The sequence below is a fragment of the Indicator indicator genome, unplaced genomic scaffold (assembly GCF_027791375.1).
Source record: "Indicator indicator isolate 239-I01 unplaced genomic scaffold, UM_Iind_1.1 iindUn_scaffold_186, whole genome shotgun sequence".
Taxonomy (NCBI): domain Eukaryota; kingdom Metazoa; phylum Chordata; class Aves; order Piciformes; family Indicatoridae; genus Indicator; species Indicator indicator.
Genome location: NW_026539268.1, coordinates 1 through 68,707, shown reverse-complemented (window position 1 = coordinate 68,707; position 68,707 = coordinate 1). Strand labels below are relative to the sequence as shown.

General features: G+C 54.3%; 1 protein-coding gene, 2 non-coding genes and 1 pseudogene across 3 annotated transcripts; all 4 read right to left on the bottom strand.

Annotated features, from left to right (window-relative positions):
- Positions 1–2,377: 2,377 nt before the first annotated feature.
- LOC128980440 (U2 spliceosomal RNA) lies at positions 2,378–2,568 on the bottom strand. Its single transcript, XR_008489481.1, has one exon. It is a non-coding gene; the product is annotated as a U2 spliceosomal RNA (small nuclear RNA).
- A 20,060-nt stretch (positions 2,569–22,628) lies between these two features.
- LOC128980439 (olfactory receptor 14A16-like) lies at positions 22,629–23,549 on the bottom strand (annotated as a pseudogene).
- A 7,462-nt stretch (positions 23,550–31,011) lies between these two features.
- On the bottom strand, positions 31,012–68,700 carry LOC128980438 (zinc finger protein 850-like; the record flags this gene model as incomplete). The annotated part of the gene is made up of 3 exons (XM_054398913.1): positions 31,012–31,878; positions 54,435–54,442; positions 67,467–68,700. Coding segments are annotated over 3 exons (2,109 nt in total), but the record flags the coding sequence as incomplete, so codon positions are not given.
- Positions 40,282–40,472, bottom strand: LOC128980441 (U2 spliceosomal RNA). The gene has a single exon (XR_008489482.1). It is a non-coding gene; the product is annotated as a U2 spliceosomal RNA (small nuclear RNA).
- Positions 68,701–68,707: the final 7 nt, after the last annotated feature.

Here is a 68,707-nt window from a genome sequence, read left to right as displayed (position 1 = left end):
GGACAGCTTCTGCTCCCAGTGCAGACCTGCTGAGGAGACAGCCTGGATCAGTATCACCTGGGGGATGCTGCTGTCACCTCTCCTCTGTCTCAGAAATAATGAAATATTTTCCCTTTGCCATGCAAACTGAGCTGTGTTAGCTGCAGCTTGACATCCTAAAGAGAACTGCAGAAAGAGAAAAACTCCTGAGGGCACCTGGGGCTCATTGCATGAACCTCAGGAACTGCCAGGAGACTGAAGAAACCTCTCAAGAAGTCAGAAACAAAACTCCAAGTACCTTGAAGCATTGATTGTTCTCACTGAGGCTGAAGCCTCCCCAGGGACTCCTTGGAGCAGCTCAGTGGAGGCCACAACTGCAGGGAGCCAGAGGCAAAGTGCAGGGCAGCAAACCTTGGGCTTGGTTTGTGGAGCAGAAAGGCCAAGGCCTGAGCACAGCCCCTGGGCAGGCAGATCCTGTCCCTCAGGTGTGGGCCAAGGCTCTGCAGGTGCCGTGGGCTGTGCTCTGTGTGATGCTGAGGGAAGGACAAGGGGATGGCAGCCCCCAGCCTGCCTGGAGCTGTGCCAGGAGGCAATGAAGCACAGAATCACAGAATTAAGCAGGTTGGAAAAGATCTCAGAGACCCTCAAGTCCAACCTATCCCCCAACACCATCTCATCAACTAATCCATGGCACTGAGTGCCTCATCCAGTCTCTTTTTAAACACTTCCAGGGACGGTGACTCCACCACCTGCCTGGGCAGCACATCCCAATGGCCAATCTCTCTTGCTGTGAAGAATTTCTTCCTAAGATCCAGCCCAAATCTCTCCTGCTGCAGCTTGAGACTGTGTCCTCTCTTTCTGTCACTGGTTGTCTGGGAGAAGAGTCCAACCCCACCTGGCTACAGCCTCCCTTCAGGTAGTTGTAGACAGCAATGAGGTCTCCCCTGAGCCTCCTCTTCTCCAGGCTAAACCTCCCCAGCTCCTTCAGCCTCTCCTCACAGGGCTGTGCTCCAGATCCCTCCCCAGCTTTGTTGCCCTTCTCTGGACACGTTCCAGCATCTCAACATCTTTCTTGAATTGAGGAGCCCAGAACTGGACACAGTGCTCACGGTGTGGCTTAACCAGTGCTGAGTACAGGACAGGATGACTTCCCTGTTCCTGCTGGCCACAGTATTCCTGATGCAGGCCAGGATGCCATTGGCCTTCTTGGCCACCTGGGCACACTGCTGGCTCCTGTTCAGCTGCTGTCAACCAGTCCCCCCAGGTCCCTTTCCACCTGGCTGCTCTCCAGCCACTCTGTCCCCAGCCTGTAGCACTGCATGGGGTTGTTGTGGCCAATGTGTAGAGCCTGGCACTCAGTTCAATCTCATGCCCTTGGACTCTGCCCATCTGTCCAGCCTGGCAAGGTCCCTCTGCAGAGCCTCCTACCCTCTAACAGATCAGCTCCAGATCCCAGCTTGGTGTCATCTGCAAACTTACTGTGATGGACTCAGTCCCCTCATCCAGATCATCAATAAAGATATTGACCAGGATGGGGCCCAACACTGATCCCTGGGGCTCCCCCAGTGCCTTAGGCCCAGGTCTCCTCACAGGCCTTGGTGGCAGATGGTTGCCATAGCCACGGGGCAAAGCCTTTGGTTCTCTTGATGACTGCCAGCCTTGCCAGTGCCCTTTGCCATCTCCAGCACAGGTTGTCCTACTCTGTCCCAGAGCTGCTGCTGTCTCCCTGCAGGCTCCAAACTCCATCTGCTGTCTTCACCTTGCACTGCATGGCCACGCCCCATCCCTGCCACTCTCGACCCCCATTGGTCTCTCATTAGCATAGCTCCTCCCCTCCACTCCCCCTCCCCTTCACTCCTCCCCAGAGCCCAAACGCGCCCCCCCCCCTCTCCTCCCCTGCTATCACAACAGGCAAAGAGAGAAATGACTCCAGCTGCCGGCTACAGGCTGTGCTCTACTCGGAGCCCTCCACCTCTGCCTGACTTGAGGAGGAGAGGAAGTGAAGGCAGAAAACCAGGCAGGGGGCAAGGAAAGGGAAGGAGACTTAGCCTCCAGTGCTGCAGCAAGACCCAAATCCTCCTTTTTTCACCCCAAAATTCCTTTAAGCTCAAGTCAGGAGGGTTTGAGGGATGTAAAGGAAGGTTTGAAGGATATCCAGGAGGCTTTGAAGGATCTAAAGGAAGGTTTGAGGGACATTAGGCAGGGTTTGAATGATCTAAGGAGGACTCTAGGCACGTACAGAGTCTTTGAGGTATTTGTCCTCTAATTGAGGATTTAAGGCGTTTGAGGGACCTCAGAGGGGTTTCAGGGATCTAAAAGAGAGCTTGAATGAGTGAAGAAGAGAAGGAAGGGAAGACAGAGAACAGAAAGTTCTGTCGTTAACCAGCAAAGATCCCCGGGGGGGTACACCGTTCCCGGAAGCACTGCAATACCAGGACGATGCGCGGAGCGGAAAGAGCAAGCTCCGGATCCAACTCCCGCGCCCAAATATCCGTTTAATATAAAGTTCTCTGATCGAGGACGTATCAGATATCAAACTGATAAGAACAGATACTACACTTGATCTTAACCAAAAGGCCGAGAAGCGATCCCGACTCACGCCGCCCACAAAGACCCATGCCCCGCGGGGCTGCCCGAGGTCACGGTCAGGGCCATCCCTCCCGCAAACGCCTCCGGGCTCCGCTCCCCGCCCGTCCCGCACGGTCCCGTTTGGTCTCGCGGTCGCCGAGCTCCATTCAATCCCCCCCGGAGTGCCCCTGGGCACGGTGTCCCGGCAAGTTTCACGTCCCTCATGACCATGACCCGGACCCTGCTCTGCATTCGCCCCGACCTTGTCTTTCCTCCCGGCCAATGGCATCTCACGCCCTGCCCCCTTTCCTGCAAGCCCCGCCCGTCCCCCATCTCACCCTCCCTGATTGGCAGGGCTCAGCGAGGCCTCCTGGCGTCCTCCTTAGCCCCCCCCCCCCGCCCCGCCGCAGCTCACGAGCCGGCAGCTGCCGCTCGCCCGCCAGCACCTCCGGCACTTCTCCCGCGCTCCGCAACTGCTGCCGCTCCCCACGGGGCAGGAACAATGGCGGCCGCGGCCAGCAGTGGCAGCTCCTCGCTGTGCCTCGGCAGTGCCCAGGGGGAGGAGCTGCCGCGCTGCCGGCCCCTCTGATTGGCTGTGTCTGCCCAGGCGTAGGCAGGACTTCCTATTCCGTACCCAGCCCTGCTTCCGCTCACAGTCACACGTGGCCGCCGCAGATCGGAATCCCCCAGCCGCGGCAGGGGTTGCTTTGGGGTTTCCATTCCAGCACATTCTGCTCGCCCAGGCCGCCAGGAACCTGCTGAGGCTGGCGGTCGGCAGCTTCCTGTGCGCTGAGCTCTTGGTCGTCCTCCTGCTCTGCGTCCCCTTTGTGGCGGCTGCAGGTGGGGTGAGGGAATGTGTGGGGCTGAGGGAGGGATCCTAAGGCGGAGATCGGAATCCCCGGGGGGTGAGGGTTACATCGTGGGTTGGGGATCAGGGAATGGTCTGGGAGGCTGCGGGGGGCTTCTGTGCGGTCGGGAGGGTCGGTTGGGTTGGGGAAGGGTTTGTGGGGTAGGGGTCGGTAGGGCTACGGGGAACCTGTGCAGGGATCAAGGAGAAACCGGTGGGGTTTGGGTTGGCGCTGATGGGGATATGCGAGGGGGTGTGTGGGGTACGGGGGAGGTGTGTAGGGTCGGTGGGTGGTGTCTGTACTGTTCTGGAAGGGGTCTGAGGAGGTCTATGGGAGAGTGTGTGGCTGAGGGTGGTCTGTGGGGTGAGGGAGGGGTCCGTGGTAGTATCGTGGGGGTGGGGGAGGTACCTCTGGGGTTCTGGTGTGGTCTGGATGGTTCTGGGTACCATCCTTGGGGCTGGGTGTGGTCTGTGGGGCCGAGCAGGGGTCGATATGTTTGGGTCTTCGTTGTGCTGCTGTGCTGCTGAATTCCCGTGCTGGGGGCAGCCTCAGGCCCCCTTTGGCTGCTGCTGTGTTGCAGCCGGAGGCCATTGGTGCCCCTGCAGGGGCTGGCCCTGGCCCTGTGTCCCTGGCCCTGTGTCCCTGGCCCTGTGTCCCTGGCCCTGTGTCCCTCTGCTGACTGCTGCCCTGGCAGCAGAGCTGAGCTGGCAGCGGCGCTCTGGGGGCTGCTGTGGCAAGGAGAGGTCGGGGGCAGCGTGGGGGCTGGATTGCAGCAGAGGCTCCTGTGGGGGGCTGTGGGGGCGCCCTGGGGGTTTGGAGGCTTTGTGCTGGCAGGTGCTGGGCGGCTGCTGTGCTAAAGGGCAGCGTCTGGGCTGAGGGCCAGGCCCAGGGGGGGAGCCCAGGCCAGGCTGTGCCCTGTGTGCCGCGGGGGTGGCAGCCGTGGGTGCTGTGCTGAGCCTGAGCTTAGGAGCACCTGGGGCTGGTGGCAGCTGTGGGGTGGTTTGGCTGTGCTGGGGGTGGTGGCATCAGAGGTCTCTGTGTCCCCCACCCCCTTCCTGTTGGTGTCTGCTGTGCCCAGCACTGTGTTGCCAGCACTACCTCAAGTGACCCCAGCCCCAGTGCGTGGTTTTGGGGACCCTCTATTTGCAGGATGCCCCTAAGCCCCTTGCCCCCTGTGCTGCTCCACAGGAGTTCCAGATTCCTGCCCAGGGTGTTTTGTTTTGGGGTCCTCTGACTGTTGAGGAGGACCCCCTGGTTTTGGGGTATCCATTCAGTTTTGGAGGATTGCCTCCCCACCATGTGGGGGCAGTTGAGCTTAGGACACTTTAGGAATGGAAGTTAAAAATAGACCCCAAAATACTTCTCTGGAACCATAAAATATTCCACTGGGCTCTAAAGTGGACTTGAGGAACCCCAGAATGTGTCCTTAAGCTCAAAATCTCCCCCCAGGGCACCCCAGTGGAGCGCAGGTCCCTAAAGTGGCCCCCATGAAAACCAAACTAGCAGCCAGGGACCCAAAAAAGACTTTCCCAGGAATCCTTAGTTTCCCTGCTGGTATCTCCAAATTGCTCCCTGGATCCCCAAGTGCCCCCAGGGCTTGTGCAGTGGTTTCTTGGTTGTTTTGGGTGGGGAGTGGCTATAGGGGGTGGCAGCTCTGGTGGCAGCTGTCCCTGCAGCCTCTTTTCAGGCTGCATTTGCCTAGAGCTGCTCCTTTGGCATCCTGCCCAGGGTGGGCACCCCCCAGCCCTCTGCTAGGAGTCCTGGGGGGTCTGCTGTGGGGGTTGGGGTCGGCAGCTTCCTGTGCTCCGAGCTGTGCCTTGGGCTCCTGCTCTGCGTCCCCTTTGTGTGCCAGGTGGGGTGGGGACCCCTGGGGTGGAGGGAGGCAGCCTGGGCTTAGGGTTGTGATCCATGGGGCCTGAGGCTTTTGTGCTGGGCTGAGGATTAGGGAGGGCTGTGTGGGGCTGCTGGGGGCGTGTGTGGAGTTGTGGGGTCGGGAGGGTGGTTGGGGTGCAGGGGGGTCCGTTGGGTTGTTGGAGGGTTTGTGGGGTTGGGGTGGGTGGGGCTGGGGGGAAGGCTGTGTAGGGGTAGAAGGAGGAGCTGTGGGGGTTGGGCTGGGGAGGCTGTGGGGAGGGCATCTGTGGGGTCTTGCAGGCCTGGTCCTTGGGGCAGGGGGGGCAGGGGTAGGGTTGTGGGGGGAGTGTGGGGTTGGGCTTGGGATCCCTTGGGGCTGAGGGTTGTATTCTGGATCCTTTGGGAGTCTTGGAGGAAAGCTGTGGCTGGGCTGAGGGTCCCCTGGGGCTGAGGGGCATCTTGGGGCTGGGCTTGGGATCCTGTGGGGCAGGGTAGGGTCTGTGGGGGTCTGTAGTGTTTGGGGGTGGGTGGGACCTGGCTGCTGTGGCCTCCCACAGCCTCCTGCGGTGCTGCTGAGGCTGCTGTGGCTGTGCTGGGTGCCTCCAGCCAGGCCTTGGGTGCTGCATGGAGGGCAGCAAGCAGGCCCCAGGGAGGCTCCAAGAGCCTTTGATGACTTTTCCTTCTAGCCCAGCGCAGCCAGCTGCAGGTCCCGGGAGGGATGTGGGGGGAGTTCAAGCCCTGAACCCCCAAACAGCCTCCCTGGACCCCCTGTGCCTCTTGGGCTACCAAGAGTGGCCCCTGCCACAAGCAGGAGGAGCAAGGGCACAACCCAAAATGCCTCCTGGAGCTTAGAATGTTCCCCTAAGACACCAAAGTATGAACCCAGGATCCTCAAACAGCCCCTAAAGAACCAAAACACCATCCTGGGACCCCAAAATGCCTGCCTGGCAGCCTCAGTTACTCCCATGGCACTCCAAAAGTATCCCAAAGGTACCAAAAATGGCTTCCAAGCCTTAGATAGCCAAAAAGGATCCCCCCAGAACCCCCAAGGTACCCAGGACTGTGTTGCTCTGGAGGGATTCTGAGCAGCAGGGGCATGGCAGCACTGTTTTGAACCCTTCCTGGCTAGGGGTAAAGAAAAGAGTTGGGAAAGCAACATTTTAGGACCCTCCTGGTCTTCTCTCTCAAATCCATCTGTGAACTCCTTTTGGGCCATTGTTGGTTCCTTTGGGATAGTTTTGGGGTGTAGGGAGGTGACTGAGGGTCCCAGGGAGGCATTTGGAGGTCTCAGGCTGCTGTTGTGTTTTCCCTGGGGGCATTTTGGGCTGGGCCTTGGCTCCTCCTGGTTGTGTCAGGGGGCAGGGTGGGCTGCTTGGGGGGAAACAGTTGGGGGAAGCTGTTTGAGGGGTTCAGGGCCTTAGCCCCCCCAGACTGCCAGTGGCTGCAGCTGGCTGTGCTGGATCAGCAGCTAGGGGTGCTTCTGCCTCACCACAGAGCCTGCCCCTCGTGCTGGACCTTCTGCAGAGCTGGGCAGAGAGGTTGAGGAGGTGTCAGAATCACCCCAAACCCACAGGCCTCTCAAGAAGACCCCTCGTAGCCCCCTGTGTGGTTCTTGGGGGGTCTGTGCAGTTCTGGGGATCTCTTTGGAGCTATGGGCAGTCTGTGGGTAGCTGTGGGGGTCTGGTGTTGGGGAGGGAGTGGTCTGTGTGGCTGTGCTGCTCTTTGCTGTGCAATGAGATGGGAAGGGAAGGAAATCATTGCTGCAAGTGCCCAAAGCAATTCCAGTGCTCTGCAAGTCTGAGCAATGCTGTGTCCAGCAGGGCCAAGGCAGGGCTTGTCCTCCTCTCCTGGGCACTGGGGAGGCCACAGCTCCATTGCTGGGGTCAGTTTTGGTCCCCTCACTCCAAGAAGGACTTTGAGAGTGTGGAGCAGGTGCAGAGAAGGGCAGGAAAGGTGTTGAAGAAAGGGTCTGGAGAGCAGGGCTGGTGAGGAGCAGGTGAGGGAGCTGGGGGTGTGTAGTGTGGAGAAGAGGAGGCTGAGGGGAGACCTCCTTGGCCTCTAGAGCTCCCTGCAAGGAGGCTGCAGAGAGTGGGGGTTGGGCTCTTGTGCCTAGTGTCAGGTGGTAGAAGGAGAGGAAGTGTCCTGAAATTGTGTCAGGGGAGGGTTAGGTTGGAGAGGAGGAGAAATGAGTTTGGTGGCAGAGTGGTGAGGGATTGGAAGAGGCTGCCCAGGGAGGCGGTGGAGTGGCCATGCCTGGAGGGGTTGCAGCAAGGTGTGGCCATGGGGCCATGGTTTGCTGGCCCTGGTGGTGTTGGGGCTGCCAGTTGGACTCCATGCTCAGAGAGGGATTTTGCAGGCCAAGCAATTGTGTGGCTGTGTGAGGAAGCTGAGCCCCAGCAAATGCATCTGAGGTGCTGAAGGTGCTGGAAAGAAAGGAAATGGGAGAGAGTCCTGTGTGGAGCTGAAAGGTTTGGGTTTTCCCTCTGGGCTGAGAGTCTTCCCTTGGAATTGCCTGGGCTGATTGCAAGCAGTGGTGTCCCCTGGAGCCTTCTTGGGTTAGTTTGTGGTGTGCTGAGAGAGCAAAAGGGAGGTGAGAGTTGGGAAGAGAAGTGGTGAGAAGGAAGCTTGAAGGCTTGTGGGTGGCCAAGCTGTGTGGGTGTGGCTGAGAGGTGTGGAGTGTAGGAGAGCCTTGAAGGCCTTGTTGTGTTGCTGGAGATGTGGAATGAGGAAGTGCTGCTTGCAGAAAAGGGCTTGAGGGAGGTGAAAGCTGAAGTGCTGAGCCTGGATGTGTGTGGGGAAGTGTTTGGCTTCTTGTGGCCAACTCAACCTTTCCTTGTGCAGCAGGAGAGGGAGAGCCTGGGATTTTCACTGCCCTGGGCACTGGCCACCTTCTGGGCTGGTTTTCTTCTGGAGAGCTTTGCAGCCCAGCTGCCACTCTGCTGTTCCTTGAAGCTCTTGCTGGTTGTTTTGTGCAGCCCCAGGTGTTGGATCAGTGTCTTGGATCCCTTTGGTCCTTTCTCTTGTCCCCAAGTAGAGATCCCTTGGGGTTTGGAAGCTGAGCACACACTGAAGCTTTTGCTGCAATGGTTTTTGTGCTGCCAGCTTTCTGTGCTCCCACCTGGAGTGCTGTGCCCAGTTGTGGTGCCCCCAGGAGGGGCAGGAGGTTGAGGTGTTGGAGGGGGTCTGTAGGAGGCCATGGGGGTGGTGGGAGGGCTGGGGCAGCTCCCCTGTGGGGTTGGGCTGGAGGAGTTGTGGCCGTTGAGGCTGCAGATGAGAAAGCTGTGGGGAGAGGTTGGAGCATCCTTGTGGTAGCTGCTAGGGGCTACAGGAGAGCTGTGGAGGGACTTCTGTCAGGGTGTGGGAGTGATGGGCTGAGGGGGAATGGATTGAAGCTTGAGGAGGGCAGATTTGGAGTGGAGCTTGGGAGGAAATTGTTTGGAGTAGGGGTGGTGAGAGACTGGAGCAGGTTGTACAGGGAGATGCTGGCTGCCCCCTCCCTGGAGGTGTTGAGGGCCAGGTTGGATGAGGGCTTGAGCAGCCTGGTGTGGTGGCAGGTGTCCCTGGCCATGGCAGGGGGGTTGGAGCTGGCTGATCTTTGGGGTTCCTTCCAGCCCTAAGCATTCTCTGAATCTTGAATTTGGGCTCTTAGCAGAACTTCAATGAATGAAACTTGAAAGAAGCAAAGTTGTGAACCTGGCTCTGAGCTTGGGAGCTGCTTCCAAGCTTGGGAGGTGGTTCTAGAGCTTGGGTGCTAGGTCTGAGCTTGGGAAGTGGTTCTGAGCTTAGTTGCTGGTTCTTGAGCTTGTAGCTGGTTTTGTGCTTGGGAGCAGGGTGTGAGCTTGGGGAAAGGATCTGAGCGTGGGAACTGCCCTCCCTGGGCAAGCTGTTGCAGTGTTCCAGCAGCCTCATGGTGCAGAACTTGTTCCTCACATCCAGTCTGAATCTGCTCTGCTCTAGTTTGGAGCCATTGGCCCTGGTCCTGTCCCTGCAGGCTTTGCAAACAGTCCCTCTGCAGCCTTCTTGTAGCCCCTTCAGGTACTGGCAGGCTGCTGTTAGGTGTCCCCAGAGTCTTCTCTTCTGCAGGCTGATCACCCCCAGCTCCCTCAGCCTGGCCTCATAGCAGAGCTGCTCCAAGCCCCTGATCCTTTTCATGGCCTCCTCTGGACCCTCTCCATCAGGTCCATGTCCTTCCTGTGTTGAGGGCTCCAGAGCTGGCTGCAGTACTGCAGGTGAGGTGTCCCTAGAGCAGAGGAAAGTGGCAGATTCAGCTGTCTGGCTCTGCTGCCCACACTGCTTTTGGTGCAGCCCAGGCTGCCCTTGGCCTTGTGTGCTGCAAGCTCACACTGCCTGCCCCTGGCCAGCTTCTCCTCCACCAGCACCTCCAAGTCCTTTTCTGCAGAGCTGCTTTCTCTCACCACCTCCCCCAGCCTGTACTGATTGTGAGGCTTCTTCCAGGCCAGGTGCAGGACTCTGCACTTGCTGTTGTTGAACCTCCTGAGGTTCACCTTGGCCACCTCTCCAGCTTGTCCTCTTGAGCTCCTCCAACTTGTTCTCCAGGGTATTGTCCTCCATGCTCTCATCCAGGGGCTTGTGTTGGGCCATGCTGGGTGTGGAGATCAGGCCTGGGGACTCTCAGAGGGCAGCCAAGTGAGTGCAGCTGGAGCAATGGCTGGAGAGATGGAGGGTGAAGGCTGCAGGGGGTGGGAGGGGTTAGTTGAGCAGCTGTGTGGCTCTGCCTGGCTCCTACCTGCAATGGTGCTGGCAGCAGCTGAGCCCAGAAGCTGAAAGGCCCAAATGCTGCCTGGCTCAGGACAGTCCCCTGCCACCTCCTGCCATCCAGCACAGCCCAAGCAGGCACTCAGAGGTCCTAGCCACACTCCCCAGCCATAGCCCAGGCAGGAGTCACCCGAGGTCTCACTCCCTCTCTCTCCCCCTTCATCAGTAGCTGCATGAGGTGGCTGCAGGGTCCCTCCCCACCCCTCATCTGTAACTCCCCCTTGGATTGTTGCTGTTCTTTCAGCCCTCCAGCTCATGCCAGCCTTTAGTCTCAGGCCCCTTCCATTCTTGTGCTCCTGGTTCCAGCCCAGTTCCTTAGATGCTTCCTCAGCCACAACATTTTGCACTCCAGCCTTGCAGCTGCAGTGGAGGTGGGGGCCACAGGGCCATGGGACAGCAAAGGCAGCAGGGCCATGGATGGTCTGGGAATGGGGGAAGGGCCTGGGAATGGTCAGGCAGGAATTAGGCCTTGTCCCCGCAAGGAAGGGGCAGGGTGCAGGAGCCAGGTGGCAAATGTGTGTGCAGGAAATGTCAGAATGTGGCAGGATTTCAGGAGCTGAAAGGAGTGAATTGTGCTGCAGCTCTGCATGTGTCAGCTGGGAGATGAGCAACAGCCCCTGGGCACTGTGCCCTCCCAGCAAACCTCATTTTGTCTTGGGGATGTGGAGTGGCAGCTACAGGAGAAGTGCAAAGAGAAAGCTGAGAGAAATGGGCAGGGAGAGAAGGAAGCCAAAAGCTTTGCACTGAGTCTCTTTGGGCTGCCTGTGTGTGAATGGTGCTGGAGGTGTCAGGTTTGTCCAGGAGACAGAGACTCCTCCAGCAGCACAGTGAGGGCTGAAGAGGTTTAGCAAGAAGCTGACCAAGTTCCTCCCCCCTTTGCTGCATCTCTAGAGGGCATGAACCTCCCTTTGTCTGTGGGCTCAGGGCTGCTCTGATTTTCTCTTGGGGAGTATGCAGGAGAGAGGTTTGTGCAGGGCAGAGATGAGCACAGAGTGGGTGTGGTGGGGGCAGGTCTGTGGAGGAGACCTGGGTCCAGAGCAAGATCTCCTGGCAAATGCATCTGCAGGCAGCAGAGGCCTGGGCAGGCAGTGGGAGGAAGGTGCAGGCAAGGGCTGGGAGAGGCTGTGTGGAGGCAGCTGTCTTGTGGTGCTGGGCTGCAGCTGTGTGCTGGGGGTTGTGTGCTTGGCAAGGAGCTGAGTCTGCACTTGTTCAGGCCTCCCATCTTCAGCAGGCCTGGCTGTGTGCTGTGCCTGTGCTGCTGGGCTTGGGAGCTGCCCCTAGCAAGACTCAGCTCTGCTACCTGGTCCTGGGCAGTGCTGAGCCATCCCTTGCAGGTCAGTGTTCTCCTCTGTTCCCTTTGCTTGTCTGTGGCAGGGGCTGTGTCCTTCTCTGTCCAACAGCCCTGCTGTTGAGCACTGGGAAAGAGCAGAGTTTGCAGATCTGCTCCTTGGAGCAGCCCAGCAGGGAAAGAAGGCAGAGTGGGGCAAGAGGAGGACCCCAGCCCATTACTGATGCCTGGGGCACCTCCCAACCTACTCCAGGTGTGTGTGTCATTTGTGTGGCAGGAGGTGATGTTTGGGGTACGGATGTGGAACGTGGGTGGGAGAAGGTGGTTTGGTCTTCCTTGGTCAGTACTGTTCCCTCCATTATCTGAGCCAGGAGAGACGAAAGGAGATTGCCTGGGCCAGGAACCACCCTGCCAATGCTGCTAGGCTGGAGCACAGTGGGACGAGACTTCTTGTAAGTCCCAAGGTGCCTGAGGCCACTGCTCACAGGAACTTGAGGTCTCAGCACAGGTATTGGAGGTCTGAACTTTCACCATGGTAGGAACTGGGGTTTTGAGAGCCCCTCTCTTTTACTTGCCCTAGCTGAGTGTTGTGTGTTGGGGTGTATCAGGAGTCAGGGCCTGTCATGACCCAGGCAGGTCAAGGTTTGAGGTCCTGGGCTCAGGTGCTTCCATCTTTCTTAGGCCACAGCAGTGACCTCTTCCCCCATCAGCATGGCCTTACAGAACGATCTAGAGAACAGCTGAGAGGGGAACTATCCAGGGAACAAGAAGAAGGAGCAGAAGTGTAGCCCAAAGGAAGAGGATGAGAAGATGAAGGACACAGAGAATGGTGACTATGATGATGATTTGTATGAGGAGGAGGAGGAAGATGAGGATGAAGGTGAGCAGGATGAGGAGGAGACTGAGGATCAAGGCACAGCAGGCTCCTCTGTACCAGCTGAGCAGCTGAATCAGTGCCCTGAGTGTGGGCAGAGCTTCCCAGGTGGCTCAGAGCTGAGGAAGCATCACTGCCCGCAGCCTGGCCCCCGACCCTTCATCTGTGGTGACTGTGGCAAGCGGTTCAGGTGGAGGTCTGTGCTCACGCGGCACTGCCTTACCCACAGCAGTGAGAAATCCTTCACCTGCAAGGACTGCGGCAAGAGCTACAAACAGTGCTCCACCCTCACCATCCACCGCCGCATCCACACCGGAGAGAAGCTGTTCCCCTGTGCTGAGTGCGGCAAGAGCTTCACCACGAGCACTTTATTCATCCAGCACCAACTCATCCACAGCGGTGACAAACCCTACGGCTGTGCACACTGCGGCAAGAGCTTCAGCAGCAGCTCCTACCTCACCAATCACAGTCGTGTGCACACTGGTGAGAAGCCTTTCAGCTGTGCTCACTGCGGCAAGAGCTTCAGCAGCAGCTCCAATCTCACCAAGCACCGTCGAGTGCACACTGGTGAGAAGCCTTTCACCTGTGCTGACTGCAGCAAGAGCTTCAGCACCAGCTCCCATCTCTCCAGGCATCGCCGCAGCCACACCAGTGAGCAGCCCACAGTGCGGGGGAGGCACAAATAGATCCAGCCAGGGTCTCTTGGGTTAATGGTGACCCCCTGAAAGGGCCTTTCCAGCAGATTGAACCAAAATCACCTCTTTTTTGCCTGCTTCTGTCAGAGGCTGGGGACTGCAGCAGGATCAAACACCTTCTGCCTTTTTGAACACAAATTAGTGCTGATGAGAACAATTACTGTGCTGAATCGGCACAGGAATGGGACTGGAGCTGTGTGCCCAGTTCTGGGAGGGCAAAGTAGACTTCTTAGAAGAGCCTTCAGAGTGTCTTGGTGGGAGCAGTCTCAGGGACATCTCACAGAGTGTTTTTTTGGGGACTCAAGGGATCTTAGGTGTTTGGGGGTCTGGAGGTTTCTAGCAATGATTTTCAGAATCTTTGGAGGGCATAGAGGGGATCTCAGGGAGGTGTTTGGAAACACTCAGAAAGCTTCTCTCAGCTTTCCACTAAGGGGCTCTGCTGCTTTCCAGCAGGCCTGGCATGTCCACAAGCCTTCTCCCTAGCTCAGCGGTGTTCCTGATGGATTCCTGCAGACCTGGGACTTCTCTCAGCCTTTCTACCCACCCAGAAGTGGGGAGAGATTTTTTTTTTTTTGAGTGTTGAGGATTTTTTTCGGAACTTGAAGAGTGTAAATAATTAAATGATTGCAAGAAAGGATCCTGTGGCTCAGCACAGTGCCCAGAAATTCTCCCCCAGGACATCTGTCTTACACTTGGCTCTGAACGTAACTCTGTAGCTCTAAGCAGTGTGCCTGGCAGAACTGTGAGCTCTTGCTACGCAAGCTGGAGCTGGCTGAGCTGCTGCACAAATCCACAAGTTGTGTGCTCCAGATGCTGCCTTGGAAGCTGAAAGTGAGTGTGCAAATGTCCTGGTCTTCAGGTGGAGAGCCCTCCCAACAAATACCTGGCACAGGCACAGTTTGGAGCTATGAAAGGTACAGAGAAGCCCAGAAGGGCACTTGGGCAAGGAAGTGTCAAGCAGCCAAGGAAGTGCCAACTGCATGTGGGACTGGGAACCTCTAAAGCTCTCTCTGCTTCTCCTGTGTCTTTCAAAAGGGCACAGGAATTGAGGCTTTCTCAGGAGAAGCAGGGTGTGACAAAACAACTGCTGCCAAGTGCCTGAAGCTTCCAGAAGATATCCCTATGTGAGGAAGATTGATGGGTTGAGGACTGCTTAGCAGGCCAATTGGCAGCTAAAGCAGCCCAGGTGGCAGCTGCAAAGAATTGCAGGGCTTGGCTCCTCCTGCTGCCCTGCTTCTGCTTCCCTTTGCACAGCTCTGCTTGAAAGGAACTGGAGGCTGTTTTTTCAGGTGCCAGGAAGCTGGAGGCAAGGAGGCTGTGGAACCAAGAGCAGTATTGCTGCGATGCAGACCTCACTTCTAATGCTTGCAGACCTGTGCCTTTGTGAAGACGACGGATTGCAAACAGGGCAAGAAGGTTGCTGTGTCCAGCATCAGCTGTTCACAGCCCAGCCCCCCCCCCCCCAGCCCACACCTCCTCTCTCCCCCTCGCTCACAGTTTTCACAGTTTGCAGGAACAGGTTTGAGGTTTGAAGAGACTGAGCGCTGAATTTGTTTGCAAGTTCCTAAAGCTCTGCTCCCATTTTGTAGGGGCAGCCCCTGGTATGGAGAATGACTTTGGAGTTGGTTTTGGATTGTAGGAGATGTTAAAACTTTGCCTTTTCAATGCTGTTAAGAAATGATCCAATTGGATACTCTCTGAAAACTCCTAAAGGTAACATTGCAGTGGGAGGTAGGTGACATGCAAGAAAAGAACATAGGAATGGTAATAATAACAATAGGAATAAGGAATATTAATAGCAATAGGTATAGGGAGGGTAAAAAAAATAAATAATGAGTAATTATGATAAGTATTAAGTAGTTAAAGTGTGTTAGGTAAGCAGTAATGATAATAAAAGGTGATAAGTAGGAAGGAATTGTAATAATAGCTGAGAAGTAATAGAAAATAAGTAACAGAATAATCTGGGAGGGAATGGAATAATATAAGATCACGTGATTGGAACTAATCAGCATAGATAAGAATAATAGTCACCAGCAATAGGAACAGGAGTAACATGAATGACCATAAAGGTGATAGCAACTGCTAAGAGTAAAATAGTGGTAATGGTGGTCATGAATAATGAAAAAGTTTTGTGATTGGAGAAATTGCAATTAAAATAAGTTTGGAGTCATTTTAACTTGAAGTTGTTTGTCAATTCATAGGTCAATAGTTCTCTCCTAGGCTGAAGGATTTAGGACTTTTTTTGTGCACCAGCATTTCTAAACAGCTCTCTATAATATAAAATGTTTCTTGCTGTTTTTTTAGAAGTTAATTCAATGGTTTGATTTTAACACAGTCTTTTGGCTTGGCCTCGATTTCTGGTGTAGAGCATAAGTCAAGAGTTTAGAAAAAGGATATTACAGAATGTGTTTGGTCTTTTCTTGATATTGCTGAGAGTGCTTTAAGGTAAGGATTCTGTTGAGATTTAGAGGGAAGAGTTGTTATTGCGATCCACTGGCAAGAGTTCAAGGATTAAGTTTTCAGACCTGCTCCTTGAAACCCCAGCCTTAAAAACCAAAAGAGGGGAATTTTCTGTTCCATCCCCCACAGAGATTCAGCTTAGGAAGGGCCAGGAGGTTTGTTAGCATAGGGAAGGGCTATGCTTGTGTTTTGTCACCTACAGGTGCTGAGGGACAGCAGGAAGGAAAGTGAAAAGGTAGCCTGAGCTGGAGAGATCAGTTGTGCAACTGGGTCCTGCCAAGGTCTCTGCTGGCACTGCAGGAATCACTGCAGAGGTGAAGCACCACTTGGAACCCCAGAGCCGAAGGAAGGCCAAGTGCAGTGAGGGCAGAGCCCATGGAGCTGAAAGACAACTGAGCTAAGGCTGCTGGCATTGACTGCCCTGCTGAGCTGAGACTGATGGCATTGAAAGGACCCCAGAAGTCATCTGAATGTGGACTGAATCCCATGAATGGCCAATGAGTGTGTGACTGGGAAGGTGTTCACACAGGGGTGTGTTAACTCCCCAGAATATCAGAGATGATTTTAGTAATAATCTCAGATGGTTAAATCCCAAGAATTGGTTTAGTGACTTGAATTTAAGAGGGTGGATTTGTATAGCTGTAGGGATAGGAATAACTTTGTTGCTTGTGTTTCTGTTATGAATCTGTTGGTTGGTGATTATGAAAGTGCAAAAAGCAGAAGGCATGAACCTGGCTGCCTGAATTGTCCAAGGTGTCCTAAAGCACAAAGAAAGGGGAGATGCTGCAGCCAAGGGCAGCTGCTGGGACGTGTGAAGAGCGCAGGATCCTCCAGTCGGCAGATCAGAGGCTGCAAAGGCCAAAGCCAAGACCATTCCATGTGTGCCAAGAACATCCTGCAGGAGGCAGAGCACTCTGACATGCTGGCTCCTCTTCGGCAATGATTTGAGCTTGTAGCTGTGGCTGGGGTTTATTGGTTAAGGGATTGGTAAGAAAGAGAATTGCAACAGCTGCTAGGGAGCAATAGAGGCCATTGGGGGGTTAGGGCTGCCAGGGACTTCTGTGAGGTGCTTCTGCTGAGGGCTTCTGGGCCTTGTGTTAAGGATGCTCTGAGACTCTGTAGCGCTGGGGATTTCTGAGCAGGCTGTAATAAAGGACTTCTGAGAGCACTTCTGAGATTCTCTCCTCTCAGCATTTCTGAATCTCCTTCTACAAGGTCAGGGTTCATCCATTGGTCACCCAAGGGCACCCTGTTATCTACTATGATTCCCTCAGCACCCTGAAACGGGGGTGTGACAGCAGGAGGGGCAGTGGTGGCTTAATGGAAATCCTGTTGGAAGCCTCAGGTCTGCTGGATCACAGTGAGGTGGGGTCAGTCTCTTCTCTCTAGTATCAGGTCATAGGAGGTGAGGAAATGGCCTGAAATTGTGCCAGGGGAGGGTTAGGTTGGAGATTAGGAAGAATTTCTTTGCTGCAGGAGTGGTCAGACATTGGACCAGTCTGCCCAGGGTGGTGGTGGAATCCCTATGCTTGGAGGAGTTCAATGGGAGTGTGGCCATGGGGCTCTGGGACATGGTTTGATGGCCGTGGTGGTGTTGTGAATGGTTCAACTTGATGATACCAGAGGTCGTTTCCAACCTTCCTCATTCTATATTTCTATGACCAAGAGCCAAGCACAGCCCCCCTTAAGTCCCTCTGACATCTGAGGCCTGGCAGAGCTCAAGAAGAGGGAAAGCCTCACCCCACCCACAGAGATGGGAGGAGAAAGAAGGGCACCGCCCAGACGGACCAGCCCCGGGCAGACAGGCAGACAGCTCACAGCAGCGAGTAGCCAGGTTAACCCAGCAGCTTGCCTCGCTACAAACACAGACAGAATGTATCCTTCCACGTGTGCAACATTCAGTAACATTCCATTCAAAGCGCCCGCGTGTAGCCGCGTGATATTTTCAGATTAACTTGCTCCTGAATAACATCATAAATATCTTTGTACATAATGCAACCCACGAAGAGTCTTGTCGAGTCTCCATCTAGTGGACAAGCGGTGGAACTGCAACTTTCATTCCCTTAATTAGAAATCGATTCTGCAAGTATTATAATTGGGTGTGATTGTAAATACTAAACCAGTTATGGAATATATTTCTACAACCATGCATCAGAATCAATATATATAAGGTGATTAATAAGTTATTCATAATTTCAATAATTAATAAATAATTTTCATAATTCATAATTAATAACCATCATCCTCCATCCCTAATAACCACAGTGACAGGTTGGACTTGATGATCCTTGAGGTCTTTTCCAACCTTATTGATTCTGTGATAACACCAACTCCCATCCTTTTTCACAGCGTTCCGAGGTACAACATCACTTAGCACCCTCCAGGCTCCCACACAGACATGAAGGACATCTAAGCATTCCATGAGCTACTCTTTTAGGTTCCCACATGGGGAGATTTGTCCCATGGCGTCTGTCCTCCAGAGGAACCACTACAGGTGGAGCCCTGCTGCCTGAGACCACTGCCCTGTGCTGATGGGCAGTAGAGATTCACTTCTCTCTCTGCTTCACTTCCATGCAGTCTGTCACTTGTGCTTAGCATTAGTAGTAAATTGCTTCTACCTTAGAACTGCCTTTGGTTCTCCTTTCCCCTCTCCCCTGTCCATCCAAGAAGGGCAGTGACAGAGTGGCTTTGGTGGGCATCTGTCCCTCAAACAGGGCCAAACCGCTACATGGAGCAAGGAATGGAAAGGGGCCTTCAGACCCCCAGTTCTTGCCATAATGCAGAGGGTCAGAGCTCTAATACCTCCACTGAGTCCCCAGGTTCCTGTGCTGGGGGGGCAGAGCCATCCTGGTACTTAGGGAGCAGTCTCATCCCTCCTGTTCCTGAGCCTTGCAGCATTGGCAGGGTGGTTCCAGATCCAGGCCCTGTCTTTTGATCTGTCCTGGCTCACACAACAGAGGTGGCAGCGCTGACCCAGGAAGACCAAACCATCTCCTACCCTGTGAGGGATGGCTCAGCACTGCCCAGGACCATGCAGCAGAGCTGGGCCTTGCTGGGGCAGCTCCCAAGCCCACTGGAGCAGCCAACACCCAACAAAACCTGGAATCCAGAAGCAGCAACCAGAGCAGGAAGCCTCCTGTGCTGCAATCCGAACTTCAAGCCCCATGAGAAACTTCTGGGGTGAGAGCCTGGGCCTTGATGCTTCAGTAACTTAATCTTGCTTGTTCCTCTTCTGCAGCAGCTGCTGCTCCTTCTCCATCCCTTGACAAAACTTCTGTGTTCAAATTCCCCTTCTCTGGTTCCTGTCCAGTGAAGCACTCACAGCCTGATCTTTTGTTCTTGCCCAGTGAAGTATCTGTGGCTTTATCTTGTTCCTGCCTTGGAAGGCTTCTGTGGCCTTGTGAATGCTTAAAGAGTAAAGCACAGCATCTGTCCTGTTAGCTTAGGAGACTTCTATGGCCTCAGGGTTAACTACCTACATGAGTTCTGTCCATGGTCTCTTTCTTACTCACACTTGAGGATTCCAAACTACACAAATTTATTGACTCATTTAGAACATTTCAAATGCATGTTCCAGCCTGCACCAAGTCAGACTTCTCCAGGCTCAGTTCTTGTCCTCTGACAATGCCAAAGCTTTGTGAGTGTTTGCTCTGAGCTCCAGCAGCAGGAAGCTGAACTCCAGGCAGCCTCTCTGCAGCCACCTCTCCAGCTCTCTGTGTGTTGGGACAGACACCTTTGCTGTCACAGGGTGGGGCTTTCTCTCTTGCACTGTACCCAGCTCTGGCTGTCCCTGTGTCTGTGTGCTTTGTCCTTCCATCCAGGCACAGCCACAGAAACAGATTTGAAGTCAGGGTCCCTTGCAGTCAGTCAGTGTCAGCCTTGCCCTTATCCACTCTGGAATTCACATTCAGCTGAATCATAACCAGGTGATTTCTTGTTGGCTTTGCCGCATACTTGTAGAGAGGCAACCTGCTGAGAGACAGCTTGTGCTGAGCAGATGGTTCCAGAGGGCATGGATTGCTGAGGCGTGCTGGTTTGAGGCCAGCCAGAACATCTCTTGCCCCGAAAGGGACAAAAGAATGACACACGCAAACGGATTGGAGAGTGTTGGAAAAAGTTTAAATGGAAAAGCAAATTGGTGAAGCTACAGAAAACTACAAATTACAAAGCATAGTGGAAAAGAACATCCCAAAGCATACAGAACCCCCTCACAGAATTCCCAAAAGCTTCCCATCCTCCCTTCCTCCCACCTGAGGGTCTACCCAATCCCTCAGGGCTCTTCCTTCCTCCCCCCCCCCCCCCCTCCCACTGCTAGGCAAGTCTCAGGCTGGCCAGGTCTGAGACTGCTCCCCCCCCTCCATTCTCCTCCTGGCATTAGGCCTAGTCAGGCCTAAGAGGCCTGAGATACCCCCCGGCATTACCCGATAAGAGAGGACATCTCCCATGGGAGCAGAGAGGGAAGAAAGAGGAAGAGGATGACTCTGCAGATGGCTTTATAGGGCGCAGGATTTATGGGTAGAAATACGCCGTTTCCTGTGTCCACCCCTATTGGGCAGGTACCTGGGACACCAGAGGTGTATCTCATGCAGCAGTGGCAGGGGGCACCCAGCCCAAACTGCCACACTGAGGGAACCTTCTCAGGCTTGGCTTTGCTGTGCTTCCAAACAGCAGCAATTCTTCTGTGGCTGTGTGCAGCCAGTTGTGTAAGGAGAGCAGGGGGGAGATGGTGCCATGGAGCTGTGAGCTGCAGCTGCAGAGAGCAGGGGAGAAGTCTGATGGAAGAGTGATGTAAGTGCCAAGGCAGCAATGAGAGGCATGGGGAGATTGGGAGGGTGAGGAGCAAGGTTGTCCATACACTGTCAGACCTCAACGTTCAGCTTCTCCTCCCAGTCCAGACCTCCTGATGAGAGCTCCTGGACTGGTATAATTGGTGACTTCTCACCTCTGCTCTAAACTGGAAAGCAATCAAATATTTTCCCTTTGACATAACCAAAGGAGCTTCATTAGGTGCACTGTGACAGCTTGAAGAGAATGACAGAGACACAAAGAGCTCCTTAGGGCACTTGGGGCTCATTGCATGAAGCTCAGGGACTGAGAGAAACCTGAAGAAACTGCTCAAGAAGTTAAAGCAAACCCCAAAGTATATTGAAGCATTGATTGGCCTCAGTGAGGGTTGTTAGTGACAAAGGCTCTGCAGGGCCTCCATAGAGCAGCTCCCTGCAGGCCAGGAGTGCAGCAAGACAAAGGCAAAGTGCAGGGCAGCACAGCCTGGCTTGGCTTTAGGAAGCAGAAAGTTCAAGGGCTGAGCACAGCCCCTGGGCAGGCAGCTCCTGTCCCTCAGGTGTGGCTCAAGGCTCTTGCAAGTGCAGTGGGGGTGGGGTTTGTGATGCTGAGGCAAGGACAAGGGGATGGCAGCCCCCAGCCTTCCTGGGGCTGTGGAAAGAGGCAGTCAGGCCCTGCCAGTGCCTCAGGACAAGGTCTCCTCACAGGCCTTGCTGGCAGATGCTTCCCATAGCCAACCAGGCAAAGCTGCAGAGGCCCTGGCTCAGAAGGTGCAGGGAGCTGATGAAGACATTGCAGAGTGCTGCCCCAAGGGCTTGCCCTGAGGGATGCTACTGGGAAGTGGCTGTCAGGAGGACTCTACCCTGGTGACATTTGGGCTTAATCCACCACCCACCTTCCCACCCAACACCTCATCCATTCCTTCAGTCCTGCTGTCACCAGTCTGGCTCTACAGAGACCATGGGAGAGCATGGCAAAGGCCTGGCTCAGCTCCAAGCACACACCATCCCCTTCTTGCCCCTACCCAGACAGGTTTGATGATCTCTCTCTTGTCCTGCAAGGGCCTGCAGATGGCTGCAGGAGTGTCTGACCTATCACTTCTGACCCAGCACCACCACTGTGCTGAGGGTGAGCAGCCTGGAGTTTGCCCCAGCCTCCTTCTTAGCCTTCCTGAAGATGCCTTTTCCAAGGAGCAAGAACCTCTCTGATGGCTCTGTGCACACCTCAGGGCACAGCCCAGGAAGGGTGATGTGAGCAGACAGCAACACTGCAAGGAGCCTGTGCAGGACACCTGAGATGAATCTGCCTGGGCCAGGGAGGTTTCTTCTGCAGTCACACACACAAATGTCAGAGCCCTGCCAGGTGTCCACACCTGAGCTGGCCTCATGAACTCCTTCTGCACCTCAGCATGTTCAGAGTCTTTCCCCATCCCTCACACAGGCTCTGCACTGCAGCAGGCAGAGTGTCCCTGGCCTCCTGCTGCCCCTACCAGAGGCTGGGAGGCTCCTGACACCTCCAGTGCCTTGGTACCCCCCGCAGCAGCTGATGGTGTTTGTGCTCACTCAGGTTCCTCTCACCCCACACCCCATGTCCATGCTTGCATCTCAGCTGTGCAATGCAAGCAGGCACTACTGACCTCCTGATCCTGTGAGCTGCAACTGGGGGACAAAGAAACTTTCCCAGCTGGGGAGAGAGCTCAGTGCTGGAAATGGTGGTGGTGAGAGGCTAGTCCAGGATGAGTGCCCTGGGACAGCTTGCCCAGGGTGTGCAGGCAACACAGACACAGATCAGAGCCTGCTGGGCTGCTCCTTCAGACCTCTTGCAGTCTTGTCCTGTCTGTGTCAGGACACTGCTGTGTGCCCCAGCCCTGCACACTCACACTTTAGCTCTTCCCTGCTGTTTGCATCCCTGGGACAATTTCTTTGGTCTGCTCTTGAGAAAATCTTTGGATGAAGACCTAAGACCTCAGACTGTGCCCTGAGCAGATCATCTCTTTGTGGAACTGCTCTTGGGGGCCAGCTCAGCCACAGCAGTTCCCATTGCCTGTCCCTGCCTGTGCTCAGAGGACTGGCATGCAGCAGAACCATGACCAAGCTGCCACAGAACTCAGGCCTTGCACTGACACAGGAGAGTGTGGAAATGGAAGTGGAAAGGGAACAGCCCTGGAAGAGCAGGTGCTGGTGCACCCTGGCAATGCTGCTGTGCTGGGACTCTTTGTCCCTCCACCTCTGCACACAGAACCTGTCCCTGAAGCTCCAGAGAAGGCTTGGAGGAAGGTTCTCAGGAAGCAAAACAGTTACTGAAAAGCTCTTTATTTGGTTTCACTAAAGAAGGAGCACAGGTCCTGGGACACAAACTCTTGATCAAGAAAGGAAAGCAGAGAGTGAATTAGCACAGGGATGTCAACATTAGAAACAGGAAAAACCACCACCACCACCAAGTACAGAAGCCAGGCTGGGCCTGCACTCAGTGGCATCAGAACTGCTCGGCAGACATAGACAAAGAGTTTATTGCTTCTGACACCTTCCAGTGATCAGTTTGCTCAGGGCAACCTTCAGCTCCTGGTTCCTCAGGCTGTAGATGAGAGGGTTCATGGCTGGAGGCACCACTGAGTACAGAACTGCCACCACCAGATCCAGGGATTGGGAGGAGATGGAGGAGGGCTTCAGGTGGGCAAAGAAGGAAGTGCTGAGAAACAGGGAGACCACAGCCAGGTGAGGCAGGCAGGTGGCAAAGGCTTTGTGGCGTCCCTGCTGAGAGGGGATCCTCAGCACTGCCCTGAAGATCTGCACATAGGACACCACAAGGAACACAAAAGAAAAGCACTAAAAACACTAAACCAAACCTCCCTGAGGTAGGATGTGGAGCAAGAGAGCTTGAGGATCTGTGGGATCTCACAGAAGAACTGGTGCACAGCATTGCCCTTGCAGAAGAGCAGGGAAAATGTATTGGCTGTGTGCAGCAGAGCATAGAGAACCCCAGAGGCCCAGGCAGCTGCTGCCAGGTGGACACAAACTCTGCTGCCCAGGAGGGTCTCACAGTGCAGGGGTCTGCAGATGGCAACGTAGCGATCGTAGGCCATGATGGTGAGGAGAAAATACTCTGCAGCAAGCAAGAATAATAGAAAGAGGACCTGAACAGCACATCCTGCATAGGAGATGATCCTGGTAGTCCCTCAGGGAATTGGCCATGGACTTGGGCACAGTGGTAGAGATGGCACCCAGGTCAAGGATGGAGAGGTTGAGGAGGAAGAAGTACCTGGGGGTGTGGAGGTGGTGGTCAGAGGCTATGGTGGTGATGATGAGGCCATTGCCCAGCAGGGCAGCCAGGTAGATGGCCAGGAAGAGCCAGAAGTGCAGCAGCTGCAGCTGCCTCGTGCCTGGGAATGGCAGCAGGAGGAAGTGGGTGATGGAGCTGCTGTTGGCCATTGCCTGCCTCTGGCCATGGAGACCTGTGCAAGGAGGGAAGGACAGTGACAAGTTAGGGCACACTTCTCTCAGGCTGATCCTAACCTCCCTCCCTGAGCTGCCGGAGGAATGGATCAGCTCAGTGCCATCACTACCAACCCAGGGCAGAGTTCATCACAGCCTCAAATGCAGCAGGGACACAGAATTGCCAGGAAGATGCCTGTGGGCTCAGAAGAGAAAGTGACCAAGAGCCCAATGGCAGAGAACAAGAGTCCCATGGAGAGGTGGAGAAAGAGGGAGCAGCCCTGCAGTGCTGCAGAGAGAGTGAAGGGAGGAGAGAAAGGCAGAGGGGCTGAGGCTGAAGCCTTCTCCTTACCCTGCTCAGCTCACTGCTGCTCACAGGATGCAACTGAAGGCCTTTGCTCATCCTTCTGTGTGCACACTCCAGGAGCCTTCAGCTGAACATCAGCTGCCGAGATGGAGATGGCTGCAGGAGCTCCAGCTGCAGTGTCCTGCAGCCACAGCCTGACTGTGTCAGGGACTGCACTGACTTCTCCTGCAGTGAGCTCTCAGCATCCTCCCAGTGCTGGCCACCTTGAAGCTCTCTCTGCCTTCCTCATCTGCCTGAGATGCCCTGGCAGTGGCCTCAGCCCTGCTGTGCTGTGCAGAGGAGCTGCTCCTGGCCAGAGCTGTGTCTCTGCAGCACTGCCTGCTTGCCAGAAGCTCCCTCCAGCCTAGGAGCCTGGCCCAGCTCAGCAGCAAACAAGGAGGCAGAGGACCAGCCCAAGACATTTTAAGGACCTCTCTGGTGGCTTTGGTGGCAGGTAAGCCTCAGGGACTGAGAGGCAGCTGATGAAACAGCTCCAGAAGTCAAAGAAAGACTCAAACTCTGAAGTTTGTTGTAGTGCTAATTGGTTCAAATAAAGGATACAGGGAAAGTGTCCTCAGTGTCTGGTTAGAGCAGAAGGAGAGAGTGGATGCAAGGGAAGCATCTCTGGAGGCACTGAAGCACCTGCAGGCTCTGGTGAGAGCAGAGAACTGAGGCAGTACTGACAGGTCAGGACAAGCAGCTAAAGGTGGCTCTGATGCTGAGGATACCTGGAGGGGTTTCAGTGATCCAAAGGGCCAAGCCCTGACCCCCATCCCCTGGCAAGGCAGATCCTGTGTGGCTCTGGGCTCTGCTGGGGGCAGTGGGCAGTGAGGGTGAGCAGTGAGCAGTGGAGGAAATTCTCTGACACTTTGTGACCTCCAGAAGAAGCAGCAAGGATGAAAATAACTAAGAAATTTCTCCTGGCAGCATTTCTCCATCAACCAGATTTGTACTGAGCAGAGGGCAGCAGAGTGTGGTCCTCCTGATCAGACCTTGTCAGGTTTTGCTGTGGTTTGTTTGCAAAGAGAAAACTTCTGCTGAAAAGTAATGAAATGTACTCTGTGAAATCATTTTTATCAGATGCTTTGTGTAATAAAAACCTCTCCAATTAGCTGCAGAAATCTTGGCAAGCATTAGAGGATGAGATGTGGCTAGTCAGGATTTTAATGAGCCCCACAGAGCACCCCACATGACCTTCAGATAGTGACTCAAGAAACCTCTGAAGAAGTCCAAGTCAGAAGAAACATCCAAAGTACCTTGAAGCATGAATGGGTCCCACTGAAGGTCGTTACTGACAAAGCCTCCCCAGGGACTCCTTAGAGCAGCTGATTGGAGGCCATGACTGCAGGGAGACAAAGGCAAAGTGCGGGGGACAAAACCTTGGCTTTGGTTTATGGAGCAGAAAGGGCAAGGCCTGAGCACAGCCCTTGGGAAAGCAGAGCCTGAAAGGGTCAAGGCAAAGTTTCTCCTCACAGGCCTTGGTGGCATAGGCAAGTGGTAGAGCCAAGGGCACAAAGCCCTTGGTCCTGTTGGGCCTCTCAGCCTTGCCAGAGCTCTTGGCCATCCCTGACCCCTCTGGATGGCCTCATGCAGAGCAGGTCTGCCCTTTGAGGGACATTTCTTTGGCTTCATTTCCAGTCTCAACCTTCCAAGCTGCACTGTGTGGAGGTCCCCAGAAGAGCTCCATCCCCTCTGAAACCACCCTTCAACCACATGCACACTGCTAGGGCAGTGTCCTGAGCCTCCATTCACCAGGATGAAGCAGCCCAGGTCCCTCAGCCTCTCCACAGAGATCTCAACTCCTGTGTCTGGGTGGCCACACTCCTCCTGCCACAGCCATCTGCACTTGGCCTTCTGCACTGTGTGCAGGCTTTGTTCCAGCCCAGGCCATTGGGAATGGTTCCTCCCAGACCCTGTGGAGCCTTTTTGACTGGGCATGTGTGGTGGTTTGCCCACCAAAGCCACTCTATCACTCCCCTTCTTATATGGACAGGTGAGAGGGGGAAAGATAACCCAAGGCAGTATCAGACAGAAGCAATTTAACCCTCATGAGAGGCACAGGCAGGAGCCCAGGTGGAGCGAAGCAGAGAGAGATGTGAATCTCTCCTGCCCAGCAGCACAGGGGGGCAGTCTCGGGCAGCAGGGCTCTGTGCAGAGTGGTTCCTCTGGAGGACAAAGGCCGTGGACAAACCTCCTTCCCACTTGGCTCTTAGAGCTGAGCTGACCACACATGGCATGGAGCACTCCTTTGGCCACGTGGGGTCAGCTGCCCTGGCTCTGTCCCCTCCCAACATCTTGCCCCCCCCCCCTCCCCAGCATACTCCTGAGGCAGGGAACTGTTGGAAAAGCAGAGCCTGAGTGCTCAGCTGAGCAGCAACCAAAACACTGCAACCAAACCCAGCTACAGCTCTGCAAAGCACAGCACCAGCATGGTGCTCACAGGAGAATTGACTCCAGCTCAGCCCAAACCCAATACAATCTTCAGCCCTTATTCCTACTCCAAACCCCAATGGCTGACCTCAGGTTTCACCTGATGTCTTCTGCCAGAGACTCCAAGTGCTCCATGCTCCCCAGCTGCACTGTAGAGGACATCTTGCACCGATGGTCCCATTTGGATAGGCCCAAGTGCCACTGCACAGCTACCTCTTGTCTGATCTGCACAAGGCCTTGTTCCTGCTCACTGCCCCACTCAGAATGATTCTTCTTTCAGGTTACTCCATAGAGAGGGCTCACAAGCTGACTACAGCCTGGAACATGCATTCTCCAGAACTCCACAAGGGCCAGGACAGACTGTGTCTCCTCTTTGTTGGATGGTGGAGACATGGTTGCTGTCTTGTTGACCACATCCATAGGTGCATGATGGCATCCATCCTGCCATTTTATTCCCAGGAACTGAATTTCCTGTGCAGCTCCTTGGCCCTTGCTTTTCTTTAGAGCAAATTCAGCCTTCAGAAGTATCTGAATATTTTTTCTCCCTTCTCCAACACTTCTCCTGCCTTCTCAGCCCAGACAATGATGTCATGGATGTACTGTAGATGTTCAGGGGCATCACCCTTTCCAGTGCACTCTGGATCAGTCCATGACAAATGGTGGAGCTATGCCTCCACCCCTGGGGCAGTTGATTCCAGGTGTATTGCACTCCGCTCCAGGTGACAGCAAATTGTGGCCTGCACTCTGCTGCCAAAGGAATTGAGAAGGCATTGGTGATGTTGATCATAGCAAACCACTTGGCTGCCTTTGACTCCAGCTCATACTGGAGCTCCAGCATGTCAGGTACAGCAGCACTCAGTGGTGGTGTTGCATCCATCTGGCCTCAATAGTCCACTGTTAATCTCCCCCCTCTGTCAGGTTTCTGCACTGGCCAGATGGCACTCTTGAAAGGCAAATGTGTCTTGCTGATCCCTCCTGGATCTCCAGCTGGTGAATCAGTCCATGGATGGGAGCCAGGGAGTCTCGGTCTGTGCGATATTGCCACCGGTGCACCGTCCTGGTAGCAATTGGCACCTGTTGATCTTCAACCTGCAGCAATCCCACAACCAAGGGATTCTCTGCAAGGCCAGGGAGGGTAGGCAGCTCTCTGATCTTCTCTGTATTCACCGTGACCACACCAAAAGGCCACTGATAGCCCCTTGGGTCCTTGAAGTAGCCTCTCCTGAGGTAATCTATACCAAGAATGTCAATGGGGCCATGTCCAAGTGGAGGCCAGGGACAAGTGGAGTCCCATACTGGGACCAACCTTGGTCAACATCTTTGTTGGCGACATGGACAGTGGCATTTTGTGCACCCTCAGCAAACTGGCAATGCCAAGCTGTGTAGTGCAGCAGACACACTGGAGGGAATGGATTCATCCAGAGTGACCTGGACAGGCTGGAGACTTGGGCCCATGACAACCTGATGAGGTTCAACAAGACCATATGCAAGGTCCTGCATCTGGCTCAGGGCAATCCTAAGCATGGATAATAGGCTGGGCAGTGACCGGCTTGAGAGCAACCCTGAAGAAAGGGACTTGGGGATGCTGGTAGATGAGAAGCTCGACTTGAGGCAGCAGTGAGCACTTGCAACCCAGAAAGCAAATCACATCCTGGGCTGCATCAAGAGAAGCATAGCCAGCATGTCGAGAGAGGTGATTCTCCCCCTCTACTCAGCTCTGGTGAGACCCCACCTGGAATACTGCATCCAGTTCTGGAGCCCCTATTACAAGAAGGATCTGGAGGTGCTGGAACATGTCCAGAGAAGGGTCATGAGGATGGTCAAAGGGCTGGAGCACCTCTCCTGTGAGGGCAGACTGAAAGAGTTGGGGCTCTTCAGTCTGGAGAGGAGAAAGCTCTGAGGAGACCTTATTGTGGCCTTCCAGTATCATAAGGAGGCCTACAAGAAAGCTGTGACAGGGAGTAACAGGACTGGGGGGAATGGAGCAAAACTAGAAGTGGGTAGATTCAGATTGGATCTTATGAAGAAGTTTTACACCATGAGGGTGGTGAGACACTGGAACAGGTTGCCCAGGGAGGTGGTGGAAGCCCCGTTCCTGGAGGTTTTTAAGGCCAGGCTGGATGGGGCTCTGAGCAACCTGATCTAGTGAGAGGTGTCCCTGCGCATGGCAGGGGGGTTTGAGCTCGCTGATCCTTGAGGTCCCTTCCAACCCTAACAATTCTATGATTCTAAGAACACAAGAGGCCTCTGGGCCAGTCACAATGGAATGTTTTTCCCACAGGGAATACCCTGTTAGGCTTGTAGTACAGACAGCTCATGGCAGCCTCCTGTCACTCCAGAAATCCAGATGGATCCAGTGCCTTTGTGCCCCAATTGCATCAATGTGCACTGTGCACCCTGTGTCTGCCAGCACCTTGTATTCCTGTGGCTTTGATGTGCCAGGCCACCAAATCCACACACTCCAATACACTCTGCCATCCCTTTCTTCCTCCTGGCTGCAGGCAGGGACCCTCTACTCCTGGTCTTCATCTTCTGTGTGATTCTGTGGTTCCTCTGGAGGACAAAGGCTGTGGGATCAGTCTACCCTCATGGGAACCTAAGGGAGTAGCTCATGGAATGTTTAGATGTCCTTCATGTCTGTGTGGGAGACTGCAGTGTGCTAAGTGATTTGTACCTTGGAACTCTGTGAGAGGATGGCAGTTGCAGATAACCAAATGCACTTGGGGAAAACCCTCTGTTAGAATAAGAAAAAAGAGTGAGTTGGAGGGGTGGGAGGCTGTGGGAGAGTGAATTGAAGCATGCAGGAACCTCTCAAGAAACAGCCACTGGCTGAGCAGATGGAGGCCATTTGGCCCAGCTGCAGCCTTGGACACCTCCTGGCAGCTGCTCTGTCAGTTTGTATTTCAGCTCTCCGTGTTGAGAGCAGCAGGCAGGAACCAACACACCGCACAATACGCTCAGCAAGAGCCACAGCCCCACACTGCCTTCTTTCACTGCCTTCTTTTACAGCTGAGCTGACCTCAGCTGGCACGGAGCACCCCTTTGGTCACTTTGGCTCATCTGGCCTGGCTGTGTCCCCTCCCAAGAGCTTGCCCACCCCTGGAACAGTTTAGCACAAGGGCTAAGCTGCCTGCCCCCCAACAAAGGAGTGAGGCGAAGAGGAACACAGACAGCTCAGGGCTGAGGTAAAGAGATAAGAGTTCAATAGAACCTGAGATATCATCAGCACAACGCATAACTACTTTAGCTAATAATCTAATTGATCTAATCATACAATGCATAATTACTTTAATAAACTAATCGATCTAATCATACGATGCATTAGTGCCTTAGCTTAGCCTGTTTGCAGAAGCAGCACAGGAAAAAAAAAAAAAACCAACAGCATGAAACAGCAAACCCAGTACCTGAAGGGAGCTACAAGAAGGCTTCAGAGAGACTGTTTGCAAAGGCCTGCAGTGAAAAGGACCAAGGGCAATGACTTCAAACTAGAGCAGAGCAGATTTAGATTGGATGTTAGGAACAAGTTCTTTACTAGAAGGGTGGTGGAATACTGGAACAGGTTGGCAGGGAGGTGGTTGGGGTCCAATCCCTGGAGATATTCAAGGTGAGGCTGGCCAAGGCTCAGGGCAGCCTGACCTAGTGGAGGATGTCCCTGTTGACTGCAGAGGGGTTGGACAGGATGACCCAAACCAGCAGCTGGCCGACTGTCACCTGTTCCACCATCAGGCCTCCAGAGAGCTGCTCACACCCAAGAAGCTGCCACCCAGAAGCAGCAAATGGAACATGAAGGCTCTCATGTTGCAATCAGAAATTCAAGCCCCATCATACTTTGCTGCAGTCAGCACTTTCACTTTTTGAAGCTGGCATGACTGCAGCATGGTCTGAATAACAGCAGCAGGTTCAACTCAATTCATCACAACCCCTCAGTGTTGTCCTGGGGCAGGGAAATGTTGGAAAAGCAGAGCCTGGAACACTGCTGAGCTAGGGAGAAGGCTTTCAGAAGCCTCAGGCCTGCTGGAAAGCAGCAGAGCCCCTTAGTGGAAAGCTGACAGAAGCTTTCCAGGGGCTTCCAAAGGCCTCCCTGAGATCACTTCTACAGCCCCTAAATACCCCAAAATTCAATTCTAGAAACCTCCATACATCCTGAAACACCTAACATCCCTTGAGTTCATCCCCAAAATACCCTCTGAGATGTCCCTGAGACTGCCTCCAGCAAAACATTCTCAAGACTCTTCAGAGAACATCACTTTGACCCTACTGAAGGGGGCACACGGCTTCAGCCTCATTCCTAGGGAACAAATGCCCCCAACCCGTGGGCGTTGTGGGCAGGAATGTCTGAAATAAAACTAAACAGACAGGACTTGGCTAAATTCAGTCTTGTATCGACACAACTGGGGAAGGGACAAAAGGTTTTTACACCAGGGAGACACAAAGAATTGGGGAAGAACCAGACAAATCCTGGCAAAGCTCAGCCCAGCTCCAAAGACAGCTCCAGCTGTGCTGACTTAGTACTGTAATTGTTCTCATCAGCAGTAATTGGAGTTCAGAAGGGCAGGAGGTGCTTGTTCCTGCTGGAGCCCCCAGCCTCTCACAAATACAGGCAAAAAAGAGGCAATTTTGGTTCAATCTGCTGGACAGGCCCTTTCAGGTGATCACCATTAACCCAACAGATCCTGGGTGGATCTATTTGTGCCTCCCCGGAACTGTGCGCTGCTCACTGTTGTGGCTGCAGCGATGCTTGTTGAGATGGGAGCTGCTGCTGAAGCTCTTGTTGCACTCAGGGCAGGTGAAAGGCTTCTCACGAGTGTGCACACGACGGTGCTTGGTGAGGTTGGAGCTCTGTGTGAAGCTCTTTCCACAGTCAGCACAGGTGAAAGGCTTCTCACCAGTGTGCACACGACGGTGCTGGGTGAGAGAGGAGCTGCTGCTGAAGCTCTTGCTGCAGTGGGCACAGCTGTAGGGTTTCTCACCGCTGTGGATGAGTTGGTGCTGGATGAATAAAGTGCTCTTGGGGAAGCTCTTGCCGCACTCAGCACAGGGAAACAGCTTCTCTCCGGTGTGGATGCGGCGGTGGATGGTGAGGTCAGAGCTAGCCTTGAAGCTCTTGCCGCAGTCAGCACAAGTGAAAGGCTTCTCACCAGTGTGCACAAGACGGTGCTTGGTGAGATAGGAGCTCCAGGTGAAGCTCTTGCCACAGTCAGCACAGGTGAAAGGCTTCTCACCAGTGTGCACACGACAGTGCTTGGTGAGATAGGAGCTCTGTGTGAAGCTCTTGCCGCAGTGGGCACAGCTGTAGGGTTTGTCACCGCTGTGGATGAGCTGGTGCTGGATGAATAAAGTGCTCGTGGTGAAGCTCTTGCCGCACTCAGCACAGGGGAACAGCTTCTCTCCGGTGTGGATGCGGCGGTGGATGGTGAGGCTATAGCTGTGTTTGAAGCTCTTGCCGCAGTCCCTGCAGGTGAAAGATTTCTCACTCGTGTGGGTGAGGCAGTGCCGCATGAGGTCAGACCTCCACCTGAACCTCTTGCCACAGTCACCACAGACGAAGGGCTGAGGGCCAAGGTGGGGGCAGTGATGCTTCATCAACTCAGAGACAGCTGGGAAGCTCTGCCCACACTCAGGGCACTGATTCACCTGCTCAGCTGGCACAGAGGGGCCTGCTGTGCCTTCATCCTCATTCTGCCCCTCATCCTGGTCACCTTCATCCTCATCTTCCTCCTCCTCATACAAATCATCATCACAGTCATCATTCTCCTCTCTATCCTCCATCTTCTCATCCTCTTCCTTTGGGCTACAATTCTGCTCCTTCATCTTCTTCTTGGGGTGGTTCTTCTCCCAGCTATTCTCTAGATCCTTCTGTAAGGCAATGCTGGTGGGGGAAGAGGTCACAGTTGTGGCCTAGGGAAGATGGAAGCACCTGAGCCCAGGACCACAAACCTTGACCTGCCTGGGTCATTACAGGCCCTGACTCTAGATACATCCCAACACACAACACTCAGCTGGGGCAAGGAAAAGAAAAGGGCTCTCAAACCCCCAGTTCCTACCATGGTGAAAGGTCAGACCTCCAATACCTGTGCTGAGACCCCAGCTTCCTGTGAGCAGTGCCCTGAGGCACTTTGGGACTTACAAGAGGTCTCATCCCACTGTGCTCCAGCCTGGCAGCATTGGCAGGGCGGTTCCTGGCCCAGGCCCTCTCCTTTCATCTCTCCTGGCTCAGACAATGGAGACCAAACCACCTGCAATGTTCTCCCACCAACACTCAACATCCCAACCCCAAACATCTCCTCCTGCCACACAACTGACCCCCAACAACCAAGCTCCCAGACTCCCACCACAGCCTGAGATTGGGGAAATGTGGTGGGTAGGACGGGCTGGAAGAGGTTGGGAGGTGCCCCAGGCATCAGCAATCGGCTGGGGTCCTGCTCTTGCCCCACTCTGCCTTCTTTCCCTGCTGGGCTGCTCCAACAGGCAGATCTGCAAACTCTGCTCTTCCCCAGCACACAGCAGCAGGGCTGATGGACAGAGAAGGACACAGCCCCTGCCACAGACAAGCAAAGGGAACAGAGGAGAACACTGACCTGCAAGGGATGGCTCAGCACTGCCCAGGACCAGGCAGCAGAGCTCAGCCTTGCTGGGGGCAGCTCCCAAGCCAGGCAGCACAGGCACAGCACACAGCCAGGGCTGCTGAAGATGGGAGGCCTGAACAAGTGCAGACTCAGCTCCTTGCCCAGCACACAGAAAATGGGAGGTTCATGCTCTCTGGAGATGCAGCAAAGGGAGGAGGGACTTGGTCAGCTTCTTGCTAAACCTCTTCAGCCCTCACTGTGCTGCTGGAGGAGTCTCTGTCTCCTGGACAAACCTGACACCTCCAGCACCATTCACACACAGGCAGCCCAAAGAGACTCAGTGCAAAGCTTTTGGCTTCCTTCTCTCCCTGCCCATTTCTCTCACCTTTCTCTTTGCACTTCTCCTGCAGCTTCCACTCCACATCCCCAAGACAAAATGAGGTTTGCTGGGAAGGCACAGTGCCCAGGGGCTATTGCTGATCTCTCAGCTGATACATGCAGAGCTGCAGCACAATTCATTCCTTTCAGCTCCTGAAATCCTGCCACATTCTGACATTTCCTGCACACACATTTGCCTCCTGGGCCCTGAATCCTGTCCCCTTTTTAGAGGGACAAGGCTGAATTCCTGACTGACTATTCCAAGGCCCTTCCTCCATTCCCAGACCATTCATGGCCCTGCTGCCTTTGCTGTCCCATGGCCCTGTGTCCCTCACCTCCACTGCCACTGCAGCTGCAAGGCTGGAGTGCAAAATGTTGTGGCTGAGGAAGCATCTAAGGAACTGGACTGGAACCAGGAGCACAAGAATGGAAGGGGCCTGAGACTAAAGGCTGGCATGAGCTGGAGGGCTGGAAGAACTGCAACAAGCCAAGAGGGAGTGAGACCTCAGGTGACTCCTGCCCTGGGCTATGGCTGGGGGTGTGGCTAGGACCCCTGAGTGCCTGCTTGGGCTGTGCTGGATGGCAGGAGGTGGCAGGGGACTGTCCTGAGCCAGGCAGCATTTGGGCCTTTCAGCTTCTGGGCTCAGCTGCTGCCAGCACCATTGCAGGTAGGAGCCAGGCAGAGCCACACAGCTGCTCAACTAACCCTTCCCACCCCTGCAGCCTTCACTCTCCATCTCTCTGCACTCACTCTTTGGCCCCCAGGAGTCTCCAGTTCCCTACTACAGCCCCAGAGCTATCTAGAGCCCCAGCATGGCCTAACAGTAGGCCCTGGGTGAGAGCATGGAGGAGAATACCCTGAAGAAGTTGGAGGAGCTCAAGTGTAGCCTCCAGGGAAAGGAAGATGTGGAGGAGATTGTGGAGGAGAAGGAGGTTGAGGTCGAGAATGAGGAGGAGAAGGATTACGAGAAGAAGAAGGATGAGGACAGGAAGGAGAATGAATCTGCAGTGCCCCTCTCTGTGCCACCTCAGCAACCCAATCAGTGCCCCAGGGCAGGCAGCTTCCCACCCAGCTCAGCACCACTGCAGCACCAGGGGCCCCACCCTGGCACCTGACCATTCCTCTTCAAAACCCTTCCAAAAGGCTTCCAAAGATTGATCCAAATCCTTTCCCAACTTGCCACAAAGCCTTAAGGCTGCATTAAAATCTCTCCACAGCTCTCAACAACTCATTCTGAAGTCACTGCAGTGACTTTTGAGCCTTAGTTCTGTCTTCAAGATGCTTCAATACTTCACAAGTGCTTATAAAAATCATCACCAAAACAGCTGAAGGCCCAGAAAAAGTCACTGAAGTCTTTTCAAACCTCATCACAGTTCCCCAAACCATCAAAGGATGCATTCAAATCTTTTCTCAGCATGCTGCAGAGATTTCAGTCAGGTTTGGGATTCTCCAAACTCTTCAACCAGGCCTGAAAAATCCTCAAGGTCTCTTTAAAAAGCAAAAAATTCTTCCACAGTTATTAAAATCTCTTTGAAACATCTGAAAACCTCTTTGAAATTCACAACAACTCTTAAAAGCTAATTTGGAAGAGATTTTAGGCAGTTCCTAGGCTGATTTATTTGTCTGATGGTTCTCAAAAGAGCTTTGAAAGTGCACTAAAATGCCCAACAAATCATCACCATTCCTTTAAAACTCCTCTAAGAAATCACTGAAATATTTTCAAGCCTCCTAGAACTTCCTCCTTCTAGAAGTTCTTCCTCCTTCTAGAAGTTCCTTGTCCTAGAAGTGCCTAAAGCTGCATTCAAACCTCATTTGTAAGAGTATTGGAGAGATTTTAATGAGTTCTGGGTTTTCAGACTCTTCAAATAGGCCTGAAAAAAAAATCACCCAAACCTCTTCAGAAACTTCCAAAGTCAATTAAAATCTCTTTGATATTCTTCAAACTCATTCTGGAGAGATTTTCATCACTTTGTGGCCTTCTTTAAGCTTTCAGCACCCTTCAAAATGCTTCAGGAGGTGTCAAACTGCCTTCAAAATCATCAACATCTGTTCAGAACTCTTAAAGACACAGCAAAACTCAGAAGGAATTTCTTGGCCCTCAAATCCATTCAAATAATCAAAATATCTTCACAAGTCACTAAAATCTCTTCAAAACTCCTAGAAACTAATTTTTGAAGAGCTCTCAATGAGTTTTGAGGCCTCTCTAGGAGCTCAACTCCCTTCAAAAATGCTTAACAAGGCTTCAAACCACCTGAAAAACGTCAAAAGCTCTTCACCAAGTGCTCAAAGCAGAAATCATTCAAAGCTGTTCAGAACTCCTCAAAGTCATTTCAAAGAGATTTTGGGGAGTTTCTAGGTTGTTTTAATGCTTTAAAAACCCTGGAAAACCTTTAAAATTGCCTGAAAAATCAGCAAAAATCTCTTCATAACTCTGCAAAAGTTAGGGAAATATCTTCAGAGCTCTTCAGACTAATTCTGCAGAGATTTTCATCAGTTTCTGTCCTCCCTTAAGCCTTCCACACCCTAGGAAAAGGCTTCAACAGGCTTCAAACTGCATTAAAAATCATCAACAGCCCTTTGAGCTTCTTAAAGGCAGCTAAAAAATCCTCCAAAATCTATTCAAATCCCCTAGAAGTTCCCCAAAGCACCTAAAGAGTCATTCCCATCTCTTTGTAAGGAGTGTTGCAGAGACTTGAATGAGCTTTTGGGTTCTGAACACTTTTCAAATACACCTGAAAAATCATCCAAATGTCTTCAAAACTCCTCCAAATTATCTTCCAAAACCAAGAAATCTCTTCAGAACTGGTCAAAACCTCTGGAAATTTGATCAAAATCTCTCAAAACGTCTTTAAGAACTCATCAAATCCTTTTCTGAGGAGACTTCGGGGAGTCTCTAGGCCTAGTTCTGTGTTTGTCACTCCTTTAAAATTCTTAAAAAGGTTTAGAACAGCCCTGAAAAACATCAACCTCTCTTCAAAACTCTTAACTCCCCCCTAGAAAACAGAAGACTTTCACACCTCCTACAAATTCTTACAAACACCTAAAGATGCATTAAAAACTTGGAGATTTAAAGGAGATTTTGGGCACTCAAAATTCTCAGGGAAAAAAAAGCCTAAACCCAATCAAAATCTCTTTAAAATTCATTCAAATCTCTCTCAAACTCCTAGAAACTAATTTTGCAGAGAGTCCAGTGAGGTTCTGTCTTCTCTAAGTGTTCAACCTCCTTCAAAAACACTTCAAAAGGCTCAAAACTGCCTGATAAATCAGCAGCAGCTGTTGGAAATTCTTAAGGGCACCTAAAACTTCATTAAAGTCTTTTCAAACCTCCCAGAACTCACTCAAACCATCTCCAGAGGCAGCAAAATCTCTTTTCAGGAGCACAGGAGAGGCTTTCATGAGTTTTTTAGGTTCTCAGCTCTGCAAATAAGCCTCAAAAATGGCCAAAATCTCTTCAAAGCTCTCCTGAAAACCTCTTAGGAGCTATTCAGGGCTCACAAATTCTTTCCACACCTCCTTTGTCAGAGGTTTCCAAGGAGGTGTTTGCGGTCCAGCCCTGACTCTGTCCCGCAGCCCAGCCCAGGCGGCGCCATCCCAGCTGAGAACCACAACTCCCAGCATGCCCTGCGCAGCCCCCGGGCCCAGCAGCCCAACGCCCACAGCTCCCAGCATGCCCCGGGGCCCGCCCAGCCCCTTCCCTGCTCCGCTCCCAGCGCCCTCAGCAGCTCAGGATCCGCAGCTCTGTCGCCACGCAGCTCTGTCGCCACGCTGCTGGCTGGCAGCACCACGACCTCATTGCCCCTGCCCCGGCACCACCTCCACCTCCCACGGGGGCAGAAAGTGGCAGCTGAGGCCTTCCATGGAGGGCACCACTGCCCTGCACAAGGCACCGGACACAGGGGGCAGGGCAGGGGCCCCCCGGGCAGCACAGGCCCTGCTGCGTCCCCAGCTGTGTCCCTACCCAACAGCAGCTGCAGGAGGGGCTGGGGCTGGATCCTCCCCCTCCAGCCAGGACAACAAAAGGCTCAGGGCCAAGGGGGAGAAGCTGCAGCAGAAGCTGGCAGCAGCAAACACAGGCTGGGGGGGCTGGGAGGGGTGTTCTGGGAATGGGGCTGTGTGTTTGGGGTGATTCTGACACCTCCTTAACCTCTCTGCCCAGCTCTGCAGAAGGCCCAGCACAAGGGACAGGCTCTGTGGTGCCAGCCCAGGGGCTGACACAGGAGCACCCTTGGCTGCTGGCCCAGCACAGCCAGCTGCAGCCACTGGCAGTCTGGGGGGGGCTACAGCCCTGAACCCCCCAAACAGCCTCCCCCAACTCCCTGTGGCCCCCAAAGCAGCCCATGCTGGGCTCTGCCACAAGCAACAGGAGCCAAAATGCCCCCAGGGAAACCACAACAGCCTCCAAATGCCTCCCTGGGACCCTCATTACCTCCCTGCACCCCAAAACTATCCCAAAGGAACCAACAATGGCCCCCAACATCCAGACAGCAGGAGAGGCCTCCTCTACCCCCAAGGGACCCAGGACTGGGGTCTGCAGAGAGATCCTGGGAGGCAGAGCCATGGCAGTGCCATTTGGGACCCTTCCTGGCTAGGGGTAAAGAAAGTGCAGAGAGGCAGCAACATTTTGGGACCCTCCTGTTCTTCCCTCTCCACTCCAGCTGGGGTCTGCTCCATTGCCCCCCAGTTCAGGGACCCTATTTCCCTGGGGTTACCCCCTCCACATCCTGACTTCCTTTCAGCAGTAGCCTTTGGCCCCAAACTGGGGTCCCTGCCCATGAGGCCACCCCTGCCCCAAGCTCAGAGATGAGGCCAGGCCAGGGATTGAGGTGCCCTAAGGCCAACACAAGCTGAGTCCAGCACCAAGCACTGCTGGACCCCCCTGGACTCTGTCTTGGGCACCCCCAGCAAGGGCAGCACTCAAGGAGGTCTCCTGCAGCTTGTGCAGGGCTGAGAGCAGCTGAAGGGAGAGGAGAGAAGGCAAAGACAGGGCAGAGAAGAAGAAGCAGAGAGCTCAGCACTACCCCAGGCTCCCATCCAGGCTGCCAAGGTGGTGCTGGGCAACCACTGGGCTTGGATGGGGGGGTGCCACCACTGCCAGCAAGCAGTGACCAAAGTGGCAAGCTGGGCACACTGGGCACAGAGGCTTAGCTTCCTGAGGGCACGGACAAAAGCCAGAGCCCAGCTGTGGGACACAGGGAGGCCTGCAGAGAGATGGACCCAGACCTGTGCCCGAGAGCAGGCAGAGGCACCCCTGGCACAAGGGCTGGGCACAGCAGAGCCCCACAGGAAAGGGGTGGGAGGCACAGAGGCCTTTGATGCCACCACCCCCAGCACAGCCAAACCACCCCACAGCTGCCACCAGCCCCAGGCACTCCTAAGCTCAGGCTCAGCACAGCACCCATGGCTGCCACCCCCACGGCACCCAGGGCACAGCCTGGCCTGGGCTCCCCCCCTGGGCCTGGCCCTCAGCCCAGACGCTGCCCTTCAGCACAGCAGCTGCCCGGCACCTGCCAGCACAAAGCCTCCAAACCCCCAGGGCTCCCCCACAGCCCCCCACAGGAGCCTCTGCTGCAATCGGCCCCCACGCTGCCCCTGACCTCTCCTTGCCACAGCAGCCCCCAGAGCGCCGCTGCCAGCTCAGCTCTGCTGCCAGGGCAGCAGTCAGCAGAGGGACACAGGGCCAGGGACACAGGGCCAGGGACACAGGGCCAGGGACACAGGGCCAGGGCCAGCCCCTGCAGGGGCACCAATGGCCTCCGGCTGCAATACAGCAGCAGCCAAAGGGGGCCTGAGGCTGCCCCTAGCAGGGGGATTCAGCAGCACAGCAGCACAAGGAACCCCCAAACACACCGACCCCTCCCCAGTCCCACAGACCACCCCCAGCCCCACAGATGGGTGCCGAGAACCCTCCAGACCCCATCAGAACCCTATAGGTGCCCCCCCCTAATAGAACCAAGGACCCCACCCTATACACCAGCCCCAGCCGCACACATCTCCCACGAAACCACACAGACCCCTCCCAGAACAGCACAGACACCACACACCGACCCTACACACCTCCCCCGCAACCCACACACCCCCTCGCATATCCCCATGAACTCCCAGACCAAACCCCACCGGTTCCCCCTAGATCCCCGCACAGGCTCCCCGCAGACCGACCGACCCCTACCCCACAACCTAACCGAGCCTCCACAATCCCCAACCGCACAGAAGTCCCCCGCAGCCTCCCAGACCATTCCCTGATCCCCAACCCACGATGTAACCCCCATTCCCCGGGAATTCCGATCCCCACCTCACGATCCCCTCCTCAGTCCCACACATTCCCTCACCCCACCTGCAGCCGCCACAAAGGGGACGCAGAGCAGGAGGACGACCAAGAGCTCAGCGCACAGGAAGCTGCCGACCACCGGCCCCGGCAGGATCCTGGCGGCCTGGGAGAGCAGAAAGTGCTGCAATGGAAACCCCAAAGCAACCCCTGCAGCGGCTGGGGGATTCCGATCTGCGGCGGCCACGTGTGACTGTGAGCGGAAGCAGGGCTGGGTACGGAATAGGAAGTCCCGCCCACGCCTGGGCAGACAGAGCCAATCAGAGGCGCCGGCAGCGCGGCAGCTCCTCCCCCTGGGCGCTGCCGAGGCACAGCGAGGAGCTACCACTGCCGGCCGCGGCCGCCATTGTTCCTGCCCCGTGGGGAGCGGCAGCAGTTGCGGAGCGCGGGAGAAGTGCCGGAGGTGCTGGCGGGCGAGCGGCAGCTGCCGGCTCGTGAGCTGCGGCGGGGCGGGAGGGGCTGAGGGGGCCGGGGAGCGCTGAGGGCGGCGGCAGCGCAGCGGCGAAGGCTCTGGGCGGGCCCCGAGGCATGCTGAGAGCCGGGGAGCGTTTAGCTGCGCAGCCCCAGCGCGGGCCAGGACAAGCTCAGGCTTTAGGTTTTCCTTCCTTTTTCTTGGAATTTTTCCCTTCTTCCCAGCAGGTCGCCACTGCCTGCTTTGGAACACCTTGGCTTTGCCTCCAGGCTGTGGGGGGTGCACTGTTCCCGGAGGCACTGCAATACCAGGACGATGCGCGGAGCGGAGGGAGCAAGCTCCGCTTCCAATTCCAACGCCCAAAAATCCGTTTAATATAAAGTCCTCTGATCGAGGACGTATCAGATATTAAACTGATAAAAACAGATATTACACTTGAACTTAGCCAAAAGGCCGAGAAGCGATCCCGACTAATGCTGCCCACACACACCCATGCCCCGCGGGGCTCCCCGAGGCCACGGTCAGGGCCATCCCTTCCGCAACCGCCTACCGGCTCCGCTCCCCACCTGTCGCGCACGATCCCGGTTGGTCTCGCGACCACCGACATCTGTTCAATCGCCTCGGAGTGCCCTTGGGCACGGTGTCCCGGCATGCCTCCCATCCCTCATTACTATAACCCCATCCACCCCCGCAATTCGCCCCGCCCTTGTCTTGCCTCCCGGCCAATGGCATCGTACACCCCGCCCCTGTGCCTGCAAGCCCCGCCCCTCTCACGTCCCACCCTTCCTGATCGGCAGGGCTTAGCGAGGCCTCCTGGCGTCCCCCTCAGTACCTCCCGCCGCAGCTCAGGAGCCGGTAGCTGTCGTTTGCCCGCCAGCACCTCCGGCACTTCTCCCGCGCTCCGCAACTGCTGCCGCTCCCCACGGGGCAGGAACAATGGCGGCCGCGGTCGGCAGTGGCAGCTCCTCGCTGTGCCTCGGCAGCGCCCAGGGGGAGGAGCTGCCGCGCTGCCGGCGCCTCTGATTGGCTCTGTCTGCCCAGGCGTGGGCGGGACTTCCTATTCCGTACCCAGCCCTGCTTCCGCTCACAGTCACACGTGGCCGCCGCAGGTCGGAATCCCCCAGCCGCTGCAGGGGTTGCTTTGGGTTTTCCATTGCAGCACTTTCTGCTCTCCCAGGCCGCCAGGATCCTGCCGGGGCCGGTGGTCGGCAGCTTCCTGTGCGCTTAGCTCTTGGTCGTCCTCCTGCTCTGCATCCCCTTTGTGGCGGCTGCAGGTGGGGTGAGGGAATGTGTGGGGCTGAGGAGGGGATCGTGAGGTGGGGATCGGAATCCCCGGGGGGTGAGGGTTGTGTGCTGGAGTTAGGGAGGGGTCTGTGGGCTTCCGGGGGGAGCTCTGTGGGGTTGGGGGCGTCAGGAGAGTCCGTGGAGTCTAGCGTGGTCCGCAGGGTTGGTGGAGAGTTTGTGTGGTAGGAGTTGGTGGTGCTGGGGGAGCCTCTGTGTGGCTGTTGTGTGGGGAGGGGTCGTGAGGCTTGGAGTGGGGAGTCCTGGGGTGATCTGGGGGGCTCCGTGCGGGTCTGGGGACCTTTATGGGCCACTGGGCACCCTGAGGGTGTCTGTGGGGGCGTTATGTGACTGTGGCGGTGTCGGTCGGCAGCTTCCTGTGCTCCGAGCTGTGCCTTGGGCTCCTGCTCGGCGTCCCCTTTGTGTGCCAGGTGGGGTGGGGACCCCTGGGGCGGAGGGAGGCAGCCTGGGCTTGGGGTTGAGATCCCTAGGGCCTGAGGGTTGTATTCTGGATCCTTTGGGAGTCTGGGAGGAAAGCTGTAGCTGGGCTGAGGGTCCCCTGGGGCTGAGGGTCCCCTGGGGCTGAGGGTCCCCTGGGGCTGAGGGGCATCTTGGGGCTGGGCTTGGGATCCTGTGGGGCAGGGTAGAGTCTGTGGGGGTCTGTAGAGTTTGGGGGTGGGTGGGACCTGGCTGCTGTGGCTGTGCTGGGTGCCTCCAGCCAGGCCTTGGGTGCTGCATGGAGGGCAGCAAGCAGGCCCCAGGGAGGCTCCAAGAGCCTTTGATGACTTTTCCTGCTGGCCCAGCGCAGCCAGCTGCAGGTCCTGGGAGGGGTGTGGCGGGAGTTCAAGCCCTGAACCCCCAGACAGCCTCCCTGGACCCCCTGTGTCCCCCTGGGCAGCCCACGCTAGCCCCTGCACAAGCAAGTGGAGCAAAGGCACAACCCAAAATGCCTCCTGGAGCTCAGAATGTTCCCCCAAGAGACCAAAGTATGAACCCAGGACCCACAAACAGCCCCCAAGGAACCAAAACACCATCCTAAAACCGCAAGATTCCTGCTGAGACCCTCAGTTACTCCCTGACACCGCAAAAGTATCCCAAAGGAACCAAAAATGGCTTCCAAGCCCCAGGTAGCCAGAAAGGATCCCCCCAGAACCCCCAAGGGATGCAGGACTGGGTTGCTCTGGAGGGATTCTGAGCAGCAGGGCCATGGCAGCACTGTTTTGAACCCTTCCTGGCTAGGGGTAAGGAAAACAGAAGGGAAAGCAACGTTTTAGGACCCTCCTGCTCTTCGCTCTCAACTCCATCTACAGACTCTTTTTGGGCCATTGTTGGTTCCTTTGGGATAGTTGTGGGATGCAGGGAGGTAACTTAGGGTCCCAGGGAGGCATTTGGAGGTCTCAGGCTGCTCTTGTGGTTTCCCTGGGGGCACTTTGGGCTGGGCCTTAGCTCCTCCTGCTTGTGTTAGGGTGCAGGGTGTGATGCTTGGGGGGGAAACAGTTGGGGGAGCCTGGGGGGGTTCAGGGCATTAGCCCCCCCAGACTGCCAGTGCCTGCAGCCCCCCTCCCAGGCCCCTGTGTTCTAGGGATCTCTGTGGGCAGTCTGTAGGTAGCTGTGGGGGTCTGGTGTTTGGGGGGGGGTGGTCTGTGTGGCTGTGCTGCTCTTTGCTGTGCAATGAGATGGGAAGGGAAGGAAATCATTGCTGCAAGTGCCCAAAGCAATTCCAGTGCTCTGCAAGTCTGAGCAATGCTGTGTCCAGCAGGGCCAGGGCAGGGCTTGTCCTCCTCTCCTGGGCACTGGGGAGGCCACAGCTCCATTGCTGGGGTCAGTTTTGGTCCCCTCACTCCAAGAAGGACTTTGAGGGTCTGGAACAGGTTGAGAGAAGGGCAAGGAAGGTGTTGAAGAAAGGGTCTGGAGAGCAGGGCTGGTGAGGAGCAGGTGAGGGAGCTGGGGGTGTTTAGTGTGGAGAAGAGGAGGCTGAGGGGAGACCTCCTTGGCCTCTAGAGCTCCCTGCAAGGAGGCTGCAGAGAGTGGGGGTTGGGCTCTTGTGCCTAGTGTCAGGTGGTAGAAGGAGAGGAAGTGTCCTGAAATTGTGTCAGGGGAGGGTTAGGTTGGAGAGGAGGAGAAATGAGTTTGGTGGCAGAGTGGTGAGGGATTGGAAGAGGCTGCCCAGGGAGGCGGTGGAGTGGCCATGCCTGGAGGGGTTGCAGCAAGGTGTAGGAGAGCCTTGAAGGCCTTGTTGTGTTGCTGGAGATGTGGAATGAGGAAGTGCTGCTTGCAGAAAAGGGCTTGAGGGAGGTGAAAGCTGAAGTGCTGAGCCTGGATGTGTGTGGGGAAGTGTTTGGCTTCTTGTGGCCAACTCAACCTTTCCTTGTGCAGCAGGAGAGGGAGAGCCTGGGATTTTCACTGCCCTGGGCACTGGCCACCTTCTGGGCTGGTTTTCTTCTGGAGAGCTTTGCAGCCCAGTGCAAGTCTGGTGTTCCTTGAAGCTCTTGCTGGTTGTTTTGTGCATTCCCAGGTGTTGGATCAGTGTCTTGGATGCCTTTGGTCCTTTCTCTTGTCCCCAAGTAGAGATCCCTTGGGGTTTGGAAGCTGAGCACACATTGTAAGCTTTTGCTGCAATGGTTTTTGTGCTGCCAGCTTTCTGTGCTCCCACCTGGAGTGCTGTGTCCAGTTGTGGTGCCCCCAGGAGGGGCAGGAGGTTGAGGTGTTGGAGGGGGTCTGTAGGAGGCCATGGGGGTGGTGGAAGGGCTGGGGCAGCTCCCCTGTGGGGTTGGGCTGGAGGAGTTGTGGCTGTTGAGGCTGAAGAAGAGAAGGCTGTGGGGAGATGTTGGGTCATCCTTGTGGTACCTTCTGGGGGCTGCAGGAGAGCTGTGGAGGGACTTCTGTCAGGGTGTGGGAGTGATGGGCTGAGGGGGAATGGATTGAAGCTTGAGGAGGGCAGATTTGGAGTGGAGCTTGGGAGGAAACTGTTGGGAGTAGGGGTGGTGAGAGACTGGAGCAGGTTGTGCAGGGAGGTGCTGGCTGCCCCCTCCCTGGAGGTGTTGAGGGCCAGGTTGGATGAGGGCTTGAGCAGCCTGGTGTGGTGGCAGGTGTCCCTGGCCATGGCAGGGGGGTTGGAGCTGGCTGATCTTTGGGGTCCCTTCCAGCCCTAAGCATTCTCTGAATCTTGAATTTGGGCTCTTAGCACAACTCCAATGAATGAAACTTGAAAGAAGCAAAGTTGTGATACTGGGTCTGAGCTTGGGAGCTGCCTCCAAGCTTGGGAGGTGGTTCTAGAGCTTGGGTGCTAGGTCTGAGCTTGGGAAGTGGTTCTGAGGTTATTTGCTGTTTCTTGAGCTTGTAGCTGGTTTTGTGCTTGGGAGCAGGGTGTGAGCTTGGGGAAAGGTTCTGAGCGTGGGAACTGCCCTCCCTGGGCAAGCTGTTGCAGTGTTCCAGCAGCCTCATGGTGCAGAACTTGTTCCTCACATCCAATCCAGATCTGCTCTGCTCTAGTTTGGAGCCATTGGCCCTGGTCCTGTCCCTGCAGGCTTTGCAAACAGTCCCTCTGCAGCCTTCTTGTAGCCCCTTCAGGTACTGGCAGGCTGCTGTTAGGTGTCCCCAGAGTCTTCTCTTCTGCAGGCTGATCACCCCCAGCTCCCTCAGCCTGGCCTCATAGCAGAGCTGCTCCAAGCCCCTGATCCTTTTCATGGCCTCCTCTGGACCCTCTCCATCAGGTCCATGTCCTTCCTGTGTTGAGGGCTCCAGAGCTGGCTGCAGTACTGCAGGTGAGGTGTCCCTAGAGCAGAGGAAAGTGGCAGATTCAGCTGTCTGGCTCTGCTGCCCACACTGCTTTTGGTGCAGCCCAGGCTGCCCTTGGCCTTGTGTGCTGCAAGCTGACACTGCCTGCCCCTGGCCAGCTTCTCCTCCACCAGCACCCCCAAGGCCTTTTCTGCAGAGCTGCTTTCTCTCACCTCCTTCCCCAGCCTGTACTGATTGTGAGGCTTCTTCCAGGCCAGGTGCAGGACTCTGCACTTGCTGTTGTTGAACCTCCTGAGGTTCACCTGGGCCACTTCTCCAGCTTCTCCTCTTCAACTCCTCCAACTTGTTCTCCAGGGTATTGTCTTCCATGCTCTCATCCAGGGACTTGTGTTGGGCCAAGCTGGGTGTGTAGATCAGACCTGGGCACTCTCAGAGGGCAGCCAAGTGAGTGCAGCTGGAGCAATGGCTGGAGAGATGGAGAGTGAAGGCTGCAGGGGTGGGAGGGGTTAGTTGAGCAGCTGTGTGGCTCTGCCTGGCTCCTACCTGCAATGGTGCTGGCAGCAGCTGAGCCCAGAAGCTGAAAGGCCCAAATGCTGCCTGGCTCAGGACAGTCCCCTGCCACCTCCTGCCATCCAGCACAGCCCAAGCAGGCACTCAGAGGTCCTAGCCACACCCCCAGCCATAGCCCAGGGCAGGAGTCACCTGAGGTCTCACTCCCTCTCTATCCCCCTTCATCAGTTGCTGCATGAGGTGGCTGCAGGGTCACTCCCCACCCCCCATCTCTAACCCCCCCCCTTGGCTTGTTGCTGTTCTTTCAGCCCTCCAGCTCATGCCAGCCTTTAGTCTCAGGCCCCTTCCATTCCTGTGCTCCTGGTTCCAGCCCAGTTCCTTAGATGCTTCCTCAGCCACAACATTTGCACTCCAGCCTTGCAGCTGCAGTGGCAGTGGAGGAGAGGGCCACAGGGCCATGGGACAGCAAAGACAGGATGTCCATGGATGGTCTGGGAATGGGGGAAGGGCCTGGGATTGGTCAGGCAGGAATTAGGCCTTGTCCCCCCAAAAAGGGGGCAGGATGCAGGGCCCAGGTGGCAAATGTGTGTGCAGGCAATGGCAGAATGTGGCAGGATTTGAGGAGCTGAATGGAGTGAATTCTGCTGCAGCTCTACATGTTGTGCTGGTTTGAGGCCAGCCAGAACACCTCTTGCCCTGAAAGGGACAAAAGAATGAGACTCACACAAACGGATTGGAGAGTGATGGAAAGTTTAAGTAGAAAAGCGATTGGTGAAAATACAGAAAAACTACAACTACAAAGCATAGTGGAAAAGAACATCCTAAAGCATACAGAGTCCCCCACACAGTACCCAGAGGTTTCCCAATCCTTCCCTCCTCCCACCTGAGGGTCTACCCAATCCCTCAGGGCTCTTCCTTCCCCCCCCCTCCCAGTGCTAGGCAAGTCTCAGGCTGGCCAGGTCTGAGACTGCCCCCCCCCTTCCATTCTCCTGGCATTAGGCCTAGTCAGGCCTAAGAGGCCTGAGATACCCCCCGGCATTACCCGATAAGAGAGGACATCTCCCATGGGAGCAGAGAGGAAAGAAAGTGGAAGAGGATGACTCTGTAGATGGCTTTATAGGGTGCAGGATTTATGGGTACGCCGTTTCCTGTGTCCACCCCTATTGGGCGGGTACCTGGGACACCTGAGGTGTATCTCATGCAGCAGTGGCAGGGGGCACCCAGCCCAAACTGCCACACATGTGTCAGCAGGGTGATGAGCAACAGCCCCAGGGCACTGTGCCCTCCCAGCAAGCCTCATTTTGTCTTGGGGATGTGGAGTGGCAGCTGCAGGAGAAGTGGAAAGAGAAAGCTGAGAGACAGGGGCAGGGAGAGAAGGAAGCCAAAAGCTTTGCACTGAGTCTCTTTGGGCTGCCTGTGTGTGAATGGTGCTGGAGGTGTCAGGTTTGTCCAGGAGACAGAGACTCCTCCAGCAGCACAGTGAGGGCTGAAGAGGTTTAGCAAGAAGCTGACCAAGTCCCTCCCCCCTTTGCTGCATCTCCAGAGAGCATGAATCTCCCTTTGTCTGTGTGCTCAGGGCTGCTCTGATTTTCTCTTGGGGAGTGGGCAGTACAGAGGTTTGTGCAGGGCAGAGGTGAGCACAGAGTGGGTGTGGTGGGGGCAGGGCCAGGGCCAGGGCCAGGGTCCAGAGCAAGATCTCCTGGCAAATGCATCTGCAGGCAGCAGAGGCCTGGTCAGGCAGTGGGAGGAAGGTGCAGTCAAGGGCTGGGAGAGGCTGTGTGGAGGCAGCTGTCTTGTGGTGCTGGGCTGCAGCTGTGTGCTGGGGGTTGTGTGCTGGGCTAGGGGCTGAGTCTGCATTTGTTCAGACCTCCCATCTTCAGCAGCCCTGGCTGTGTACTTTGCCTCTGCTCCTGGGCTTGGGAGCTGCCCCTAGCAAGACTCAGCTCTGCTGCCTTGTCCTGGGCAATGCTGAGCCATCCCTTGCAGGTCATTTCTCTCCTCTGTGCCCTTTGCTTATCTGTGGTAGGGGCTGTGTTCTTCTCTGTCCATCAGCCCTGCTGCTGTGTGCTGGGGAAGAGCAGAGTTTGCAGATCTGCCTGTTGGAGCAGCCCAGCAGGGAAAGAAGGCAGAGTGGGGCACGAGCAGGACCCCAGCCCATGGCTGATGCCTGGGGCACCTCCCAACCTCCTCCAGCCCCTCCTACCCACCACATTTCCCCAATCGCAGGCCTCTGAAAGAGATCAGCTGTGGTGGGAGTCTGGGAGCTCCCCAGGAATGTGGGGGTCAGTTTTGTGGCAGGAGGTGATGTTTGGGTTTGGGATGTTGAGTGTTGGTGGGAGAACATTGCAAGTGGTTTGGTCTCCATTGTCAGATCCAGGAGAGATGAAAGGAGAGGGTCTGAGACAGGAACCACCCTGCTAGTGCTGTCAGTCTGGAGCACAGTGGGAAGAGTTCTCTTGTAAGTCCCAAAGTGCCTCAGGGCACTGCTCACAGGAACCTGGGGTCTCAGCACAGGTATTGGATGTCTGACGTTTCACCATGGAAGGAACTGGGGTTTTGAGGGTCCCTCTCCTTTCCTTGCCCCAGCTGAGTATTGTGTGTTGGGAGGTTTTGGAGTCAGGGCCTGTAATGACTGAGGCAGGTGAAGGTTTGAGGTCCTGGGCTCAGGTGCTTCCATCTTCCCTAGGCCACAACTCTGACCTCTTCCCCCACCAGCATTGCCTTACAGAAGGATCCAGAGAATAGCTGGGAGGAGAACTACCCTGAGAAGAAGATGAAGGAGCAGAATTGTAGCCCAAAGGAAGAGGATGAGAAGATGGAGTATAGAGAGGAGAATGATGACTATGATGATGATTTCAATGAGGAGGAGGAGGAGGAGGAAGTTGAGGATGAAGGTGACCAGAATGAAGGCACAGTTGGCTCCGAGCTGATGAATCATCAGTGCCCTCACCCTGGCCCCCAGCCTTTCATCTGTGGTGACTGTGGCAAGAGGTTCAGCAGGAACAATGATCTCATGCGGCACTACCTCACCCACAGCAGTGAGAAGTCGTTCACCTGCAGGGATTGCAGCAAGAGCTTCAAACACAACTCCACCCTCACCATCCACCGCCGCATCCACACCGGAGAGAAGCTGTTCCCCTGTGCTGAGTGCGGCAAGAGCTTCACCACGAGCACCAGATTCATTCGGCACCAACTCATCCACAGCGGTGACAAACCCTACGGCTGTGCCCACTGCGGCAAGAGCTTCACACGGAGCTCTTACGTCACCCAGCACCGTCGTGTGCACACTGGTGAGAAGCCTTTCACTTGTGCTGACTGCGGCAAGAGCTTCACACAGAGGATCAACCTCACCCAGCACTTTCGTGTACACACTGGGGAGAAGCCTTTTACCTGTGCTGACTGTGGCAAGAGCTTCACTTGCAGCTCTAATCTCACCCAGCATCGTCGTGTGCACACTGGTGAGAAGCCTTTCACCTGTGCTGACTGCGGCAAGAGCTTCACACAGAGGATCAACCTCACCCAGCATCGTCATGTGCACACTGGGGAGAAGCCTTTCACCTGTGCTGACTGTGGCAAGAGCTTCAGTAGCAGCTCTAATCTCACCAAGCATCGTCGTGTGCACACTGGTGAGAAGCCTTTCACCTGTGCTGACTGCGGCAAGAGCTTCAGCAGCAGGTCCAATCACACCAAGCATCGCCGCTGCCACAACAGTGAGCAGCCCACAGCACAGAGGAGGCACAAATAGATCCAGCCAGGGTCTCTTGGGTTAATGGTGACCCCTGAAAGGGTCTTTCCAGTAGATTGAACCAAAGTCATCTCTTTTTCGCCTGCATCTGTCGAGGCTGGGGACTGCAGCAGGATCCAACACCTTCTGCCCTTTTGAACACCAATTAGCACTGATGAAAAGAATTACTGTGCTGAGTTGGCACAGGAATGGGACTGGAGCTGTGTGCCCAGTTCAGGGAGGTCAAAGTAGGGTTCTTAGAAGAGCCTTGAGAGTGTCTTGGTGGGAGCAGTCTCAGGGACATCTCAGAGGGGTTTTTTGGGGGGGACTCAAGGAGTGTTAGGTGTTTGGGGGTCTGGAGGTTTCTAGGATTGATTTTCAGAATCTTTGGAGGCCATAGCGGGGATCTCAGGGAGGTGTTCTGGAGCACTCTAAAAGGTTCTGTCAGCTTTCCACTAAAGGGCTCTGCTGTTTTCCAGCAGGCCTGGCCCTTCCACAAGCCTTCTCCGTATCTCAGCAGTGTTCCTGATGGATTCCTGCTGATCTGGGGCTTCCCTCAGCCTTTCCACCCACCCAGAAGTGGGAAGAGATTTTTTTGAGTGTTTGTGGTGGTTTGAGGCCAAGAGGCATCAAGAGGGACAGAAGAATGACTCTCACACAAACGGATTGGAGAGTGATGGAAAGTTTAAATTGAAAAGCAGTTGGTGAAGCTACAGAAAACTACAAAGCATGGTGCCAAGAACATCCCAAAGCATGAATGCACACCACGCACAGACACGCCGCTCCCCCTGAGCGATAAGCGTTCTGAGTCATGGAGTCATCCGGCTACACAGCCCTCCCCCTGGAGAGGGAGTGGCTACACGGCAACCTGCCGAGAAGAGAGGCGGAGCCAGGTGCTCGGCACCATTTTCAGAACGCCTCCGAAAATCAGGGGAGAGATAACAGCGGCCGTTGCCTGATATACGGAATGACAGAGCCACTGTCGCCTCTGCAGCCGCGGTACAGATCAAAACCACCGCCACCCCTTGGGCCACAACAGTGGCTTTTCCAGCCAAAGCCATACTCGCTCCCTGGGCCTCGGAAGCAGCTTTGGAAATGAGTCCACCGCTGGCCGCCTTCTTGATTACGGGAGCCACCGCTCACCTCCCGCTGCAGCTAGCCGCCACCACCGCGGGACAAGCCGACCCTGGTCTGCTTCCGACTGTCCCTCCCCCTTCCTTGGCTCTGCGCCACTCTGCTCGCCGCTGGCGCCGCGGGGAAGAAAAGGGAAAGGGACAGGCACCGCATTCTTAAGCTTTCCGCAGTGCCTGTAGCTATAGAGTTGCCATTGCCACCTTAGAACAGCAGACAGGATTCTACGCCACGGCTACGCACCAGGGTGTCCCCTCGGAACCCATAAAACGCCCACACGGTCACCCCAGCACAAAGCCTTGAGCCCAGCCACACAAAACTAACAACGCCCAGATATCCATTTCAACTTTTCCACCTCTACACTTCTCCAATCCAATTTGCAGAGTTCCTGCAGCAACCATCCTCTGCTACCAAAAAATCTGTCCTGGTTTGGGGCCAGACAGATCATCTCTTGCCCCGAAAGGGACAAAAGAATGACACACACAAACAGATTGGAGAGTGATGGAAAGTTTAAATGGAAAAGCAATTGGTGAAACTACAGAAAACTACAAAGCATAGTGGCAAAGAATATCCTAAAGCATACACAGTCCCTTACACAATTCCCAGAGGCTTCCAATCCTTCCCTCCTCCCACCTGAGTAAAATCGAGAGGGAAGCGGCGTATAACTTGTTTAAGTGCTTTTTAGAAAAGCGACGCGTTCAGGGAATTGATTTAGCTAAGGATTTAGCAAACTAGGGGATCAGAACTGGGAAGCTGTTTTAGATGAGGATAAGACAGCTAAAAAATTGGCAAAACCTTGGCGGGCTGTGATTAATTGCTTAAAACAATATGCAGCAGAGCAGAAAGCGGCCCTTGCCACAAAATCACAACTAGGTGCCCCACCTGTGATCCCATCTTCTAGTGCAGGAGGAAACGATTGTCCGATAGCCCCCACGGTCCGTAATTTGTATTTACCACCAGAAACCTTACCCGCCACAACGGCCTCTCAGACCACATGTATAGGAGCAGGTTGTCAGCCCCCCGCCGGGCGCACTATCCCTTCTGCTCCTCCAAGTGAGGAGCCCCCGCCACCTCTAAGGGAGGAGTTTCCTCCACCTCCGAAGGGAGAAGAGTTTGCCAGGGATATGGCTCCTGGAGGGCGTTCATCCCCGTTAGCAACGCCGGAGGCAGTACGGGTGGCCCGTGAAAGACACCACTTCTGGCAAACCTTGGCTGGGGAAGCGTTGTCGGCAGGAGACAGGGAGGCAGTGGGAGCTATTAAGGAAACTGCTTTCCCGGTCGTGTTCACTCCAAATCCTGGGGGGGGACTGCAAGCTGCTATAATAACACTTGATTGGAAGCGGCTTGCTCAGTTGCATTCCACAGTTAATGAGTGTGGCATCCATGGAGAGCCCACCCGGCAAATGCTAAATTATCTGTGGGGCAGCAATATTCTACTCCCGGCAGACACCAAGAGTACTACAGCCTGGAGACCCACTTTTTGGGATAAATGTAGACAATTGCAGAGGCCTTGGAACGTATGTCCCATGTGCCTACAGGGCCGCAAGCTATGTTAGTAGAAGCGGTAAGGGAGCTGGGAGCTAGCATGAGGGAGCAGACACAGTCTATGCAGGGTCAAGTACTAGCTGCCCTCGCTCCACTCTAACCGCCTGTCAGTTGCTCGTCACTCCCTAGCTGTGCTACCTCACGACCAAGATGTTTTGCGCTGTGGGACGCCTGGACACATCCGTCACGAGTGCCGTGCTGGAGCCGTGTGGTGTCGTCAGTGTAAGTCAGACACCCACAGTGACTCTGCTTGCCAACGGGGTCAAGTGCAGTCAGGAAACGGGAAGTCGAGCGTGAAGAGCCGCCACGCGGCGACACAAATGGCTGCTCCCAACCCATCGGCATTTTCGGCTCAGGTGCCGAACTCCGGCCTGCAACAAGCAGAAGCCTCGGCATGGACTTGGCAACCGCAGTAGAATGTGTACTTTTGGATAATCGCCCTCAACGGATATTAATGGACATTAAGGGCCCTATTATGATTGATGGAACCCCCGTGGGAGCACTTCTAATTGGACGTTCATCTGCTAGTATGTCAGGTCTTACTGTGTTAACAGGACTAATTGATGTGGATTTTCAAGGGATTATCCAAATAATGGTACAAACATTGTTTCCACCATTCTTTGTGGGTTCCTAGCCGTTGGGTTCGTCCAGCCCCAGGCCTAACTTCAAGCCTTAGCAGTCAACCTGAGGACCAAGCCTTCTTCTGAAGAAGATGGCAATGACTGAAAGGAAGAGCCGTGGTCGTTGCAATTTGAATACAGTATTGGTCTTGATCTTGTTGTTAAAACTGATAAGCCCGGCTAGCTCAGTCGGTAGAGCATGGGCTAACCAAACAGGGAACCAGGACTTTTGTGTGAGTATGCAATCGGTAATCATTTTATTGTTCTATCTCCCCACTGGTGGATGCTGTGGTGTTTCTTTTAATATTTGTTGTAGTTAAGGTTTTATGGTAGGGATAATAAATGAGTACTTAAGTATTTAGTATAAGGTATGTTAAGTAATAAGTAAGTATAATAAAATATAAGTAATTATTATTCATCTTGTTACAGAGAGTGAAAGTCAATATATTTTAAAGTTATGCTTTGCTTCAAAATAGAGCTGCTATAGATTTTTGTTGTTGGCACAAGGTCATGGTTGTGAAGATGTTGAGGGAATGTGTTGTTTTAATTTGTCAGACAATAGTGAGTCTATACATGCTAAATTAAGGTGGCTTAAGGAGCACCCCAATAAGATTGACAAAAATCCATTTGATAGTTGGTTACATTCCTGGTTTGGTGCATTACCCAGTTGGTTGATGTCTTTAATTAAAGAAGGTTTACAGTTGTTAGGAATAATTTTGTTGATACTTATAATTGTACGTGTTGCTTATATTTGTATTATTGGCCAAGTAAAGAAGGTGACCAATCAAGCCTTGTTGGTTAAAGAAAATGGGGGAATTGTGGAGGGTTGGCTGGTTAATAAAGGTCATGTTGCTGGGTGAACAAGAGTCGGCAAGGAACAGAACACAGCTGGCCTAAGCCAATCAAGGGCAAGGACAGTGTGTCCCTGAACTGCCGACACGATACTTAGTCACAGGTGGGAGGGCTTGGCTTTCAGTCTTTGTCCAATAAACTGTCATGGTTCTGCTTAAAGATTGTCATTGTATCTTAGCTATCCTATATAAACACCTTGATGTTCAATAAAGTTGATGCTTGCTTATTAATCATATTGATTGTTGTCCAAGTCTTCCCTCACTGCAACAGCAGGGCAGGGTCCTTCTGCTGTGTGGGTAAGGGCTGCTCACAGCTCCAGCTCATGCCCAGATCATTTCCAGGGGCACTTTCAATGACTATGTTCAGGGCAGGGGCTCCTGACCAGTCTCTGCTTGTCTGAATCTTTGCTTCCACTGTCTCTGGCCTGGCTGGTGAGGAGGAAAACTCAGCAGTGCCCTTAGAGCAGGGGCTGAGACTCTTAAAGCATCATCCCAGCTTTACTGGGAACCTCACCAAGTGCCTACACTCCTCACCTGAGGGCTTTCCTGAGTGTCTGTCTGTCCCTCTCCTTGTCTGTCTCAGGTGCTCTTGGTGTGGCTGGTGCCGCTCTGGGCATGGAAGCTTCAGCTGCAGAGTCAGGCACAGACTCTGTGAGACCTTCTGTGCATGTGGAGCCAGAGCAATGAGGTGTCCCAGCTGTGCTCCAGCCTGTGAAGCTCTGGGCAGTGCAGGCTGTGAGGCTGGGGAATGAGCTGACTCTCTCCTCAGGAGCTGCCATGCTCAGGAGCCTTGGCCATGTCCTGGAGGTGTCCATCCAGGCTGTGCTGCCTTCCAGGGGACACTGAGCCAAGTGTCTTCTGGACTAGAAGTGGGGTGCTGAGACCCCAAGGCACAGAGTGGTCTGTGGTGGCTCTCAGCAGTGCCTGGTGGCTTCTCAGGGTGACATGGGAGCATGGTCACCCTCCAGCTGAAGTGCAGAGCAGGGAGACTTATCAATAGTCCATGGGAAGCTCCCCTCCCTCTCACCTTTTCCCCTAAGCCAGGAGCAAGCAGTGCTCCAGCCTTGGAGCTGAAGGAAGGTCCCTGAGAAGAAGCAGCAGTGTCTGTGTGACAGGGGAGGGGCTGTGGGGAGTGGTTTTGGTTGTGCTGAGAGAAGTCTCCTCTGACTTGTCACTGCCGCCTTCTCTTCTGACAGTGCCCTATGGCCAGAGGCAGGCAATGGCCAACAGCAGCTCCATCCCCCACTTCCTCCTGCTGCCATTCCCAGGCACAAGGCAGCTTCAGCTGCTGCACTTCTGGCTCTTCCTGGCCATCTGGCTGCCCTGCTGGGCAATGGCCTCATCATCACCACTATAGCCTCTGACCACCACCTCCACACCTCCATGGACTTCTTCCTCCTCAACCTCTCCATCCTTGACCTGGGTGCCATCTCCACCACTGTTCCCAAGTCCATGGCAAATTCCCTGAGGGACACCAGGGACATCTATGCAGGATGTGCTTCCCAAGTCTTTTTTTTTTTCTCTTTTTCATTACAGCAGAGTATTTTCTCCTCACCACCATGTCCTACGATCACTATGTTGCCATCTGCAGACCCCTGCACTATGAGACCCTCCTGGGCAGCAGAGTTTGTGTCCACCTGGCAGTAGCTGCCTGGGCCTATCTCTGCTGCACACAGCTAATACATTTTCCCTGCCCCTCTGCCAGGGCAATGCTGTAGACCAGTTCTTCTGTGAAATCCCCCAGATCCTCAAGCTCTCCTGCTCCACATCCTACCTCAGGGAACTTTGGCTTCTGGTGCTCAGTGCCCTTTTCACTTTTGTCTGTTTTGTGTTCCTTGTGGTGTCCTATGTGCAGATCTTCAGGGCAGTGCTGAGGATCCCCTCTCAGCAGGGACATCACAAAGCCTTTGCCACCTGCCTGCCTCACCTGGCTGTGGTCTCCCTCTTTATCATCACTGCCATCTTTGCCTACTTGAAGCCTCCTTCCATCTCCTCTCCATTCCTGGATCTCTTGGTGGCAGTTCTGTACTCAGTGGTGCCTCCAGCCATGAACCCTCTCATCTACAGCCTGAGGAACCAGGAGCTGAAGACTGCCCTGAGCAAACTGATCACTGGATGCCTTCAGAAGCAATAAAACTCTTTGTCTTCTCCTGCAGAGCAGTTCTGATGTCACTCAGTGCAGGCCCAGCCTGGCTTCTTTACTTGGTGGTGGTGGTTTTTCCTGTTTCTAATGTTGACATCCCTGTGCTAATTCACTCTCTGCTTTGCTTTTTTGACCAAAAGTTTGTGTCCCAGGACCTGTGCTCCTTCCTTAGTTAAACCAAATAAAGAGCCTTTCAGTAACTGTTTTGCTTCCTGAGAACCTTCCTCCAAGCCTTCTCTGGAGCTTCAGGGACAGGTTCTGTGTGCAGAGGTGGAGGGACAAAGAGTCCCAGCACAGCAGCATTGCCAGGGTGCACCAGCACCTGCTCTTCCAGGGCTTTTCCCTTTCCACTTCCACTTCCACACTCTCCTGTGTCAGTGCAAGGCCTGAGTGCTGTGGCAGCTTGGTCATGGTTCTGCTGCATGCCAGTCCTGTGCCCACAGGCAGGGACAGGCCATGGGAACTGCTGTGGCTGAGCTGGCCCCCAAGAGCACTTCCACAAAGAGATGATCTGCTCAGGGCACAGTCTGAAGGCTTAGGTCTTCATCCAAAGATTCTCTCAACAGCAGGTCAAAGAAATTGTCCCAGGGATGCAAACAGCAGGGAAGAGCTAAAGTGTGAGTGTGCAGGGCTGGGGCACACAGCAGTGTCCTGACACAGACAGAAATCCTGCAAGAGAGCTGAAGGAGCAGCAGAGCAGGCTCTGATCTGTGTCTGTGTTGCCTGCACACCCTGGGCAAGCTGTCCCAGGGCACTCATCCTGGACTAGCCTCTCACCACCACCATTTCCAGCACTGAGCTCTCTCCCCAGCTGGGAAAGTTTCTTTGTCCCCCAGTTGCAGCTCACAGGATCAGGAGGTCAGCAGTGCCTGCTTGCATTGCACAGCTGAGATGCAAGCATGGACATGGGGTGTGGGGTGAGAGGAACCTGAGTGACCACAAACACCATCAGCTGCTGCGGGGGGTACCAAGGCACTGGAGGTGTCAGGAGCCTCCCAGCCTCTGGTAGGGGCAGCAGGAGGCCAGGAACACTCTGCCTGCTGCAGTGCAGAGCCTGTGTGAGGGATGGGGAAAGACTCTGAACATGCTGAGGTGCAGAAGGAGTTCATGAGGCCAGCTCAGGTGTGGACACCTGGCAGGGCTCTGACATTTGTGTGTGTGACTGCAGAAGAAACCTCCCTGGCCCAGGCAGATTCATCTCAGGTGTCCTGCACAGGCTCCTTGCAGTGTTGCTGTCTGCTCACATCACCCTTTCTGGGCTGTGCCCTGGGATGTGCACAGAGCCATCAGAGAGGTTCTTGCTCCTTGGAAAAGGCATCTTCAGGAAGGCTAAGAAGGAGGCTGGGGCAAACTCCAGGCTGCTCACCCTCAGCACAGTGGTGGTGCTGGGTCAGAAGTGATAGGTCAGACACTCCTGCAGCCATCTGCAGGCCCTTGCAGGACAAGAGAGAGATCATCAAACCTGTCTGGGTAGGGGCAAGAAGGGGATGGTGAGTTCCTGGACCTTAGCCAGGCCTTTGCCCATGGTCTCTGTAGAGCCAGACTGGTGACAGCAGGACTGAAGGAATGCATGAGGTGTTGGGTGGGAAGGTGGGTGGTGGATCAAGGCCAAATCTCACCAGGGTAGAGTCCTCCTGGGAATCCCTGTCCTGGTTTGGGGCCAGACAGATCATCTCTTGCCCCGAAAGGGCCAAAAGAATGACACACACAAACGGATTGGAGAGTGATGGAGAGTTTAAATGGAAAAGCAATTGGTGAAGCTACAAAAACACTACAAAGCATAATGGCAAAGAACATCCTAAAGCATACAGAGTCCCTTACACAATTCCCAGAGGCTTCCAATCCTTCCCTCCTACCACCTGAGGGTCTGCCCAAAACTCCCAGGGCTCTTTCTTCCCCCTCTCCCACTGCTAGGCAAGTCTCAGGCTGGCCAGGTCCGAGACTGCCCCCCCTCCATTCTCCTCCTGGCATTAGGCCTAGACAGGCCCAAGAGGCCTGAGATACCCCCCACCATTACCCGATAAGAGAGGACATCTCCCACGGGGGCAGAGAGGGAAGAAAGAGAAAGAATATAACTTTGCAGATGGCTTTATAGGGCGCAGGATTTATGAGTAGAAATACGCCGTTTCCTGTGTCCACCCCTATTGGGTGGGCACCTGGGACACCAGAGACGTATCTCATGCAGCAGTGGCAGGGGGCACCCAGCCTAAACTGCCACAATCCCTCAGGGCAAGCCCTTGGGCCAGCACTCTGCAATGTCTTCATCAGCTCCCTGCACCTTCTGAGCCAGGGCCTCTGCAGCTCCCTTGGGGATGAGGCCAAACTGGGCAAAGGCCTTGAGGGACCTCAGCTGCTTCACCCTGCCCTGAGCAGCCTCATTGCACAAGATGATGTGCAGGAGCCTCTTCCACAGAGCACCAGGACACAGCCAGCAGCAACTCTGAGGAAGGTTTCTCCACTCAGCCCCTTGGGAGGAAATCTGCCAGATGCAGTTGATGAAACTTTCATCTGCTGAGGCTCTGGCCACAAGGAGGCTGATGGTTGACTGTTGGATCATGTGGTCAGTTGTGTCTCAGGAGCTCTCCAGTCAGTAGGAAGCCAAGGAGTGTGAAGGGGCTGTGAGGTCACTTCTGCCTTGGGAGGCCATTGGCCAAGAGCAGGAACACAGCTGGCAGGGGACTGTGAGGTCAGTTGTGTCTGCAGGAGCTGAGAGGGCAGCCCTGGGCTCCTGGCTGGCAGATTTGCTTTGCAGCTGCCATCTGGCAGCATCTCTGCCAGGCCAGCAGAAGGCACCTGGCTGGCACAGGGACTGGCAGATGCCCTCTGCCAAAGGGCCTGGGCTCACTGCAGGAAGGGGCTCAGGCTTTGGCTGCTCTGTCTCTGCTGCCTCACTACCTGATGGCACAGCAGCAGCTGCAGGGCTTGCTTGTGTCTACCTGAGGAGCTGCAGGGCCAGCAGCCTTGGCAGCTCCTGCTGAGGCCACTTCTGTCTGCTCAGGTGAAAGGCCACAGGAGGCTGATGGGTTGGGTGCCTGCCTGAAGGGTTCTTTCCCTGAGGGTGGAGCTTTCCTTGGAGGTAGGAAGCAGCAGGAGAGAGGAACACTGCCACACAGTGCAGCTTGGCAGGGGGAGACTGGCCATGAGGAGGAAGAAAGCTCTCTCAGATGTTAGTGCTGTGCTGTGAGAAGTTCTCCAGCAGGAGGCTGGGATCAGCTCACCCCTTTGTGTTCCAAGGAGCAGAGTGGGAGTGTGGACAGACGTCAGGGAAGGGATGGCAATGCCAAGGTGGGGAAGTGAGATGAGGGTCTCCAGCCTGCAGGGAAAGAGAAGCAGCTGTAAGTCAGCAGAGGACAACCTGTGCTGGAGATGGCAAAGGGCACTGGCAAGGCTGGCAGGCATCAAGGGAACCCAAGGCTTTGCCTGGTTGGCTATGGGAAGCATCTGCCAGCAAGGCCTGTGAGGAGACCTTGTCCTGAGGCACTGGCAGGGCCTGACTGCCTCTTTCCACAGCCCCAGGAAGGCTGGGGGCTGCCATCCCCTTGTCCTTGCCTCAGCATCACAAACCCCACCCCCACTGCACTTGCAAGAGCCTTGAGCCACACCTGAGGGACAGGAGCTGCCTGCCCAGGGGCTGTGCTCAGCCCTTGAACTTTCTGCTTCCTAAAGCCAAGCCAGGCTGTGCTGCCCTGCACTTTGCCTTTGTCTTGCTGCACTCCTGGCCTGCAGGGAGCTGCTCTAAGGAGGCCCTGCAGAGCCTTTGTCACTAACAACCCTCACTGAGGCCAAGCAATGCTTCAAGGTACTTTGGGGTTTGTGCATTGTCAGAGGACAAGAACTGAGCCTGGAGAAGTCTGACTTGGTGCAGGCTGGAACATGCATTTGAAATGTTCTAAATGAGTCAATAAATTTGTGTAGTTTGGAATCCTCAAGTGTGAGTAAGAAAGAGACCATGGACAGAACTCATGTAGGTAGTTAACCCTGAGGCCATAGAAGTCTCCTAAGCTAACAGGACAGATGCTGTGCTTTACTCTTTAAGCATTCACAAGGCCACAGAAGCCTTCCAAGGCAGGAACAAGATAAAGCCACAGATACTTCACTGGGCAAGAACAAGATCAGGCTGTGAGTGCTTCGCTGGACAGGAACCAGAGAAGGGGAATTTGAACACAGAAGTTTTGTCAAGGGATGGAGAAGGAGCAGCAGCTGCTGCAGAAGAGGAACAAGCAAGATTAAGTTACTGAAGCATCAAGGCCCAGGCTCTCACCCCAAAAGTTCCTCATGGGGCTTGAAGTTCAGATTGCAGCACAGGAGGCTTCCTGCTCTGGTTGCTGCTTCTGGGTTCCAGGTTTTGTTGGGTGTTGGCTGCTCCAGTGGGCTTGGGAGCTGCCCCAGCAAGGCCCAGCTCTGCTGCATGGTCCTGGGCAGTGCTGAGCCATCCCTCACAGGGTAGGAGATGGTTTGGTCTTCCTGGGTCAGCGCTGCCACTTCTGTAGTGTGAGCAAGGAGAGACTGAAATACAGGGCCTGGATCTGGAACCACCCTGCCAATGCTGCAAGGCTCAGGAACAGGGGGGATGAGACTGCTCCCTAAGTACCAGGATGGCTCTGCCCCCCCAGCACAGGAACCTGGGGACTCAGCACAGGTATTAGATATCTGACCTCCCCATCATGGCAAGAACTGGGGGTCTGAGGGCCCCTCTCCATTCCTTGCTCCATGGAGCAATTTGGCCCTGTCTGGGGGCCAGATGCTCACCAAAGCCACTCTGTCACTGTCCTTCTTGGATGGACAGGGGAGAGGGGAAAGGAGAACCAAAGGCAGTTCTAAGGTAGAAGCAATTTACTACTAATGCTAAGCACAAGTGACAGACTGCATGGAAGTGAAGCAGAGAGAAGTGAATCTCTACTGCCCATCAGCACAGGGCAGTGGTCTCAGGCAGCAGGGCTCCACCTGTAGTGGTTCCTCTGGAGGACAGAATCCGTGAGATGAATCTCCCCATGTGGGAACCTAAGGGAATGCTTAGATGTCCTTCATGTCTGTGTGGAAGCCAGGTGGGTGCTAAGTGATGTTGTACCTCGGAACGCTGTGAGAAAGGATGGGAGTTGGTGTTATCACAGAATCAATAAGGTTGGAAAAGACCTCAGGGTCATCAGGTCCAACCTATCACCCAGAGACCTCATGCTACTAAACCATGACACTAAGTGCCACGTCCAGTCCCCTCCTGAACACCTCCAGGGATGGTAACTACACCCCCTCCCTGGGCAGCATATTCCAATGGCCAACAACTCTCTCCGTGAAGAACTTTCTCCTCACCTCGAGCCTAAAATTCCCATGAATATGAATCATGAAATATTAATACTGCAAACATGATAACAATAAAAATATTTTTTATTAGTATGCAAAATTGTCAAAATCTTACTAATAGGTGTGGGTGTAGGGCTTTAGTAGATTTATAATGGCTGTGTGCAGTGGCTAGGCAATAGGAACACTTGAAACAGGATTAAGCAGACTGCCAAACTAACCCTGGGAAAGAGACTCTGGGGTGGGGTTGTGCTGCTTGTCCCCTAGGGGCAGACTCGACAGGACCCTTGCCAAAAGGGCAGCACTTAAGGCAGAGCCTTTCCCCAAGAGGCTTTCTAGAGATCCCCAATTCCTCACAATATTATTGCTGCGGAATTCTCTGTGGGGCTGCACTATAGTCCAGGCTGCACAGAGCAAGGGGAGTTCCACCCCCATGGAGTGCTGCTGCTGCTGGCCCTCAGCCGGGAACGGCTGCTGGGGCGCTCTCGGGCACCGGCAGGGTTGTGTCACTGTGCCCAGGGCCGGGCTGGCCGTGGCACGCCGGCAGGCGACTCTCCAAGCTTCCCAGGGTTCCAGGCCGTGCCGGGGTTCCAGGCTCTTGGGCTGTAGTCTGTTCCTCTCGGCGCTCTGCGGCCAGGGCTGGCCTTGAGGAGCAGGCACTGAGGCTGGAAGTGACTTAGCGCTGCAGGGGGACGGCTCTGCGGCTCTTGGCTCCCCCAGGCCTTGTCCCTTCTGCCCAGCAAGACTCTTCTGGCTGCTCCTGGCCTTTCCCCACACAGCCAAGAGCCTGACTGTGCTTTCAGTGCAGCTTACGCCAAGGGCCTTGCGTCTCTCCGGGGAAACTGAGGCACGCCAAAGCTTCTGAGTTGCAAGGCAGGGCAAGGCTCCTGGCTTCTTTGCCTGCATCTTGGGCAGGGCAAATTGCTTACAATTTGCCTTTGCTTTCATCCTTTGCCCCAGGACCAATTTGGCCAATTGGCAACCAAGAGAATGGGATTTAGAGAGGCCGTAACCATATAAGGTCAAGACCTGAGCCTGGTCTAGGTGAAGCATGGGCAGGGCAGTGCCTGTTTACCACAAAGGGAGGACATAGCCCTTGGTTACCAGACTTCCTGATGCCTGTGTTCCCCCAAGCCCTGCAGGAGGGAGGGGCAGAGGGGGATGATGCCTGCACATGCCAGGACTTGTTCTGGCTTTGTGTTGGACCCCTTTGGCCCTAACACCACAGGCAGCAGAGACAAGGCCAGTGAGGAAAGAGTGAGCAGAGCTGGGCTGTTTGGATTGCATGGCACAAGAAGGATCCAAAGGTGTCCCTCAGGGGTCAGGGATGGGACTGGGGCTGTTGAACATCTCAGCTGGTGACAGGGACAGTGGGATAGAGGCACCCTCAGCAAGTTTGTGATGACATGAAGAGGAGTGGTGCCTTCAACATGCTGGAGGGAAGGGATGGCATCCAGAGGGACCTGGGCAGGCTTGGCAGCTGAGCCTGTATGAAATACAACAGCCTCAAGGAGGCCAAGAGGAAGGTCTTGCACTTAGTTTGGGGCAATCCCAAGCACAGATCCATTCTGGGGGGTGAGGGGATGGAGAACAGCCCTGTGGAGAAGGATTTGAAGGCTGTGGTTCATGAGAAGCTCAACAGGATCCAGCAATGTACACTCCTAGCCCAGAAGCCAAATGTCTCCTGGGCTGCATCCTCAGTAGTGTGGGCAGCAGGTGGAGGAGGGGATTCTGCCTCTCTCTGATCCATTTGCTGAGACCTCTCCTGCAGTGCTGGGTTCAGCTCTGGAGTCTTGAGCACAGGAGAGACATGGAGCTGTTGCAGGAGGGGCCTGAGAAGGCCACAGAAATGCTGGGAGGGCTGTGTCGTGAAGGGAGCCTATGCTCAGAATTATGCCCCAAATATTGCCAAAACCTATCCCAACAGGACTGAACCCCACTCCTAAGCTTACCCAGTCGTGGGAAGAAGTAGCCTGAACCTTTGTGGCAGTTCTAACAGTGTCTGGTGTCAGCAAAAGCTGCAGACCTAAGAGCCAAAGCCCTTGTGCACCTGCTTGCAAAGTAGGACTGTGCTGAGTAGTTGGAGAGAGGAGCCACTGCCTGCCACTCCACCACCCTGTGGGTGAAGCTCCATGGGACTCAGAACACTGCCTATGCTCTGCTGGCACCACCTGTGAGTGCCCAGGACACTCGGTCATTTCCGACCTGAACCAGGGGCAAAGCCATGCTGCTCCACGCCGCTGCCCCCTGCACTCTCAAGCTGATCCAGGAGGGGAACTGATTTGCCGACTGGAGGATCCTGCACTCGTCAGACGTCCCAGCAGCTGCCCTTGGCTGCAGCATCTCCCCTTTCTTTGTGCTTTAGGACACCTTGGACAATTCAGGCAGCCATGACTCATGCCTTCTGCTTTTATCAGTTTCATACCAACTGACACCAACTAACAGATTCATCAGAAACACAAGCAACAAAGTTACTCCTATCCCTACAGCTATACAAATCCACCCTCTTAAATTCAAGTCACTAAACCAATTCTTGGGATTTAACCATCTGAGATTATTACTAAAATCATCTCTGATATTCTGGGGAGTTAACACACCCCTGTGTGAACACCTTCCCAGTCACACACTCATTGGCCATTCATGGGATTCAGTCCACATTCAGATGACTTCTGGGGTCCTTTCAATGCCATCAGTCTCAGCTCAGCAGGGCAGTCACTGCCAGCAGCCTTAGCTCAGTTGACTTTCAGCTCCGTGGGCTCTGTCCGCACTGCACTTGGCCTTCCTTCAGCTGTGGGGTTTCATCTCTGCAGTGATTCCTGCAGTGTCAGCTGAGATCTTGGCAGGACCAGTTGCACAACTGATCTCTCCAGCTCCTCACAGCCCCTCCCTATGCTAACAAATCTCCTGGCCCTTCCTAGGCTGAATCTCTCTGTGGCATGGATCAGAAAATTCCCCTCTTTTGATTTCTAAGTAAGGGGCTACAAGGAGCAGCCCTGAAAACTTAATCCTTGAACTCTTGCCAGTGGATTGCAATAACATCTCTTCCCTTCTTTTCTTTTCCCCTCTAAATCTCAACAGAATCCTTGCACTATCAGCAATATAAAAATGATGATAAACATTCTGTAATATCCTTGTTCTCAACTCTTGGCTTACGCTAACACCAGAAATCAAGGCCAAACCAAAAGACTATGTTAAAATCAAACAATTCAATTAATCTCTAAAAAGACAGCAGAAAAGACTTTCCATTCCAGAGAGCTGTTTTGAAATGCTGGCACACAGAAAAAGTCCTAAATCATTCAGACTAGGAGAGAACTATTGACCTATGAACTGACAAACAATTTCTTCTACTTAAAATGACTCCAAACTTATTTTAATTGCAATTTCTCCAATCACAAAACTTTTGCACTATTTATGACCACCATTACCACTAGTTTACTCTTAGCAGTTGCTATCACCTGTGTGGTCATTAATATCACTTTTCTTCCTATTGCTGGTGTCTATTGTTATTATCTATTCTGATTAGTTCCAATCACTTGATCCTATATTATTCCATTCCCTCCCAGATTATTCTATTACTTATTTCCTATTACTTCTCAGCTGTTATTACAATTCCTTCCTACTTATCGCCTTTTATCATCATTACTTATAACCTAACATACTTTAACTACTTATCATAATTAGTCATCATTAATTCTTCCTACTCTTCCTATACCTATTGCTATTAATATTCCTTATTCCTATTGCTATTATTACCATTCCTATGTTCTTCCCTTGCATATCACCTACCTCCCACTGCAATGTGACCCTTAGGATTTTTCAGAGAGTATCCAATTGGATCATTTCTTCCCAGCATTGAAAAGGCAAAGTTTTAACATCTCCTACAATCCAAAACCAACTCCAAAGTCATTCTCCATACCAGGGGCTGCCCCTACAAAACAGTAGCAGAGCTTTGGGAACTTGCAAACAAATTCAGCACTCAGTCTCTTCAAACTCCAAACCTGCTCCTGCAAACTGTGAAACCTGTGAGCGAGGGGGAGAGAGGAGGTGTGTGATGGGGGGGGGCTGGGCTGTGACACAGCAACCTTCTTGTGCTGTTTGCAGTCCGTCATCTTCACAAAGGCACAGGTCTGCAAGCATTAGAAGGGAGGTCTGTATCGCAGCAATATTGCTCTTGGTTCCCACAGAGGGAAATCTTCTGGAAGCTTCAGTGCCTGAAGCCAGGCAGATGGAGGAAGGGATTCTGCCTCTCTGATCCACTTTGCTGAGATCCCACCTGCAGTGCTGGGTTCAACTCGGGAGTCTTCAGCACAGGAGGGACATGGATCTGTTGGAGCAAGGGCCTGAGAAGGCCACAGCAATGCTGGGAGGGCTGGAAGGCCTCTGCTGTGAGGCCAGGCTTAGAGATTTCAGCCTGGAGAAGAGAAGGTTCCAGGGAGACCTTCTGGTGGCCTTGCAGTGCTTAAAGAAGCCAATCACAAACCTGGGGACAGATGTTAAGCAGGGGCTGTTGTGACAGGACAAGAGGTGATGCCTTGAACTAATACTGCTCTTGGTTCCACAGCCTCCTTGCCACCAGCTTCCTGGCACCTGGAAAAACAGACTCCAGTTCCTTTCAAGCAGAGCTGTGCAAAGGGAAACAGAAGCAGGGCAGCAGGAGGAGCCAAGCCCTGCAATTCTTTGCAGCTGCCACCTGGGCTGCTTTAGCTGCCATTTGGCCTGCTAAGCACTCCTCAACCCATCAATCTTCCTCACACAGGGAAATCTTCTGGAAGCTTCAGGCACTTGGCAACAGTTGTTTTGTCACACCCTGCTTCTCCTGAGAAAAGCCTCAATTCCTGTGCCCTTTTGAAAGACACAGGAGAGATGGAGTAAGCTTAAGAGCAGGAAGGGAGGTGGAAATCTCATGCCAAGCAAGGATCATTTCTTCAGCCACCTCATCCCCTTTTTGCTGCAGTTCCTTCCCCACTTTGTCCAGACAAGCCAGATCCTGAGAGCCATGGCTAGAAACCCACACTGCAAAATGTCAGCAGGAAGCGTTTTTGCCCCATGCTAGCACAGAGCTATTTGAAAAGGATTCCTGTGGCTGTTCACCTCTGCTGTCCATCTGCTGTGACAAATATACCAACTCCCTGAGGCTACAACAAGATGGCAGAAGTGCAGAAGGGGAGAGAATCTCAGGAGCCCTCTCAGAAGTCCTTGACTACAGCCTTGCAGAATCCTCAGCATGACACAGTCTTAGAGTGTCCTTAACATCACAAGGCCCAGAAGCCCTTCACACAAGAAGTAGCTAACAGGAGGAGAATTCCATAAACAAATATCTCTTGCCCAAAGTATCTCATTTTGATAGACTTTCTTACCTCTCCCATTCATTCATGGCACCAGCAGAATCCAGCCCTGTGTATAAACTATAGCATGCTCCAATCAAAGGTGCCAGCACCTCTGGCTCATTGCAAGATATTCTTCTTGGCTCACATAGGAAAACAACTTTGCAGCTTGTAGTTGGTCAGCAGAGAATCAGAGGCTCTACACACAGCCCTGCAACTGCCCTTGTGTGCACAACAGCAGCTGCAACCTAGGAGAGGAGGAGAAGCAGGGAATTCTAAAGCAAGGGATCATAACCACCTGGTATCCAGCACTGCCTCACCAGTCCTAAAGGCTTCCTGCAGTGGGGGAACTCCACACACCCAAGTTGCTCTCACAGCTTTAGAGGTTCCCAGTCCCACATGCACTTGCACTTCCTTAGCTGCTTGCCACTTCCTTGCCCAAGTGTCCTTCTGGGCTTCTATGCGCATTGTAAAGCTCCAAACTTTGCCTGTGGCAGTTAGTTGTGGGGAGGGCTCTCTCCACGTGAAGACCATGACATTTGCACTCTCACTTTCAACTTCCAAGGCAGCATCTGGAGCACACAACTTGTGGATTTGTGCAGCACCTCAGCCAGCTCCAGCTTGCACAGCATCCTTTCTTGCAATCATTTAACTCTTTACACTCTTCAAGCTTCTGAAAACTCCTCAACACTCAAAAAAAAAATCCCTTCCCAGTTCTGGGTGGGTGGAAAGGCTGAGGGAAGTCCCAGGTCAGCAGGAATCCATCAAGAACACTACTGAGCTAGGGAAAAGGCTTATGGAAGCCCCAGGCCTGCTGGAAAGCAGCAAAGCCCCTTAGTGGAAAGGTGACAGAAGCTTTCCGAGTGCTTCCAAAGACCTCCCTGAGATCCCCTCTATGCCCTCCAAAGATTCTGAAAATCAATCCTACAAACCTCCAGACCCCCAAACACCTAACATCCCTTGAGTCCCCCAAAAAAACCCTGAGATGTCCCTGAGATTGCACCCAGCAAGACACTCTCAAGACTCTTCTGGGAACCTCAATTTGACCTTCCTGAACTGGGCACACAGCTCCATTGCTGTGCTGACTCAGCACTGTAATTGTTCTCATCAGCACTAATTGGTGTTCAAAATGGCAGGAGGTGTTTGATCCTGCTGCAGTCCCCAGCCTCTGACAAATGCAGGTGCAAGAGGCGATTTTGGTTCAATCTGCTGGAAAGGTCCTTTCAAGCAGTCACCATTAACCCAAAAGACCCTGGGTGGATCTATTTGTGCCTCTCCCGCACTGTGGGCTGCTCACTGGTGTGGCTGCAGTGATGTCTGTTCAGAATAGACCTGCGGGTGAAGCTCTTGCCACAGTCAGCACAGGTGAAAGGCTTCTCTCCAGTGTGCACACGACGGTGCTGGGTGAGGTTGGACCTACAGTTGAAGCTCTTGCCACAGTCAGCACAGGTGTAAGGCTTCTCCCCAGTGTGAACACGACGGTGCTGGGAGAGAAAGGAGCTGCTGCTGAAGCTCTTGCTGCAGTCAGCACAGGTGAAAGGCTTCTCACCAGTGTGCACACGACGGTGCTGGGTGAAATAAGACCTGCTGCTGAAGCTCTTGCCACAGTCAGCACAGGTGAAAGGCTTCTCACCAGTGTGCACAGGACGGTGCTGGGTGAGGTGACAGCTGCGGGTGAAGCTCTTGTCGCAGTCAGGACAGCTGAAAGGCTTCTCACCAGTGTGCACACGACGGTGCCGGGTGAATTGAGAGCTGCAGCTGAAACTCTTGCCACAGTTAGCACAGGTGAAAGGCTTCTCACCAGTGTGCACACGACAGTGCCGGGTGAGATAGAAGCTGCAGGTGAAGCTCTTGCCACAGTCAGCACAGGTGAAAGGCTTCTCCACAGTGTGCACACGACGGTGCTGGGTGAGAGAGGAGCTGCAGGTGAAGCTCTTGCCACAGTGGGCACAGCTGTAGGGTTTCTCACCGCTGTGGATGAGTTGGTGCTGGATGAATAAAGTGCTCGTGGTGAAGCTCTTGCCGCACTCAACACAGGGGAACAGCTTCTCTCCGGTGTGGATGCGGCGGTGGATGGTGAGGTAGGAGCTGTGTTTGAAGCTCTTGCCACAGTCAGCACAGGTGAAAGGCTTCTCACTGGTGTGCACACGACGGTGCTGGGTGAGCTTGGAGGTCTTTGTGAAGCTCTTGCCACAGTCAGCACAGCTGAAAGGCTTCTCACCAGTGTGCACACGAAAGTGCTTGGTGAGGGTAGAGCTGCTGCTGAACCTCTTCCCACAGGTGGAACAGCTGTACTGTTTGTCACCACTGTGGATGAGTTGGTGCCGGATGAGTCTAGTGCTCTTGGTAAAGCTCTTGCCGCACTCAGCACAGGGGAACAGCTTCTCTCCGGTGTGGATGCGGCGGTGGACGGTGAGGGTGGAGCTGTGTTTGAAGCTCTTGCCACAGTCAGCACAGGTGAAAGGCTTCTCACTGGTGTGCACACGACGGTGCTGGCTCAGATAGGAGCTGCAGGTGAAGCTCTTGCCACAGTGGGAA